The 72,089-nt window shown below is 36.2% G+C and overlaps 7 protein-coding genes across 7 annotated transcripts; 2 read left to right on the top strand and 5 right to left on the bottom strand.

Annotated features, from left to right (window-relative positions):
* The first annotated feature begins 13,624 nt into the window (after positions 1-13,624).
* On the top strand, positions 13,625-17,014 carry LOC140879046 (uncharacterized). Its single transcript, XM_073282680.1, has 6 exons — positions 13,625-14,164; positions 14,336-15,077; positions 15,183-15,521; positions 15,564-15,734; positions 15,822-16,025; positions 16,767-17,014. The coding sequence occupies exons 1-6, from the start codon at positions 13,625-13,627 to the stop codon at positions 17,012-17,014; spliced, it is 2,244 nt and encodes a 747-aa protein (XP_073138781.1).
* Positions 17,015-26,418: 9,404 nt separating this feature from the next.
* On the bottom strand, positions 26,419-30,408 carry LOC140882846 (uncharacterized). Its single transcript, XM_073289062.1, has 14 exons — positions 30,076-30,408; positions 29,484-29,643; positions 29,067-29,324; positions 28,728-28,902; positions 28,545-28,606; positions 28,286-28,449; positions 28,052-28,149; positions 27,878-27,936; positions 27,671-27,805; positions 27,374-27,591; positions 27,136-27,295; positions 26,992-27,067; positions 26,844-26,894; positions 26,419-26,753 (listed from the first exon to the last, which is right to left on the bottom strand). Exons 1-14 carry the CDS (start codon positions 30,132-30,134, stop codon positions 26,527-26,529), a joined length of 1,902 nt encoding a protein of 633 aa, XP_073145163.1. The 5' UTR covers positions 30,135-30,408; the 3' UTR covers positions 26,419-26,526.
* A 7,164-nt stretch (positions 30,409-37,572) lies between these two features.
* On the bottom strand, positions 37,573-41,290 carry LOC140880525 (protein-tyrosine-phosphatase MKP1-like). Its single transcript, XM_073285052.1, has 3 exons — positions 41,027-41,290; positions 38,428-40,600; positions 37,573-37,961 (listed from the first exon to the last, which is right to left on the bottom strand). Exons 2-3 carry the CDS (start codon positions 40,542-40,544, stop codon positions 37,958-37,960), a joined length of 2,121 nt encoding a protein of 706 aa, XP_073141153.1. The 5' UTR covers positions 40,545-40,600; positions 41,027-41,290; the 3' UTR covers positions 37,573-37,957.
* Positions 41,291-46,298: 5,008 nt separating this feature from the next.
* Positions 46,299-47,556, top strand: LOC140879045 (NDR1/HIN1-like protein 13). Its single transcript, XM_073282679.1, has one exon. The coding sequence runs from the start codon at positions 46,299-46,301 to the stop codon at positions 47,250-47,252; it is 954 nt and encodes a 317-aa protein (XP_073138780.1). The 3' UTR covers positions 47,253-47,556.
* Positions 47,557-50,407: 2,851 nt separating this feature from the next.
* On the bottom strand, positions 50,408-52,863 carry LOC140882499 (proteasome subunit beta type-7-B). Its single transcript, XM_073288549.1, has 9 exons — positions 52,735-52,863; positions 52,438-52,599; positions 51,740-51,881; positions 51,526-51,622; positions 51,374-51,443; positions 51,171-51,275; positions 50,985-51,083; positions 50,793-50,880; positions 50,408-50,684 (listed from the first exon to the last, which is right to left on the bottom strand). Exons 2-9 carry the CDS (start codon positions 52,570-52,572, stop codon positions 50,611-50,613), a joined length of 810 nt encoding a protein of 269 aa, XP_073144650.1. The 5' UTR covers positions 52,573-52,599; positions 52,735-52,863; the 3' UTR covers positions 50,408-50,610.
* Positions 52,864-55,709: 2,846 nt separating this feature from the next.
* On the bottom strand, positions 55,710-58,547 carry LOC140881899 (trans-cinnamate 4-monooxygenase-like). Its single transcript, XM_073287554.1, has 3 exons — positions 57,736-58,547; positions 56,698-56,831; positions 55,710-56,506 (listed from the first exon to the last, which is right to left on the bottom strand). Exons 1-3 carry the CDS (start codon positions 58,524-58,526, stop codon positions 55,908-55,910), a joined length of 1,524 nt encoding a protein of 507 aa, XP_073143655.1. The 5' UTR covers positions 58,527-58,547; the 3' UTR covers positions 55,710-55,907.
* An 11,623-nt stretch (positions 58,548-70,170) lies between these two features.
* Positions 70,171-70,850, bottom strand: LOC140879044 (F-box protein At2g27310-like). Its single transcript, XM_073282678.1, has 2 exons — positions 70,574-70,850; positions 70,171-70,481 (listed from the first exon to the last, which is right to left on the bottom strand). The coding sequence occupies exons 1-2, from the start codon at positions 70,848-70,850 to the stop codon at positions 70,171-70,173; spliced, it is 588 nt and encodes a 195-aa protein (XP_073138779.1).
* Positions 70,851-72,089: the final 1,239 nt, after the last annotated feature.

The following is a 72,089-nucleotide window of genomic DNA, read 5'->3' as shown; positions in this document are numbered from 1 at the left end:
ATAAATGTTTGTAAATTTACAATAAAACTTAAATATTTATATATACAAATTAATATTTGAAAGCATAAGTTTTAGTTACAAATCACAACTAAAGAGATAAAAAATAAGAATTCAAATGAAAAAAATAGCTCACAATAATTTTTTCTCCATGTTTTATTCAAGTAATGTATAAACAAGTAAATGATAAATGTAATCCAACCAATTGGTGCAGAATTTTTTTTTTAAAACACATTATAGTTGTAACGTCACAAAATATTGGTTGCAATAAAATTTATTTAAGCACATAAGTTATCAATTTATTTTTAAAATAATCAATCAACATAGAGACAAAGTGTGAAGAAAAACCAAATAAATAATGCCAAAAAATATTAATGAGAAAATAAAAAAAACAATTAATTCTAGCCTTATTTTAAAAATAATCAGAAAACTTGTTAAAGATAAAGTGTTATGAAAAAAGCAAACAAACAACACACAAAATTATTAATGAGGAAATAAAAAAATTAAATTAATTGGAAAATTAATTTCAACTAAAAAATATTGGTTGCAAAATTTTTTTTATTTGAAAGCATAACTTTTAGCTAACAACCACAACTAAAGAGATAAAAATAAACAAATGAAAAAAAAACAAATAGCTCACAATAATTTTTCACCATGTTTTATAAGAGTGTTAATGTATAAGCATAAACCATATAAATTAAATTAATTAGAAAGCAAAAAATAAACCTCATTAATTAAACTCATTAAACAAACAAGAAAATATTTATAAATTCAGAATATATAGAACTTGCATATTTATATATAATAAAAATCAAAAGTAATGTTTGAAAATATAAGTTTAATTTAGCAAACAACCGATACTAAACAGATAAAAAATAATAATTGAAATGAGAAAATAAATAGTTTACTATAATTTTTTCGCCATGTTTTATGCAAGTAATGTTTAAATAAATTAAACTATATATATAACTTAAATTAATTAGAAAGCAATAAAGAAAACTCATTAATCAAAGTTATTAAAAACACAAAGACAACCATATAATATTTGTAAATTTACAATAGAACTTGCATATTTATATATAATAAAAATAAATATTAATATTTAAAAACAAAAGTTTTAGCAAACAATCACTACCAAAGAGAAAATAAATAATAATTCATATATATGGGAAAATAAATAGCTTACAATAATTTTTCATCAAATTTTATGCAAGTAATGTTTAAACATAAACTATATAACTTAAATTCATTAGAAAGCAATAAAGAAAAAAATAACTCAAAATAATTTTTTCACCAAGTTTTATACAAGTAATGTATAAAAATAAATCAAATAAATTAAATAATTAATTGAAAATCAAAAAGAAACCCATTAATTAAAGTCATTAAAAATTAATTAGAAAAACTCATTAATTAGAGCCATTAAACACACAAGGACAACAATGTAAATTCACAATGAAACCTACATATTTATATATAACTTAAATTCATTAGAAAGCAATAAAGAAAAAAAATAACTGAAAATAATTTTTTCACCATATTTTATACAAGTAATGTATAAAAATAAATCATATAAATTAAATAATTAATTAGAAAACCAAAAAGAAACCCATCAATTAAAGTCATTAAAAATTAATTAGAACCAAAGACAACAATATAAATTCACAATGAAACTGTAGTGACCCGCACCGTGATCACCTACTAATCAGAAGCTTGAGCATGCATTTAACTTAAACAACGGAAAACTTAAACAACAATAAAATATTATTTACAACCATAACGAATAAAATCCAGTGTATTAACCCAAAATACAACTGAAACAAAAGCCTAGACAATAATCTTGTTGGTCCTCCATCGCCTAAGCTCTCCTGGAACCACCCGCCTCATCCAACCGCAGACCTGCCCCATGGAATAGGGTGTTCAGATACAACAAAGTACGGTACGTGAGCATGATAAGCTCAGTACAAGAGTATGAGTATACGATGTTATGTGTGCATGTATGCAAGTGAACTGGGTACCAAGACTCTCAGGTCAAGAAACAAGCTCAAAGACCGGGCCCAGGGTATATAGCACGATGCGCCGTCGCATCAGGAGGTGGCTCATATACCCAGTGGATAATGGTGACCTGATACTAGTACATGTGTCCAACTATCACGGTGACACAAGACTTACGTATCCAACCATCCACAAACTCGTAGGATGAGCTCCCTACTGCAGGATACCTCTAAGGTAAAAGCTCAATATGCTCATGTATGCATCATACAGTCATGACATGCTGTATATAAAGGCATATAAAACATTCAATCACATAATCCATGCAAACACATAATACATGCATACTCAATCTGGATATCTCGAATAATACTTCCGTACCTCATAACCTAGGCAAGCTAGACCAGCGCTATGTCCAAGCCTATAATCCGCACTACAATGCAAAGTACTCATGCATTATAATCTTATTCTAAAAGCCTTAACTACGCTATAGCATACTCCCTATTTACTATAAGGAGCCAGAGCTATACCTGCGTCCGTCGTCAGCCCGCTGATGACGACTGCCCCAGAACTTGAGCACCGCTCCGCCGCAACCCCGAAGCACCTGGCCAACCTCCGGACCAAGCCCAGGAAGGCTGGAAACACCCCAAAACCCCTAGAAAATCCTAAGAACCGAGAGAGGAAATATGATTTGGTGTGAAAAATGAGGCCCTCGGATGGCCTATTTATAGGCGAAGTTCGGACGGTCCGAACTGGGTTCGGACGGTCCGAACTGCCACTTGTCCGAGCCTTTAAGACATCTGTCTCTGCTGAGTTCGGACGGTCCGAACTCGGGTTCGGAGGGCCCGAAGTGGTTCGGAGGGCCCGAACTGGTCCGTGTGCTCCGAACTGTTTTGGTCCTTCCGAAGTCATTTTTGGACCCCCGGGACCTACCTCACCATTTTCGGACGTTCCGAATCTGATTTTCCACTTATTTTTACCAAATAAGGACTCCTTAAACATGTTTTGACACTTTTAAAATTATATGTCATTTTCTAACATGTTTAAAGTCACTTAATCTTGTAAAATGGAACCGGGCTACTACATTCTCCCCCTACTTAAGATATTTCGTCCTCGAACAAATATTAAGTACTGAATGCAGTAAAACACTAAATAAACATCTTTTATTCAAACTGATTCATTTTACAAGTTACAATCTGAAATTACCACAATTTAAAATAGCTCTGGATAATCTGTACGCAAACGACTCTCAAGTTCCCAAGTGGCCTCCTCAGTGCCTCGGCGCTTCCACTGAACTAGAACAAGAGGAATGATTTTGTTGCGTAACACTTTATCCTTATGACCTATGATACGCAAAGGTCTCTCCACGTAGGTCAAATCTGAGTCCAATTGTACTTCAGACGGCTGTAAGATATGAGACTCATCTGCCATATACCGTCGCAACAGTGAAACATGGAACACGTCGTGGATTTTTGACAAATACGGCGGTAACGCCAACCTGTAAGCCAGATCTCCAACACTTTCCAGAATCTCGAATGGACCAATGTACCTAGGAGATAGCTTACCCTTGAAACCGAATCTCAAAATCCTTCGAAATGGCGAGACTTTTAAGAATACTTTCTCACCCACCTCAAACTGCAAAGGTCTGCGCTTAACATTTGCATAGCTAGCATGTCGATCCTGCGCAACCTTAATTCTCTTCTTGATCTGTCCAACAATATCAATAGCCTGCTGGACTAACTCTGGTCCTCAACCTGTCGCTCCCCCACTTCTTCCCAGAATAGTGGAGTACGACATCGTCGCCCGTACAACGCCTCAAACGAAGCCATCCCAATATTGCGATGGTAACTGTTGTTGTACGCGAACTCAATCAATGACAACTGATTTTGCCATGCTGGACCAAAATCCATAGAACATGCTCGTAACATGTCTTCAAGAGTACGGATCGTACGCTCTGACTGCCCGTCAGTCTCTGGGTGATATGATGTACTCAAGCTAAGAGTAGTACCCATAGCGCGCTGAAGACTCCCCCAAAACCTGGAAGTAAACCTTGGATCTCGATCGCTGACTATGCTCACAGGCACTCCGTGCAATAGAACAATTTCCTGGATGTACAACCGTGCCATCCTATCAAAACTGTAGTCCCGATTATAAGGAATGAAATGTACTGACTTGGTGAGTCGGTCCACCACAACCCAGATAGCATCACAATTCATCGAGCTCACCGGTAAATGGGTCACGAAGTCCATCATGATCAACTCCCATTTCCACTCAGGAATAGGTAAACTGTGAAGCAACCCTCCAGGTCGTCGGTGCTCTGCCTTGACCTGCTGACACACCAAACATCTAAAAACATATTGATACACACTCCTTTTCATTCCTTTCCACCAGAACCTAGTACGCAAATCCTTGTACATCTTGTTGCTCCCCGGATGAATACTCAACTTAGAACGATGAGCCTGGGATAAAATCTCCTCCCTTAGAGTATCATCCTCCGGAACAACAATACAGCCAGATAAACAAAGAAAACCATCTGACTGATGGTGGAATCCAGACGAACTATCATCCCTGGCTAAACGAGCCAAACGCTGGATCAGCCATCTGAGCGTCTCGAATCCGAGAATACAAAGCAGGCTCAGATAAGATCGCAAACATCTGGATACTCTGCATACCTTTCTTATGTTTGAAGGTATAACCTGAAGAACAACAATCTTCAACTGCACTTGCCACAGAACAAGTCTGAAGTGCAGACACTCACACCTTGCGACTTAAAGCATCAGCAGTGAGATTAGCAGCTCCTGGATGGTATTTAATTTCATAGTCATAATCCTTAAGCAAATCCATCCAACGTCTCTGTCTCATGTTCAAATCTTCCTGAGTGAACAAATATTTGAGATTCTTATGGTCTGTGAAGATCTCAAATCTCTCGCCATAGAGATGACGCCAGATCTTCAACGCAAAAACAGTAGCTGCTAACTCAAGATCATGCACTGGGTAGTTATTCTCGTGAACTTTCAACTGTCTAGAGGCGTATGCAATCACATGCCCATTCTGAGTCAGAACACATCCCAATCCCTGAAGAGAAGCATCCGTGTACACTACATACCCTCCAGATCCAGACGGCAAAGCCAACACCGGCGCAGAAGTCAACCGTCTACGAAGTTCACAGAAATTCTCCTCACATTCTGAAGACCACTCAAATTTCACACCCTTTCGAGTAAGTTGTGTCAGGGGTCGAGCCAGCTGCGAGAAATTCGCGATAAATCGACGATAATATCCTGCTAGACCCAAAAAACTACGGATCTCAACTACCGTCGTCGGACGCGACCAGTTCATTACTGCCTCAATTGCTTGGATCAACAAACACTCCATCTCTGGATATAATGTGTAACGCCCAGAAATTCGTCACGTAAATCCGCATGCATAACTAGGGGATTTTATAATTTTATAATAATGTGAAAATGTGTTAAATTGTTTTTATGAGTGATTATTTAAATTAATTGATTTATTTGCATGTTTTAAATATTATTTCGGCATTTAAATCTGTATGATGTGATTTATGAATTTATTTGAGAAAGTTTATTTTATGATCGCGTAGGCGGGACCGTGGACGGACGAGATGTTGTTTTCACCCAAAATATTTTATGAGATTTTTAAGAGCCTTAAAATATTATTTTAAGATATAATTTGAAGAAAATTATGGTATTTATATATATATTTATTTATGTGCTAGTTTTTACCCAAAATAAGTTATTTTAATTACTTTTATTAACCTTTAAAAATCTCCTATTTTATTATTTCGAGATTATTAAGTTTTTAGCAAATTATCATGTATTTATTTTAAGTTTAAATTATAGTATTTATCAATCCTAATTATTTATTAACTAATTACCCTAGTTTATCCTAAGTATCTACCCAAAATCCCTCCCAAACCTACGATTGTATCCCCTAGCCGCCTCCATCACCCTCTTCTTCACCATCTTCATTGTTCCATCAGATATTTCTTAGCCCCATAGCCGAGCATTAAAAGTTTTTGGGTTATTTAGAAGATTCGTTCGTCCCGGCGAGCCCGATACGCGTCGTTTACGTCGTTTCGTCTAAATAATTCTTAAGGCACATTTCGAATCCATTCTTGAACACCATTTAAATCATATAAACTTGTTTTCTAAGCATGAATGATCTGTTAATGTATGAGTTTTTCAGATTTGCAAGAGATTTTTCATAATTCATGCATAACCCACGTTTTTGAGGATGATGGCTCGGTTTTGACATGATTCTTCATGCATGGCTGTTCAAGTCTGCTGCCTACTGTTAGGGGGTCGACCTAGGGTCCCTTAGGGTCAGTTTCGATGGGTGGAAAGGGTCTGTAGTGGCTGGATTCAGGCATGGAAGCCGCTGGTATAGGGCTGTGCGCGCAGGGAGTTTGGCTTGAGTTCAAGGCCCTTGGCCGAGCCATGCAAGGCTTGGCTCGAGCCTGGCCTGGTCCTGGGGTCACCCCTGAACCATGGGATGGTTCAGGTGTCGGAGCTCCGGCCGGTGGTGGCCGGAGCAGGGCAGAAAAGGCTAGGGGGCGTGGCTGTGCGATCTGCGCAGCAGGTCCGGGAAGTAGGGGACGGCTGGGTTCTTGCATAGATTGAGGTTGGGTTTGGCTTGGTCTAGGTGGACCGGCAAGACCCTGGGGAGGTCCTGCCGGCAGTGCTCCGGCCAGGGGTGGCCGGAGCTGGGCTGTAGAAGGGGGGATAGGGGCTGCACGTGAGGTGGAGAGGTGAGAAAGCCTTGGTACGGTTGTGCCTTGGGTTGAGCGGGCCGGGCACGAGTTTTGGGTCCGGGTCAGGTCTAAATTTTAATGGGTCAAATTATTTTGGTTCGGGTCCGGATTATATTATTTGGGCTCAGTTATCTTTATTTTAATTAATTAAGAGTTTAAGTTAATAAATTATGGGTTGGGCTCGATTAATTAATTAATTAGACTAATTTAATAGGCTTTAATAATTATTGAGGTGAGCCCACTAATTTGTCATGGACCGTGTGATCCATGAGAATTATTGGGTCAAGCTGTGTCGGGTTTAATAATTTTATCGGTCTAATTTATAAGTTAAATGGTTAGTTAATAATTTTATTAATTTAATTTTAAGTTAATTAGTTAATGGGCCTAAATTATGTTTTTAGTGAGCCCATTAGTTTTTCATGGGCCTGGGGGCCCATGAAGCTTAATGGGCCAGGTCAGGTTGGGCTTTTTGGTTTTTGAGCCAGTCTAGGAATTTTTGAGTTAAGTCTAGTGGTCAGCAGCTCGAACAAGTTCTTGGAAAAATAAATGTTCGTAAATATATATTTAATTCATGCATGCATTTTTATTAGATATATAAGTATTATTTTTAAGAAAATAAATTAAATATATATTTACGGACAAATTTTCATGAAAATAAAGAAATAATGAGAATTTTTATGTTCATGCATCATGTAACAATTTTTATGATAATTTTAAATGCATGTTAAGAAAACATATTTTTATGGAAGTTGAAGTGAAGGTGGAAAGTGATGTGGTTGGAGGCCGGGATACCTGGGCCCGGTGACCTTCCTAATGATGTATAAGTATGATGAGCTTATGGATCCAGCTGAGAGGGCTGGTGAAGTGGCAGCACAGAGGTGAAAACCCCACCGCCGCGTACGTTGTTTAAGATTGATCAATCGCTCAGTATGATGTCACCGACATGGATACGACCTGTTGAGAACTAAGAAATCATGATATGTTATTTTTACGAAAATTATAAAGTATGATGAATTATGTTATAGCATGATGATTTAGCAGTATGATTATTTATTTATGTTTATATGCATATAATTTTAAGATCATGCACGTATAATTATTATTCACGTATTTTATATGATGTGTGCTTGTGTGTGGTTTCATTTTGTTATGTAAGGATAGAACGTGCTGAGCCTCTAGGCTCACTAGATTTAAATGGTGCAGGTGAGCAGAATGTTAATGAAGTTAATGTGTTCCCGACTGGCGGCGAGGGCGTATGAGTATCCAGGCGGCTAGAACCCGTGACCATTGCTCTAAGATGAATTTTATGTTGAGACTAGAACATTTATTTCCGCATATGTTTTATTATTATAGATTTTTCAGTACATGCATGAATTTTAGATTTAAGTATTTATTTTCTAAGTTTTCCTGAATTTTTTGTGAAAGAAATATTATTTAGAAATTTTATTATGGCTTTCTTATAAATTATTATTTAGTAATTAATTTTAAGTATTTGATTGCATGCGTGTACTTTTATTGTATCCTTTGTGTATTTGTATTTTAAATTAAGTAAAGTTATTTTTATGTATGATATATATATGTATGGGCATATATATATTTATATTCATTATTTTATTATCAGAAAGTTTTAAAAAAAAAAAAATTTAGTAGGAGTTTTAGGATGTTTCATAATGTGGCCAAAAAATACCACCCGATCCAGCCAGAACTCACACTTACTCAGCTTGGCGTACAATTGTCTATCCCTTAGAGTCTGCAACACCAGCCTCAGATGATATGCGTGCTCATTCACATCATGTGAATACACCAAGATATCATCAATAAATACAACGACGAACTTGTCCAAAAATTCCCGAAACACTCGATTCATTAGATCCATGAATACAGCCGGTGCATTAGTCAACCCAAATGGCATTACTAGAAACTCATAATGCCCATACCTGGTCCTGAATGTTGTCTTGGCTATATCCTGATCTCGGACTCTCATCTGATGATATCTAGATCTCAAATCAATCTTCGAGTAAACCAAAGTACCCTGCAACTGATCAAACAGATCATCTATACGAGGCAAAGTATACTTATTCTTGATTGTTACTCTATTCAACTGGTGATAGTCAATGCACAGACGCATAGACCCATCCTTTTTATTCACGAACAGAACAGGTGCTCCCCACGGAGAAACACTAGGACAAATATAACCCTTGTCCAATAGATCCTGAAGCTGCTGCTTCAACTCACGCATCTCTGACGGAGCCATACGATACGGTGCTCGAGAAATAGGCGAAGTACCTGGCATCAGCTCTATGCCAAACTCAACTTCGCGCACTGGAGGAAATCTTGGAATCTCATCTGGAAATACATCTGAAATTTCATTCACAATAGGAATAGCTTCTATACCAACACTTCCAGTGAATGTATCAACTACATAGATGAGGTATCCTTCCGCGCCAGATTCCAAAGCTCGACAAGCTTTCAAAGCTGATACCAATGGCATCTGAGGTCGCGCTCCCTCACAATAAAAGAACCAGTTATCATCGCCAATCGGATGAAATTTTACCAATCTCTGTTAACAATCCACTAAAGCTCGGTATGTAGTTAACACATCAATTCCCAAAATGCAATCAAAATCCTCCATTGCTAATATCATGAGATTCACTATCAAGATATTCCCTTCGAACTCTAAAGGGCAACCCATCACTAGACGCTTAGCTGACACAGACTGACCCGTCGGGGTAGAAACAACAACCACTGTGTCTAGTGAAATGTATGACAACTTATATCTCTTAACAAAACGTGCAGATATTAAAGAATGAGATACACCAGTGTCAATGAGTGCAAAAGCAGGTATATCAAATAACAAGAACGTACCCGCTATAATTTTCTCATTCTCATCCACCACCTGATCATGCCTCAAGGCGAACACTTGGCTGGAAGTACAAGGTTTCAAATTAGAACCCCCTGTCGACTGTCCCTGTGGCCTCTGCTGCACTGAAGCCTGAGAACCAGAACCTGAGCCATAACCAACTCCCCCGGCCTGTGGACAATCCTTCTTCAGGTGGCCAATTTCTCCACATCGAAAGCACACCCCTGAAACCTTCCGGCACCTGTTGGCAGGATGATTCCCACCACAATGCTTACAAGGACCTTGATTCTTTCTGCCGAAACGCATCACCTCTTCGGATCCTGAGGAAGAAGAAGTAGAACCAGACTTCTTGAACGACTGAGCACGGGGACCCAAAGAACTCGCGGGTCTAGATGAGTAGAAGGATCTGTTACGGCGGATGCTGTCCTCTGCTTGGTGACATCGACTCACTAATCCCTCGTAAGTCATGTCATCTCCCACAGCAACTCGATCATGAATCTCCGGATTAAGGCCCTGACCTAAAGGAACAGATTATACTTCGCCTCCGTGCTATCAGAAATCTGGGGGAAATAGGGCAGTAACTCAAAGAACTTCAACTGGTACTCATCGATCGACATCGATCCCTGCTGTAAACTTAGCAACTCACTTGTCTTCGTCTGTCGGAGAGCATGAGGAAAATATAGCTTATGAAAAGCCGTGCGAAACTCATCCCAGGTAGCAACTCCTCGGGCTGCAATAAAAGGCGCATAAGTAGAATCCCACCACTTCCGAGGTCGTCCTTCGACCAGGAAATCAAGAGTCTCCATCCGCTGCTCCTCAGTGCATCAAAACTCCCGGAAACAAACTTCCATACGTCATAGCTAGTTTTCCGCATCCTCCGGTGACTCTCCTCCGATTAAAGGGTTCGGACCCATCTGCATAAACCTATGCATGCTGAAACGCCTGCGATCATCATGACGATGGTGATGACGGCCCCGACGATGCTCCCGATCGTCCTGATCCTCCCAGCGTCCACCTACGCTGCCGTGACAACTCTCGTCACCATGACCCGCCATCTACACGATGATTAAAGGTTAAACCCAATTCCAACAATCTAGATCCCAAGATTACTATGCATGCTCTGATACCATAAATGTAGTGACCCGCACCGTGATCACCTACTAATCAGAAGCTTAAGCATGCATTTAACTTAATTAAATAAATCAAAAATTAAACAACGGAAAACTTAAACAACAATAAAATATTATTTACAACCATAACGAATAAGATCCAGTGTATTAACCCAAAATACAACTGAAACAAAAGCCTAGACAATAATCTTTCTGGTCCTCCATCGCCTAGGCTCTTCTGGAACCACCCGCCTCATCCAGCCGCAGACCTGCCCCATGGAATAGGGTGTCCAGATACAACAAAGTACGGGACGTGAGCATGATAAGCTCAGTACAAGAGTATGAGTATACGGTGTTATGTGTGCATGTATGCAAGTAAACTGGGTACCAAGACTCTCAGGTCAAGAAACAAGCTCAAAGACCGGGCCCAAGGTACATAGCACGTTGCGCCGTCGCATCAGGAGGTGACTCATATACCCAGTTGATAATGGTGACCTGATACTAGTACATGTGTTCAACCATCACGGTGACACAAGACTTACGTATCCAACCATCCACAAACTCGTAGGGTGAGCGCCCTACTGCAGGATACCTCTAAGGTAAAAGCTCAATATGCTCATGCATGCATCATACAGTCATGACATGCTGTATATAAAAACATATAAAACATGCAATCACATAATCCATGCAAGCACATAATACATGCATACTCAATCTGGATATCTCGAATAATACTTCCGTACCTCATAACCTAGGCAAGCTAGACCAGCGCTATGTCCAAGCCTATAATCCGCACTACAATGCAAAGTACTCATGCATTATAATCTTATTCTAAAAGCCTTAACTACGCTATAACATACTCCCTATTTACTATAAGGAGCCAGAGCTATACCTGCGTCTGTCGTCAGTCTGCTAATGATGACTGCCCCAGAACTTGGGCACCGCTCCGCCGCAACCCCGGAGCACCTGGCCAACCTCCGGACCAAGCCCAGGAAGGCTGGAAGCACCCCAAAACCCCTAGAAAATCCTAAGAACCGATAGAGGAAAGATGATTTGGTGTGAAAAATGAGGCCCTCGGATGGCCTATTTATAGGCGAAGTTCGGACGGTCCGAACTGGGTTCGGACGGTCCGAACTGCCACTTGTTCGAGCCTTTAAGACATCTGTCTCTGCTAAGTTCGGACGGTCCGAACTCGGGTTCGAAGGGCCCGAACTGGTCCGTGTGCTCCGAACTGTTTTGGTCCTTCCGAAGTCATTTTTGGACCCCGGGACCTACCCTACCATTTTCGCACGTTTCAGATCTGATTTTCCACTTATTTTTACCAAATAAGGACTCCTTAAACATGTTTTGATACTTTTAAAATTATATGTCATTTTCTAACATGTTTAAAGTCACTTAATCTTGTAAAATGGAACCGGGCTACTACTGAAACCTAAATATTTATATATAAAATAAAATAAAATAAAATAAATATAATATAATATAATAGATATAATAGAATAATAGATATAAGAATAATTTAGGAAAATCGACACATGTTTAGTTTTGATTAGGGAAAATCAACGAAAATATGGTATTGGATCCTAAATTGACAAGTTAGTGTGAGCTTATCCATGCATGGGTAAGAAAGATCCATTTGCTCAAAGATCATGACTTTTGCATTTTGGTGAGTTTCCAAGATCGATCATTTCAATGACCTATGTCATGTTGAAGATACATACATCTAATATGATAAAATTGCTTAAAGCTCGTGATATCAGGAACGGAGTAAAAAAATTCAACTAAAAATGACAAAAATTATTTTGTATGGCAATGGAACGAGAGGAAAACATATTGTAAAGACATTTGTTCACAATGACATAATAAATCATTGAATAGTATATTTTGGTTCAATATATTACGTACATAATTATTAGATATAATTCAATGTACTGATTATATCTGTATCTATTATCTCTATATCTATCTATACTTTATTTTTTACCTATAAATATACGAGTTTTGAAAGGAATTTTATTCCTTAAATATTTCGGCCCTAATTAATTGAAAATTATAAGATTTTGCTTTCTAGACAAGTTAGGATATTTGGTAAATATTGTGTGTATATTTTCGAATATGTTAATGATATATTTGCCAAAATATAAATTAGATCTTGATAAGGTGATTATTTGACATAATATAATTCGATATTATTAAGATATGATTTACAATATTTGATAGAGTTTATTTCCTACTAAAACTTTGTTACCTATTCTTGTAGGACTCTATCTAAGGAAATCTTCAAAGCTTGGATGATTATCTATAAAAGAAGATTTCCACGCACAAGAAAAGTGACGCTTCAGACGATAATTCTCTGCGCAAAGACTGAAGAATTCCATTGAAGAATCTGAAGAATTCTGAAGCAAGGTTTGCAACCATTGTTGTTGTTTGTCCCCGTGTTGCCGTTCGTGTTGAAGACATCATAGACAACACTGTGGAAATAGTGTTGTTCGAAGATCTTTACTGTCTCTTCTATTTAGGCTACGGGAGTTGCATCCAGTTTCTTTTATACCTTGTCGTATTTTAGGATGCAAGCTTGATTTCTCAACGTGTTGAGGAATTTAGAATTTAATGACTTTTCGTAAAATCACTAGGATTATGTTGTAAGACTGTTCTTACGTTTACTAGTGATATTTAGCCCTAAGGCACCCGCACGAGTTTTTATACTCGTGCAAAAGTTATTACTTGAGTTTTATTTACGCTTTAAATTTTCGCTACACTGTGTTGTCTTTGGTGTTACGACACGAAGTACAACACTGCCCTATTTTACATAACAACCACGTACACTGTTTATTTCACGTGGCATCAGAGCCACCACTTGACTTTACTAAGTGTGTTCCTAGTTTGTGTTACAGGTTAGTTATGGACACTCCATACACAAGTGCAATTCGTCCACCTATTTTGGATGGAACGAATTACGGCCCTTGGAAATTGAAGATGAGCATGTATATTCAATCCATTGAGTCCAGGGCTTGGCAACGTGTTCTTGATGGCTGGACACCACCTATGAGAGATGATGATGGTCCAGGACCAAAGCCAAGATCACAATTGATAGTCGAAGAGAATACTGCGGCTATTTATAATGCTAAAGCTCTTAATGCTATGTTCACTTCAGTTGATATGAACATGTTTAATTTAATTGGTACTTGTATTTGTGCTAGGGATGCTTGGGAGAAACTACAAACTCACTGTGAAGGCTCGGCAAGTGTCAAGAAGACAAGGATGTGTCTCATAACTTCAAAATTTGAAAAATTGAGAATGGAGGAATCAGAGACCATCATGGAATATAATGAAAGATTGAAGAGTCTTGCAAATGAATCATCTATTCTTGGCGATCCTATTTCGAACGAGAGACTTGTATCCAAAGTGCTTCGTTCGCTTTCCAAAAGATTTCACACCAAGGTTTGTGCTATAGATAAATCCAAAGATACATCTATAATGGGTTTGGATGAGTTAATTAGTTCTCTTCGCACCTATGAGATGGAGTTGGAAGCCGAAGATGACTCGAAAGGTAAGTCTATTGCTTTTCAAGTATCTAATAATGTTTACAATGATTTTGCTGAAGTTCAACAGAAAGTAAAGGATTCTGATCTTGAGGAAAATTCTATTGCCTTGATCTCGAAGAAATTTACTGATTATCTCAAGGTAATGAAAGAAAAGAAGGATATGAAAAGTGCACAATCCTCAAATTTTCCTAGACTGCCTACTTCAGAGAAGCCTAAAAAACCTGCTCCTACTCGAGGACCTCGTCAAAGATATGATAGTAAGGTTCAGTCCTCAAGCAAAAATTTTGATAATGTTCAATGCAGGGAATGTAAGGGATATGACCACTATGCTTATGAATGCGCAAATCGCCTTCGGAAAGGTATGAATGTTTCTCTGAGTGATGATGATTCTGAAGAAGAACAAGAAAAGTTTGAACAGGCTGATCTAATATCTTTTACTGCTTTACTGGAGAGTAAGAAAAATTTTCAGATCAATCCTCTCGGTGTTGGCTCCGGTGTTGCCACACCTAGACGCAACACTGTTCAAAAATCTGTTTGTTTTGTTGCTTCTAACCTTGATAATTTCAGTAATCATGAAGAACAGGTAGATGATCCTTATACTCTGGAAGGTATTCGAAAACTCTATGAAGAGTTGTACTGTGATTGGAACAAGAGGAATCAGTTGAACACAACTCTTACAAAAGAGAATACTGAATTGAAAGCTGCTATGGCTAGATTGGAAATTCTCTTGAGTAAGAAAGATCTCAAATTAGGGTTGCTGAATTCTGAACTTGAAAGAGCAAAAACAACACTTGATAAATTTAATTTCAGTTCGAGCAAACTTGATTCCATTTTGACTATGGGTAAGAATGATAAGTTTGGACTTGGTTTTAAAGAAAGTGTTTTTGAAACTGGTGAATCTTCCAAAACACCAGTTTTTGTGAAGGAAGGTAATGATTTCTTGAACCATCCTTTAACTGCCTTGAAAGGTAAGAAACCCATTGTTGAGAAAAATATTTCTGTCCCAAAGCTGAAACAATGGAAACGTCCTTTTGTGTGTCATTATTGTCTCAAACCTAGCCATATCAGGCCTTTTTGTCGAAAGTTGAAGAATGACTATGTTTTGTGGGAATCTAAGAAAGTGTTGTCCCCCGTGTTGCACAACACTAAGAGCAACACTGGAAAAAAGAGGCCCACTGTGAAGAAAGTTTGGGTTCAAAAGCCTGATGTCAGATGTTTTGTTATTTATACTTCTTTGAAAGCTAATACTGCAGGTAATTGGTATTTTGATAGTAGAAGTTCACGACACATGACAGGTTTGAAAGATCACCTCACTGACTACATTGAACAGAATGGTGGTAGAGTGACCTATGGAGGAGGTGCAAAAGGAAGGATTGTTGGCAAAGGAACACTCAATGTGGAAGGATTTCCAAAGCTTCACAACGTCTTACATGTTGAAGGACTTAATGCAAATTTAATTTCAATTAGTCAACTGTGTGATGATGATTTGCATGTGAAGTTTGATAAAAATACTTGTGAAGTTTTTGATAATGCTAATCGTTGTGTTATCACAGGTACACGATCAGTGGATAACTGCTACCAACTAGGTGAAGAATTGACATGTAGACACTCAAAGATTGATGAGTTTAGTCTATGGCACCAAAAACTTGGACATGTGAATTTCAAGACCCTAAAGAATCTGAGTAAGTTTGAAGCTGTCAGAGGTCTTCCAAATCTAAAGACTGGTGTTCCATATGTTTATGGTGCATGCCAAAAAGGTAAGAAAACCCGTGTTGCGCATCCCGTGTTACAACACTGTGGGACAACACGGTGTCTTGAACTTTTGCACATGGATTTGATGGGTCCTATGGAAGTCGAAAGTTATGGAGGTAAAAAGTATTCTTTGGTATGTGTTGATGATTTTTCACGTTTTACATGGGTAAGGTTTCTTAGAGAAAAATCAGATACTTTTGATGTGTTTAAGAAGTTGTTTACCAATATTACTAACCTATATACTTTGACTGTACCAAGAATCAGAACTGATCATGGAAAGGAATTTGAGAACTCATCTTTTTCTTCTTTGTGTGATAAGAAGGGCATCTCACAGGAGTTCTCAGCCCCAAAAACTCCTCAACAGAATGGAATTGCTGAAAGAAAGAATAGGACGTTGCAGGAAATGGCTAGAGTGATGATGAACTCAAAAAATATCTCCAAAGGATTTTGGGCAGAAGCATTGAACACAGCGTGCCATATTTCCAATCGGGTTTATTTGAGAAGTGGTTCTTCAATGACTTCCTATGAGATTCTCATGGGAAAGAGACCAAATCTTAACTATTTTCATATATTTGGCTGTGTGTGTTATGTTTTGAATGATAGAAATCACCTAGAAAAATTTGATTCCAAGAGTAATAAGTATTTGTTCCTTGGTTATTCTACTAATAGTCGTGCATATAGGATGTATAACCTTAGGACCAGAACAATGATGAAATCCATTAATGTTGTTTTTGATGATGGTGCAGATCTCAAAGGAAAAACTGCTGAAGATGATGTTGAAGGCTTGCTGGAAATTCCTTCCGAAGAACACAATGTTGTCCCAGATGTTACAACACCAAACACAACACTGGTTCCTTCAGAAATTCATGAGGAAAATTTCCAAAATAATGAGGAAGCTGAAATGATTACTGAAAAGAACCTTCCAAGCAAGATACAGAAGAATCATTCTTCATCACAGATTATTGGAGATGTGCATGGAACAAGGCAAACTTGAGGTAAGGACAAAGTTGACTACCGCAAAATGGTTGGTTTAGTATGCATGAGTTCCGTGTACTCTCAGGTAATGCATTCCTGTTTTGTCTCCAATATTGAACCCAAGAATGTCAATGATGCTTTGAATGATGAATTTTGGGTAAATGCCATGCATGAAGAACTTGAGCAATTTGTCCGAAATGATGTTTGGTTTTTGGTTCCACCACCTGATCATGGTAATGTTATTGGTACAAAATGGATTTTCAAAAATAAAACCGATGAATCAGGAAACATCATTAGGAACAAAGCAAGGTTGGTTGCTCAAGGATATACGCAGGTTGAGGGGGTTGATTTTGATGAGACCTTCGCTCCTGTTTCCCGCATTGAGTCAGTCCGACTATTGCTAGCTATTGCATGTCATATGGGTATAAAACTTTATCAAATGGATGTGAAGAGTGCATTTTTGAATGGTATTTTGAATGAGAAAGTGTATGTGAAGCAACCCAAAATCTTTGAGGATCCACATCACTTGGATCATGTTTACAAGTTGAAGAAAGCACTCTATGGTTTGAAGCAAGCTCCACGAGCATGGTATGGTAGGTTGACCGAGTATTTACTCAAAATTGGCTTCAAACGAGGTGAAGTTGACAAAACCCTTTTTATTCAAAAGGCCAAAGGTGAAATTCTTATTTGTCAAGTATATGTGGATGACATTATCTTTGGTGCGTCCTCTCAAAAGCATGTTGATAATTTTGTTGAATGCATGTCTTCTACTTTCGAGATGAGCATGGTAGGAGAGTTAACTTTTTTCCTTGGATTGCAAGTTAAGCAAACAAATGAAGGAATTTTTCTTTGTCAAAGTAAGTATGCAAAGAACTTGGTGAAAAAGTTTTGTAAAGAGAATGTTAAGAACATGAAAACTCCTATGGGCTCGAGTGAAAAATTAGGAAAAGACAGTGTTGCGGCTGGTGTTGACAATACCATGTATCGCAGCATGATAGGGAGTCTTTTGTATTTGACTGCTAGTCGTCCTGATATCATGTTCAGTGTGTGTTTATGTGCTAGATACCAATCTGATCCAAAGGTAACCCATTTAAAAGCTGTCATGAGAATTTTGAAATATGTTTCGGGTACATTGGACTTGGGATTGTGGTATACAAGGGAAACCAACACTAACCTTGTAGGTTTTAGTGATGCCGATTGGGCTGGTGATGTGAATGATAGAAAGAGCACTACGGGTGGGTGTTTTTACCTTGGCAATAATTTGGTATCATGGTATAGTCGTAAGCAAAATTGTGTGTCACTTTCGACTGCTGAATCTGAATATGTGGCAGCCGGAATTTGTTGTTCACAACTTCTTTGGATGAACCAAATGATTGAAGACTATGGTTTTAAGAGTAAACCCCCCATTGTTTATTGTGATAATTCGAGTGCTATTGATATATCAAAAAATCCAGTTCAACACTCACGCACAAAACACATTGACATTCGTCATCACTTTATTCGAGATTTGGTAGAAAAAGGTATGATTCAAATGGAGTTTGTTGGAACCAATAATCAATTGGCAGACATCTTTACTAAAGCATTAGATCATGAGAGATTTTCAACTCTTCGAAGGTCTCTCAGCATGTGTGCATTATAATCCCTTGCATGTGTTGTTTTCGGTGTTACAACACTACCGACAACACTGTTGTTTTTCTTGTCATGCATTTTTAAGGTTTTTAGACATTCTGCACTCATTCTGTTTTGTGTGGTGTTTAAATCTCTGTTTCGTTGATTCAATCGATGCCAAGTTTTTCTGCAAACTGTTATTGAAACACACTGGCCCTTGCAAAATAGACTCTGACTAAACCACTAAGTAGTTGAGGGATGTACGTGTATTCCATGTTCTTGTTCCATGTGAAAGGTGGTTTCGCATATTCAGTGTCATAATCTTTTTTGAAGTTTGTTGACCAATGTCATAAATACGAACTTTATCAAAATTGGAAGAAAATGGAAAAAGCTACCTAATTGAGTTCAATGAAGACTGTTCGATTAGTGTGAAAGCTACCACTTCTGAAATTTTCTTTATCAAGGGTAATGAAGTGTGTATGTCTCAAATGCTTTTTGAAAAACTATGGTGTTGGAGTTGATGTTGGCAACACGAGAGGCAACACTACACTCGTCAACATATTGTTTTGCTTGTGATTGCATTTTTATTTTATGTTACACTCTGTTTAGGCATAAAATAGGTCATGCATATGCATTTTTGCTCATAAGGTTCTGTTTTTGGGTAAGGTTCTACATAGACGAATTTTTGATGATTTACCCTATTTACTAAAAATTGAATTTTCATGATTGATTTTTGGTTCAGTGGAGTTAGGCTGATGTGGAGGTAATTCTGGAATATTTGGATTGAAATATTTATCTCAGATTATTGCCTTAATTATGGGATTTTATCTCTTTAATCTCGGTTTTTAATTTTCGTCCGTTAGGAAAGTTACCGTTGTAACTGGAGAGAGATCAGGGATCAGGGTAATTATGGGTTTGTTAGGATTTTGTTACCGTTTGAGATAAGGATTCTATAAATATGTTTTTTTTTTATAATAATCGGGCATTATCATCTTCTCGAAATCCTTTGTTCCCGATTGAGTTTTTTTTTCTTTTTTTTTCTTTTTTTTTTTTTTTTTGCAAACCCTAACCTTCTCTCACCCTCAAATTGCTTTTCAATGGCAGGCTTTGATCCACAAGACATCCGAAGTGAGATGGGTCATAAAGAACCCGATGTTGCTGCTGGTGTTACAACACCGGAAATCCCATCCACGGTGTCCTCTCTGCCGATCGTTCCAGTTCCCATGAAACCTGTCCCTCTCGCTGTTCTCATGCCTGGAGAACCAGGAAACGCAATTGATGTAGAGAATCTTCCTGATTTCTCTGTTTTGAATAAGGTTAATCCTCCTCCACCAATGGCATGCCGATCTAAAAGGCAAGCAGGTTACAACCCTGACTTTACTTAGTCCAAGCGTTTTTACAAGGGTCCCCGCATATCCATGGCTGAAGAAGATCGCAGCTCGGGCGACGATTTTGATGATGCCAATTTTGAATTTGTGGCGAGGAAGAAACCCTCTAGTTCTGCTGCTGCCTCTGCCTCTGCCTCCGCTCCGATAGTTGAATCCGTTTCTGATAGCGAGGATTCAAACTCTTCTGATCATGTCCCTTCTAAGGACATTCCAGCAGCTACTGCTCCTCAAGAAAGTGCTGATTCTGATGAAGATGCCACCTTGGCTCAAATCCTGGAGAGCCTCAAGCAAGGAAAGGGGTTCTCTTCTGTTCCTCCCTCTGCTCATCTCTCCGATGATGAGCCTGATGCTGAGATGATGGAGGAGTTTGCACAAGGTAATGCTCAACAAGATTCTGTCTCTTCCTCCTCTTCCTCCTCTGCCAATTCGGTTGCTGACCCTTCTGATAAGAGTACTGATATTGGAGAAGAAGAAGACTCTGAGGATGTTTCCAGCATGGATGCTGATGAAGACCCTCTAGACCAAGAGGATGTTTCTGCTGCTGCTGATGTCAGTGTTGCTGCGGGTGTCGTCAACACCACGAACAACACTGTTGATGAGGACTATGACATGGATGCTGCTCATTTCCTCATGTTTTACTCTGGTGATGCTGCTGCAACTTGGCCTCTCCTTGCTCACAGAGGTCTACTGGATGAGAGGAACATTGATGTTCGCTCCTACGATAGGTACAATCTCATTAACTTTTTGAAGCTTCGACAGCTATATTCTACTGTTGTTGCTGTAATACCCTACTGTAAGAGGGTGATTCTGGAATTCTACGCCAACTTGACTGCAAGCATTGAAGATCCAGAATCTGCAAAGTATGGATTGGTGTATCTTAGGGGTAGGCTGTTCGAGTTCACTCCAGCTGTTATCAACTCTTTTTATTCCACCCCAAACGTTGATGAAGGCAATCCTCCAGAAATCAACGAAGTGATTTCTGTTCTCACTGGTGGTATGGTCAAAAAATTCTCTGACCATTTTTCTGCAGCTAAGCTCACCTCCTTTTATTCTGTGCTGCATAAGATAGCTGTCAGAAATTGGACTCCTTCTTCCAATTCAACAGTTATCACCAGACCGCAGGCGGTCATTTTATATGCCATTGGGACTGGGAGTCCTTTTAATTTTGGAAAGATGGTATTCAAGACTGTGCTCCAATTTGCTAATGGAGGACTCAAATCTACAAAGCTCCCTTTTTCCTCTTTGATCTATGGCATATTGGAATCTCAGGCTTTCATCCGCAATATTACAGAAGATCTCACTGATCAACCGGAGGTTTTAAAGTTAGCAGCTGGTCTTCTAAAGGGAAATCGTGTTCTGGATTTACCCTGGACTGCCACTCCTACTCCTGCTGCTGACATTGCTGGTGTTTCCCCCGATGTTGCCAACACGGGAGACAACACTGAAGAAACAGTGCCTACTCCTACCTCCCTGGAATTCACCACCGCCACTATTCAGCTGTTGTTGACTCGTGCTGAGGAAAAGATTGCTCAAGCTCAGGCAGATATTGCCTTCTATAGCACAGTCTTGGCTGATTGTCGGAGACATCTTGACATTTCTGGCCAAACAGGGGGAGATAGTGCACAAGCCGAAGCTGGTCCATCTGGGACTAAAGATGATGAGGAGGAAGCCACTGATCCAGAGGGATCCGATAGTGATCAAAATTAGAATTTGCTTCCTCTATCATCTTTACTTATTTGTTAATTTTGATTTCAATATAAGTGTTTTTGGTTGTTGTAGTTATGTGCCTCAATTGTTCTCACATGCTTAAACTAGACTAACATCTTTGTAGTGACCCGTATCCAGAATTAACGATTAATAAATAATTAATCGTGTAATCATGTTTAGATTAAGTAAAACATGATTAAGGAAATTCCAAATGGGTTAACGGAGTCCAGAAATGGATTCAGGACACTCGAAAATAGTTGGGAAGGTTCCGAGGGTTCGGATGGTTCGGAGGCTCTGAACCGGGTTAGGAGGATCCGAACCAAAGATCGGAGGATCCGAACGGGTTCGGAGGATCCGAACTCGGATCGAAGGCTCCGAAGATAATGCGTCATGGGTGACATCATTGATGGGACTTCGGAGGATCCGAAGTCAGGATCGGAGGCTCCGAACAGGAACGGAGGCTTCGAAGTCAGGAACGGGGGATCCGAACCAGTTCGGAGGATCCGAAGTCGAGTTCGGACGGTCCGAACTTCGCCTATAAATAGAGGTCCGAAATTTCATTTTCAACTCGCACCTATCCTTTTCTTCTCTCAATTCCTAGGCCTTCTAACTCAGATCTAGGGAGATCTAGGAATCCAATGAGGAATCCGGAAGTGGCATAGCGATCCAGACGTTGAGGCGGAGCTGTGACCTAGTTTTGAGGCAATTGTCATCAGCGGGCTGACGACGGACGCAGGTATAGCTATGGTCTCTTAACTCTGATTAGGTAGCGGATCTGGGTAGGGTCGCTACAATCTTCCACCCCACTTGTGCTCTGATATATGAATTATAGAATCTCATGTGTTATTGTCTATGTTATCCACCGTGTTACGACACGAGGGACAACACTTCAGGGGGAGACTTAAAATTCAGGGGGAGAAGAATTTTTGAACTCCGGGGGAGTTTATGATTTTCTCACACTTGTGCAATGTGTTTTCCAGAAAGCAAAAAGGGGGAGATTGAAAGGAATTTTATTCCTTGAATATTTTGGCCCTAATTAATTGGAAATTATAAGATTTTGCTTTCTAGACAAGTTAGGATATTTGGTAAATATTGTGTGTATATTTTCGAATATGTTAATGATATATTTGCCAAAATTTAAATTAGATCTTGATAAGGTGATTATTTGACATAATATAATTCGATATTATCAAGATATGATTTACAATATTTGATAGAGTTTATTTCCTACTAAAACTTTGTTACCTATTCTTGTAGGACTCTATCTAAGGAAATCTTCAAAGCTTGGATGATTATCTATAAAAGAAGATTTCCACGCACAAGAAAAGTGACGCTTCAGACGATAATTCTCAGCGCAAAGACTGAAGAATTCCATTGAAGAATCTGAAGAATTCTGAAGCAAGGTTTGCAACCATTGTTGTTGCTTGTCCCCGTGTTGCCGTTCGTGTTGAAAACATCATAGACAACACTGTGGGAATAGTGTTGTTCGAAGATCTTTACTGTCTCTTCTATTTAGGCTACGGGAGTTGTATCCAGTTTCTTTTATACCTTGTCGTATTTTAGGATGCAAGTTTGATTTCTCAACGTGTTGAGGAATTTAGAATTTATTGACTTTTCGTAAAATCACTAGGATTATTTTGTAAGGCTGTTCTTACGTTTACTAGTGATATTTAGCCCTAAGGTACCCGCACGAGTTTTTATACTCGTGCAAAAGTTATTACTTGAGTTTTATTTACGCTTTAAATTTCCGCTGTACTGTATTGTCTTGGTGTTACGACAAAAAGTACAACACTGCCCTATTTTACATAACAACCACGTACACCGTTTATTTCAAATTTGATTCGTGAGTTTACTAATTTGTCCTCTTGTTAACTTGCTTTGCAATTTGTCCTGGTACATAAGTTTGTAATGTGATGCAGTAATAATTCAATTGTATTTCCTTGGGATGAATCCGAAATAAATGCAAAGAGATGAGCAGTTGAATCAATCTTTTATTAAGATTAAGATTCAAACACTAATCCGGCAAACCTTGGTGGCTGCCTGCGTACAAGCTCTTCGCCCAACTTCAATTTGTGAAAAGTTTGGGCTTGGAGAGGCATAAGCCGTGACCGTCTCCTGCGTACAAATTCTACGCCCATCTTTAATTTGTGAGTTAATTTCATGCACGGTTTTCTTTGTGTTGTCTCATTCCTTCGTTCGTTTGTATATGAGGTTATGTTTTTCTCTTTGGCTCAGAAGTTTCACCGCCAAGGCCCCAATAGCTAGCCACAATAAGAAACTGTTTGATATTTATGACTTATGAGACAAGTTTGATTGGTTCTTGGCCACATGAACGACTTGCAATTTTTTTTTTTTTTTTTCACGTATTTCAAAGACAATCATGCGTTGTAGTTCTTCACTGAAATGTCAAGGATTGATTTTTATAAGAAAATTTTTGAGCATCATGTTTTTATTCGACACCGTCATTCTATTAAAATTTAATGTTTTAAAAAGCGGTAGACGGTACGTGGACGGTCACTCACTGTTTAGCTATAGCGCCTAGACGCTTAGGCGGGGCCTAAACGATTTTTTCTTTTTAGCTTAAATATCTAATTATTCTAGTCCGATCTATCTTAATATTTCTTCAATAATTTTTCTTTATCTAATTTAGCCGTCTAAGTGGTGTTTTTCAAGTCTAAATATATATCAAATTATTCTTGTTTATCTTAATATTTCTCCAATAATTCATCGTTATCAAATTCAACTCGAAATACATGGCATATTTCTCGTTTTCATCTGACGCAAATATGTCAAATAATTTTTTTTAAAAAAGTTAAAATTTTAAAAAATATAAAATATTATATGTTAATTTTAGCGGATTTTGAGGCGTGTAAACAACGATTAGGTGGTTTAAATGATCAATTAATGTAATAACTCCGAAAAGCTTCAACTGTTTAAAAATCGAAGCTGTAGGCAAGCGCCTAGCGCCTAGGCGGTCCTAGGCGCCGTCTTTTAGAACATTGCTAAAATTGCATTTTGGTGTTTCATTAGAGGTGTCAAATTGGAAATTTAATGCTTTGTTTTTCAGTGGTCATCGTAAAGTCATTTGTTCATGACCAATGTTAATTCCAACTACTATCTTAGTATGTCACTTTTATCGCAGCACAGTGTCGTTTTACTCTTATATTTTTTATGTGAACAAATGTAATTCATTCTTCATTAGCTATTGTAGGATTCATTCGAATTATTTCGATTACGCTCTTTTTCTTGTTCATTTAGGCGAAATTGATCTTTGTCTAGGTTTTACTGCAAGATGAGTATCACAATTTCTAAGATTTTTTTAAATGTTTATGATAACAACTTATTTTGAATATGAAACATGATGATAAGAAACAAGAGGCACGCTGAACAAAAATGAGAGATATATTATAGTAACAGCTGCCTCTTTACTTAGTCCAACATTCATGTCAAAGAATATAGTAGTGATAGGCTTGCGCAGTGGATCAAATCTTGATTAGCATTGATCTTGTAGCATTCTCACGGCAGGCTAAGGTAGAGTTTCTCAACTTTTTATTCACAAAATTTCATAAAATTTCAAATTTTATTAACGAAAAGCTGCTTCCTAAAAGGTCTTCCAAACATTATCTAAAAACATTAATTTTGGTTTAAGAGAAATGTCCCGAAACATTGAAGGAAAAGTTTAAAATATCATGATGTGATTATGGCGAAAGCATGAAGCGCGCTACGGTGTTTGTTAGTTGTAATGTGAGAGAATGAAAATCTGGAAATAAAAAACTTTTGGATGAATAAATGCACAAATTGGGTTATGAAATAACAAATAGATATGTAAAAACGCGGTAAAAACTATTTTGGAGAAATAAGAGTGAATGAAATCAACTCCCAACAACGAGTCAACTCTATCAATACTTGTACATAAAAAAGTGTTTAACCCAAAATTATAATTATTTCTCGGTCCAGATTAGTACGTTGAGCCCAGCCCAATTTTTAGAGATTGTGTAGCATAATTGTGACAACCCATTAGATCAAAAGAGGATCCAAGGCACAAAAAGATGTGGCGGCAAGATTGAAATTGGAAGCCTTGACGTAAAACCAAGTGAAAATTAAATCATGGAACAGTGAAGAATATAATCCACGATCGTATGGTTAGAACGCCCAAGAATACACAAAATATGATAGTGAAGAAGTTGGATTGTGCAAGAATTTGTGATCTCGGATGAATTATTTATAGGCGATGATCGGACGTTCCGATCACTGGATCAGACTTTCCAATCTATGCATAGATGCCACGTTGCAAATTATGCCCTTAGGAAGCTCCGGTCTACTCTTCTGATCTTCTGATTTCATGCACACACTATATAACTTAACATTAATTGGACCTTCCGATCCTAGTTCGAATCTTTTGAACCATATCTTCGGATCTTCCGAACCATACCTCCTCTGCTTCCGAACCCTTGGAGGGTCCGAAACCTTGAATCTATATTCTGAACTCAATTATACAATTGATTTGTTTAAATTAATAACTCTTAATCGTGTTTAACTATTAATCATATTACCATTGTAACCGGGTTCCTGGTTACCACATGTTTTAAAAGACTTTTCTGTCCAATAACCATTTTTAGAAAGGAAATTAAAATTAAAACATTTTCCAAATAAAAAGTTTTTATGTTGTCTATAAATTTCTCAATTTATTCGTAATAAAAAAAAATTTCTTACACGTCAGTATCTTTAAGTCAATTTGTAAGCCTTGGAATCATTCGAATTTTAGGAGCATTTTTTTAAGTCCAAGAGTTACATAAAAGTAGCATTTTATTCAATTAGCTAATAATTTCTAAGAGCAATTTAGAACAAAAAGCGCGCAACCATGAGTATCAACTTCAATGGACAACGACTCTTTCACAACCCCAAAGTCCTTTCCACTCCATTCTTCTCTGCATTTACACAAAGCATAAGCATTCCCAAAATGTTCACCAGGCAAAGCCTCACCCAAATCCGAAATCTTCATCGAAATCACAACATTCGAGGGGTTCAAGTTGAAAAAGGCGACGTAGATTTCTCCTAGATGAATAAAACCAATCATCATACACGGTCTAAAGATGTCGTTTTTGATGAAAAACTTAGCCAGTTTTAAGATGCTATGTAGTATACCGTTTCTTCCCGTTGCAGTCCAAGCACGAATCCCATTTTTACCAGAATTAACTGTGTGAAAGTTTACTTAGCAACTGGATATGACAGTTTAACAATGTAATGCATGAGCAAAACATATGTAATAGCGCTGGCGTGAGATATTTATTACCTTTGATTGTGTTCATAGATGCACATAAACCAGAATAGCTATTCGCCAGGGTGCCGTTGGCGTTCAACTGCCACATCTGTTTGGTTCAAACAATTTAGTTGTCATATTCTAGTTCAAGATTCATCAGACGAGAGACGAAAATACCTGGTTGGCGTCCCATCTGCAAGTTGAAAATGAGCCCCTCTTGAATTCTTTGGAAGTGAGCTTTTGATTTGGAGACGCATCGAGGCAGGACTCGAATCTCCCAGTCTCCAATAAATGGACTTTACCATCATAATGGTGTTTGTATCTCATGTCTACATCTCTACATCAGCATCATCAGCATTTGTGAACAATATATATATCGAGAATCATTAATGTTTGTGAGGCAAAGATTCATTACGTCAATAAAAGAGGCAGTTTCTTGTATAGACAAAAGGGCTCGTTCTCTGGCTCGCTCGAGTTTCCCTTCCAGCAGACTTGTTCGAGATCGAAACCAGTAGCTCTAGCAGACCAACCTCTTGCCTTAGAATCATGGCAGCTAGTGAGGCCAAGTGTATGGGCCTCTGATAAACTTTGATCTTTTATTTCAAAACCATTTTGGCTCGTTATACAAGGAAACTGCGATTCGTAGGATGCGAATTAGACTGGAGTTTTGTCCATGCATAGAAAAAGTGTAATTCTCAAGTCGACAACTCGCCTCTTTATTGTTTGAGCTGAATGAGTTTATCTCAAGGAGAATAGGATTGATGATTATTTTGAACGTTGCGTAGTCGAGTTGTCTCATATCACCTCCAAACATGAGAGGAGATTTGGCAATAGACCATAATGTCATCTGTTCAAGGATTCTGAACATGATGGTTTGCTGTAATCTTTTTAGAAATTTAGCTCAACAGTGCACAAATACCTGCGTTCTTTGTTCGTCTATATTAAGATTACACTTTCTATGAGGGCCTTCGTTAGAACCTGAAAAAACCAAAAGCGGGCAAATAGGCAATGAATATATAAACAGCAGCAGAAAAAAGATATCAGAAGTTCTCCTTTTTTCATCCTTTTTACAAGTCATTTTAGTCCATTCTACCTGGATTTGTAAGCCATCCCAATGGAAGCATATCTAAGTCCGGCCACGACTTTCCATGCAACCCTTGAGCTCCAATCATATCAGCCGCAGAAAAATCCCTGTTCCATGCATGAGATAGAAGTAGTTAGCAGGCAAAGACAAGTGAAAAAAAGTATTAAAACGAGTAAGAATAAATGAGATGGAGAAAATAGAAACTGCCCTGTGGCAGATAAAAGTGGAGGATGTCTAATATACCGTGATATATCAAAATGGGAAGTGACATCTCCCCACGTATCCCAATCGTCCCCTGTAATCCTGTACATGTCGACAAGACCACTTACACTCTTTGCCATAGCTGGTGTCACACTTGTTCCAGGAGATAAAGAATAGAGGACTGAGTGGTTAAGTTCAGATAACACCTGCATGATTTCGAGGTTTTATGGAGCTGACTTGTAAAAATAATTTTAAGATGATTAACAGATAAAAGGAATATGTAGCAATAAGTCTGTAAGACCTTTGAAACATAACTTATTTCATCTAGATCCAAGTCGTCACCAAATACACAATCATGCTTCACTGTAACAAACAAAAGCTTAGATATCAAATTTGGTCTATATCATATGCATTTCAGAAAGTAAACTAAATGAAGGGATTGAAGACAGGAAATCCTTTTTCCCAATGGTGTATCTTAAATTACCAAAATCAACGCCCCAGTCGGCATACTGCTGATACAGAGATCTCAGGAATGCTCTTCCAGCTCCCGACGTGGAATTGACACCCATGAAACCATGTTTCATCCATGCACATGCCCTCTCCTTGATTCCTACATCTTTTGCCAGCCATTTCTGACCATTTTCTTCATAAGCTTTGCCCTGTGCATACATCAGATGGCAACGAAACAGTACGAAGCCAAAATTGTTGAGTTTATGGCATAAACGAAAGTCATTTAATTAACAAAGATACATCAACCGAATGCAGCATCTTTGGAATGAAATGTTAAAATCATGATAGTGTAGACTGCCATTAGGGTCATTACCGTAGTAATATCAAGAATTGGCGTGTTTGCGTTGAATGCTTGAGTACTCATACCTCTCATAACATGTATCCCGAATTTCAAACCCATACCATGAACTATCTCAGCCACTTCAGAGAACCCTTTCCCGCCTCTGGAGGAAGGCCATCGATCCGGGTCAGGAATCATCCTTCCCCATTCATCAATCACATCAAATCCAAGAGAATCAACACCTGCACCATTCACTTTCCTCCTATACCAAAGATAATCCACCACTACATACTACACAAAGTTGCACGGTGGGGATAAATTTAGAAGTCAGAAAAACAAATTAGCTGCTACTGAATTGATCAACCCTTCTCTCGTCGTAGTCTAGAAGTAAAAAAATGAAATCGAAAATGATTCATAGTGTCCCATTACTGCCAAGAAGAGTTTAAGCACCTCATATCCATGAGTACGGAGATGTTGAGCAACAAGTCGAGCATTTTGAAGGAATTCTTCTTCAGAAACTGTCCAGCAAAATGAATCATATGAGTTCCACCCTCGTGGCGGCGACCAAGCTTGCTCTTTCACACCCCGAAATCGAGCACCGAATATCCCCCTAACACAAGGCCACCAAAACTTAAGCTCACAATCACAAGATTTAATTTCTACCCACAAGCACAGCAGCAGAGCAAACCAACTTATATCAGCATCATTTAACAACGTCCTCAAAAGGGACATTCATGAATAGAATGGAAAATATCCCATAAATTAGAAAGATTGCTTCTTTACTGCAAATTTATATAATTCCAGTCCCAATATAAGAAGGCCCAGTGACCAATGAACAGATAAAAGTCCCACGCACCTCAAATGAATTCAAGAAATTGGTATTCGTAAAAGCACACGCATTGATACACACAACAAAAACAAACACACACACATCCCGAGAAATGGTTGCTATCATCTCTTGTAATGCTTGATAGCCAAAACCCACAAAGCAGAATTCGAAAAGAAGCAATCAAAACAAGTAAAACAAAAGATTAAAAAGTACCTTTGAAGCAAGAGACCGAAGAGGAAAGTGAGAAGGAACGAGCTAAATGAAGGCCTCATGATCGTGATTATGCATTCAGAATTCAAGAAACAAAGCCTGCAGTCAACCCCATCAAGATAATTTTAATGAATTACAACTAGACTGCAAAGTTTGACGGCGTTAATGGTGGGTGGAACAACATTTGTCTGAGGAAAGAAATGGTGGCCGTAGACGATGATGTTGGGACGTTAGCAGGTGGGTGTTTCAGTGTGTGTCTATATATATATATATATATATATATATAATATAGATAATCTTCATTCACATATCAGTAATCGCCAGTTGGTTAGAGAGCAAAAGGCTCATGACTCTGAAGCTAAGTAACGGTGTCTTTACAAATCATTTTATATTTGGGTTTTCATTTACCTTTGAAAAATAAATCTTATTTAGGTCGAAGGTGTCTTTTTGCTCACGCTTAATCATGTTTAAATTATGTTTTTCGTGCTTTTTGGAACACTCGTAAATACACGAATCAATCCCCTCAATTGTAAATAAATTTAGACAAAAAATATTATTAATTATTAATGTTATAAATTTAGTTGGGGGAAAGGAGAAAAAGAATGAAATACTAGAGAAATATAATAGAGAAAAAAGAGTCTACAATATATGAACTAAACACCTCTATTTATAGGGTAGAGGGATTAGTGTAAAGAAAGGAAAATCTCAATCAAATCAATAAACTACAAATCATCTATATATAACACTCCCCCTTAGATGATTGATGAAGAGTCCAATATTGCCTCGTTAAAACCTTGCCAGTAAAACCCAGTGAGAAAAACCTGAACGAAGGAAAAAGAGTACAACAATTGATACTCCCCCTGATTTCAATCACCGAATATCTTTTAATTGATGCATCCCTATTTTTTGCACCAATTTCTTGAATGTTGATGTCGGTAATGCCTTTGTGAATAAATCAGCTACATTGTCACTTGAACGGATTTGTTGGACATCAATATCACCTTTCTGTTGAAGTTCGTGCGTGTAGAAAAACTTTGGTGAAATGTGTTTCGTTCGGTCGCCTTTGATATACCCTCCCTTTAGTTGTGCAATGCAAGCGGCATTATCTTCAAAAATAGTCGTCGGGCTATCTTTCGTTGTTGGTAGTCCGCATGATTCTTGAATATGTTGAGTTATAGATCTCAACCATATACATTCTCGACTTGCTTCATGCATTGCAATGATCTCAGAGTGATTTGATGATGTCGCTGTCAAAGTTTGCTTTGTCGACTTCCATGAAATAGCTGTGTCCCCTCGTGTAAACACATAACCCGTTTGGGATTTAGCTTTATGTGAGTCTGAAAGATAGCCTGCATCTGCATATCCTATTAAAGAGAAATTTGATTTTTTCGAATAAAATAATCCAATGTCAGTTGTACCACGAAGGTAACGAAATATATGTTTTATATCATTTCAATGTCTTCGGGTTGGAGAAGAACTATATCTTGCTAGAAAGTTAACAGAAAAAGCTATATATGGTCGGGTACAATTTGCAAGATATGATAATGCACCAATTGCACTCAGATATGGTACTTTCGGACCAATGATATTCTCTCAATCTTCAAGTGGGCGAAAATGATCTTTCTTGGTGTCAAGTGATCTAACGACCATTGGTGATGCTAATTTATGTGCTTTATCCATGTAAAATCGTTTTAATATTTTTTTCTACGTATGAGGATTGATGAACAAATATTCCTTCTTGTAAATGTTCAATTTGCAAGCCAAGACAAAATTTTGTCTTTCCCAAATCCTTCATCTCAAATTCACATTTTAAATAATTGGCAGTTTTGGTGAGCTCTTCGGGAGTTCCTATGAGATTTAGATCATCCACATATACTGCCACGATTGCAAAACCTTCATACGTTTTTTTTCGTAAAAACGCATGGACAAATAGCATCGTTTGTGTAACCTTCTTGTAATAAATACTCACTAAGGCGATTGTACCACATGCGTTCGGATTGTTTTAATCCATATAATGATTTTTGCAGTTTTATTGAGAACATGGTCTTAGGTATTATATCACTTGCTTCTGATGGCTTAAATCCTTCAGGGATTTTCATGTATATATCGTTATCAAGTGAACCATATAAATATGCAGTAACCACATCCATAAGTCGCATGTCCAATTTTTTTGATACGGACAAGCTAATCAAGAATCGAAAAGTAGTGGGATCCATTACAGGTGAGTACGTTTCCTCATAGTCAATTCCAGGTCTCTGAGAGAAACCTTGGGCTACAAATCTGGCTTTATATCTTACAATTTCGTCATCTTCATTTCTTTTTCGTACGAACACCCATTTGTATCTCACGGGGATTATATTTTTAGGTGTTTGAACTACGGGCCCAAACACTCTACGTTTCTTTTAAGAATCTAATTCAGTTTGTATAGCTGCTTTCCATCTTGGCCAATCATTTCTTTGTTGGCAATCTTTGACAGATTGTGGTTCAGGATCATCATTGTCTTGCATAATATCAAGGATTACGTTTAGAGTGAAAACATCATCGATGTTTGTATTACTTCGATCCCATATTTTACGAGATATCAAATAATTTGTCGAAATCTCGATATTTTCATGTGATTGTGATTCTTCATGAATCATGTTTTCCACATCTGTTTCATTTATTTCTCTTATTGTATCACGTAAAGTTGCTTCTTCTGGAGCTGTAACTGCTTCTTTATCTTGTACCTTTCTTTTTATAGGTACCGTATCCTTCGAACCAATTGGTCAACCACGCTTCTGGCGTATTTTAGATTCGTTTGCGGGTAAAGTATTACGTGGTCCTACAGGGACATCAATCTTCACCGGAGTATTCTCTACTTGTGTATATGATTTTGTCACATTTTTTGTATTAATAAAAGCATCGGGTAATTGATTTGCAATTCTTTGCAAATGAATAATTCTTTCAACTTCTTGCTCACATTGATTGTTTCGGGGACCATAATGAGATAATGTTTTCTCATTCCAACAAATTTTTCGTTGTTCCTCAGGATACAACTTTGCTCCCCCTAGAGTTGGAAAATCAGTTTCATCAATGTGGCAATCTGCAAATCTTGCAGTAAATAACTCACCCGTTAAAGGCTCACAATATCTAATGATAGATGATGAATCATATCCCACGTAAATTTCAAGTCTACATTGTGGACCCATTTTGGTCCATTGTGTAGGTGGGATAGGGACTTGTACCGCACAACCAAATACTCGAAAATGAGAAACTTCAGGTTCTTGACCATATGCAAGTTGCAAAGGTGAGTATTGGTGGTAATTAGTTGGTCTCACAAGAATCAATGATGCAGCGTGTATTATAGCATGACCCCAAGCTGCAGATGGTAGTTTTGTTTTCATGAGTAGTGGCCTAGCAATCAATTGCAATCGTTTAATAAATAATTCTGCAAGACCATTCTGTGTATGAACATGGGCAACTGAATGCTCAACTGAAATCCCGATCGACATACAAAATTCATCAAAAGCTTGTGATTTGAATTCAGAAGCATTATCAAGACGAATTGCCTTGATTGAGTGATCAAAGAACTGAGCACGTAATTTAATTATTTGCCCAAGTAATCTAGCAAAAGCTATATTTCGAGATGCTAAAAAACTAACATGTGATCACCTAGTTGAGGCATCAATCAATACCATGAAGTATCGAAATGGTCCACATGGTGGGTGTATAGGCCGACAAATATCCTCATGAATTCTTTCCAAGAAAGTTGGAATTTCAATATCAACCTTTGTTGGGGAAGGTCTTATAATTAATTTTCCTTGTGAACAAGCCACACATGAAAAATCATCATGTAAGAGAATCTTCTAGTTCTTTAAGGGATGCCCACGAGAATTTTTTATTATTCTTCGCATCATTGAACTCCCAGGGTGACCAAGTCGGTCGTGCCATAATACAAAATTTTTCTTGTCAACAAACTTCTTGTTTGTGACTGTATTTGCTTCAATTGATTTTATTATTGTGTAATACATCCCTGAGGAAAGTGCACGTAATCTTTCTTTTATTTGCTTCTGGCCAGATATAATAGATGTAATGCAAAGGTATTCAACATTTTGCATTTAATGTTTCAATATGATATCCATTTCGACGGATATCTTTAAAGCTAAGCAAATTTCTACTGGATTTGCTTGCATAGAGTGCATTTTCAATATACATGCTTGTCTCATTTGGTAAAATGACTTTTGCCTTTCCATGACCTTCAATAATTTTTGATGCACCCAAGATTGTTATAACATTATTTTCAGCTAATGTTAATTCCAAAAAATACCTTTTGCTTTGAAGGATGACGTACGTTGTACCACTATCAACTAGACATTCATTGTGATATTCCTTCATTAATCTAAAAATAAATTAGATAAGTTATAGCTCAAAGATAATTACATCCAAGGCATATATAATTTACGCAACAAAATATTATAACTTATATCATTATTTTCATGAAGGATGTGAACATCTAGAAATATTAAATAATGAGATACCCATAAAAATAAATAAGTTAAATTTATCTAAGGTATAGATCATGATTTGTGCAAATAAAATATAAATAAACATGGTATCATGTAGACTATGGAAATGTGTATAAACTTGTCATATTGACATAATTATTAATCAATCAAATATTTGTGTTTACATAAAGAAAATATTAGCAACTTCTTAAATCAATAAAATTAATAATGCAAATAATAATCATACATGTCAAGATATGATGAGAAAACTTAAATAAAACAAGAATATATTTATAATTTATATTGAATTAATATTCTTCAAAAATATAGGTAAATCTTGAATCTTTAATCAAAATTCTGCAAGAATATTGATATATGTTAGATCTCGAATCAATATTCTTTGTTAATATTGATGAATATTAGATCTTATATCACTATCGTTGACAAATCAAATATCAAAATTCCTCTAGAATTTTCGCAAATCTCAAAATATTTGATTCTTAATAAATATTGACAGACTTTATATCTTGGATCAATATCCATTCACGAAATATTGATAGATCTACAAAATATATATACAATTTTAAATCTTGAATCAATATTCTTCAGGAATATAAACAATCTCTGATTTAAATATTAAATTATAAGTTTGACTATTTTGTTAAAATCAAATTTCTTCCGGAATATTGATGATTAATATATCATGTTATCAAGTCAATATTCTTCAGAAATATTCTCAGATCTTAAATCATCTATCAATATTGACAATTTTATATCTTGTATCAATATTCTTCCCGAATATTGATAGATTAAATCATTATATTGTATCCGTAGGTCTATCAAGTATCAATATAGAAACATGTTGTGTTACATCAAGAGCATCAACATAAAATTAAATGATATGCTTCTTCAGGAGCATCAATAATTAACTAGGAGCATGAACATAAAAAATAAAATTTATGCGATTTCGAGGAACATCAATATAAAATCTAAATATTGTGCTTCTTCGAGAGCATTCATACAAATATAATAATATTTTTTTTCTATCTTGATGAGAGCACTCGTGCTGATAACGTATTATAAATTTAGTTGGGGGAAAGGAGGTAGAGAATGAAATACTAGAGAAATGTAATAGAGAAAGAAGAGTCTACAATATATAAACTAAACACATCTATTTATAGGGTAGAAAGATTAGTGTAAAGAAAGAAAAATCTCAATCAAATCAATCAACTACAAATCATCTATATATATAATAATTAAGAAATTTGTCTTTCAAGCTTGAGATATTAAAGTTGAAAATTGTTATATTGGCTATTCAAGTTTAAAGAAATTTATTTTTCAAAAATATATTATCACTCAATTTCAAAGACGGAATTAGTGATGGCAATGAGTCGGGTTTCGTGTGAAACTTGCCTCATCTGAGGCAGGTTAAAACCCGGTCAAACGGGTTGCGGGATGGGGCCTATCAACGGGTCTGAAGGCGGGTCCCAGGTATAGGTGACCCGTCTCGGACCCTCACGTGTATATATATATATATATAAATTTATATAAATAGATTATATATATAATATATAATATATACTGTACTTATATATATATTATATTAAATATATATTGTATATATTTATTATATAATATATAATTAAATATGTACTTGCATATATTATATATATTTCATTTATTAATATATATGCTTTCATGTATATATAATAAATAATAATTCAATTAAAAAATTTAAAATTAAAGGAAAGCGGGTTGGTGGTTGGACCCGTCGGGTTTTAATGCGGGATGGGTCCGGGTTCAATTTTTTCCCGGTGAGATGGGTCCCAGGTTTGGCAAAACTCATCCCGTTGTCATTTCTAGACGGAACCAACTCACGGTCCACGAAGCATCGATGAAGGTAAAAGTGTCAAAATGGGTTAGGACGATTGCCCCGTCCCGCCATAAAAAATTGATGGGTTGGGTTGGCAATTTTTCAACCCGTCTAAAAGGTGGGCCGGCCCGCACCGCTTCACCCAAAAGTGGGTTGCGGGTTGGCCCGCAAAAACCCGCCAATTTACACATGAACCCGTCGGATTGGCCCGCCCCGCCACCTAAAATAGGTGAGTTGGGTTGATGTTTTCTCAACCCACCTAAAAGGTGGGCCGCCCCGCCCCGCCTAATGGTGGGTTGCTACGAATTGTGGACCGGTCCGCCCCGCTGGCCCGTTTTGACACCTCTGGGTGAGGGGTGTGCTCCACATTATTCAATTTTTTTATAAAAAAAATGCATTTACTTTTTTTAAAATATTTAATAAAAAAGTCAAATTTCAAAAATACTTCAGAAACATAAATATGATTATGCAAAATATTATAAATGTAATTTGCATCTTTATACGATCGTAGGTGAATTTTTTTAAAAAAATTTTAACCAAAAAACATATTTTTATATAATAAAACATTGTTGGATATTTGAATTATTTTAGGTGCATCAAAGATCTATAAAATATGACACAATACGAGTCAACCTGATTTATAACTGAAATAAAAAATAATATTTTTGACCTAAATAATAACTTTCTATGCCTATTTAAGTTGAAGAAGAGATCCGCTTAACAGAATGACCCGTGTTTTTGTGAAGAGGATTGAATCACATCATTGTAGCCATAGGAGTCAGAATAAGCAACGAAGGTGGCAAAACTATCCTATCTTCGATAAACCATCGTTCCAGACGATTTTACGTGCTCACACAATTTAATTATTCCACGAAAAATAATTTTTAAACTAAACGGTACGAGAAGGAAAAAAAAAAATTCTGAATTTTGTTTCAAAGTCACTTTTCACCTGTATCCTTCCGGTTCAATTTAAATAAAATAAAATAGGAATGGAACATTTAGAAGTAATCCTATAAATCATTGAATAGTATCTCGGTATGCTAACCCATAAACAACAATAAATAAGCTAATTATTTTTTATACTGATCCATACTAATACTAATTGGGAAAAAACACCACCTTTGGCGCAAAATGTAGAAGAAATTAGATGAACACGAATTTAATCGACGACTAGCAGAAATCGAAGAGGCGACGGGAGACGGAAGGAAAATCCAATGTACTACTGGCCACTGGGGAGGTGAAACTTACAACTATTAGAACAGGCAGTATTTGAACAGCCCCCATTTTCTCACAAACAAATGCCACTGTACATATTTTTCTGGAAATAAAAATGGGATTCTGTCCTAACATCACACAAGCAGAACTAGGAATTCGAAATCTGCTTTGGGATGCTGCCGATGCAAGTACGAAAACTGAGATTCTGGCTATGTTCATCTTTATTCTCGACGGATCTCTTTGTCTAAACACTTGTCTACCGAAAAGCAGGTCTGATGCTTCAGTAGCTGCACTGGTTCCTCATTTTCCTTCACTATCTGGGAAAACACGAAAATTGAATACAAGATCTTAGCTATGGAAATAATTGCACCATTAAACTACAGCATATCGTGTACAGAAGCCAGATTTCGGGTAGAGTGGAGGTGAGACACAACAAAGGAAGGGGCAATTTAACATGTTTCTGGGGCACGAGACATAAAACTTTATCCTTTTTCTCTTGTTTGAGCTTCCCTCTATGCTCGGTCTGCCATGGGTGTAGGATAAGGTAGTCTTTTCTTTCAAGGACACGTTAAGCCCCATCCCTATCCATATATACACAACATAAGCAATATTCGCACCTAAACTCACCGAGGGAACAACTATGATGTGAATGGATTTAGGATAACGGATGCCCCAGTTCAATCCCATTTTATACAAAGAAGGCCAAGGGTAGAAAACCATATAACACAGTTCTCCTATTTTAGCAACCATAGCATCTGAAAGAGAGATAAGATGTGTCAGTACCTTTGTTCAACCTGTAGTTCGTCTAAAACTTCATCTTCAGCTACATAGCTATTGGCATCTGAAATCGGATATTCCTCTACCATCTCGAAGGAAGCCTCGCGACTTAAGATATTGCACTCAACATCACTCATCGCATCATCTTCAGCAAAGGAACACAAAGGTCTTGCTGAGTTTTCTGAAACGTGAGAAGCCTCATCAATGGAGGTTGAGAGGGTAAAGTTTTCTCCACTTGCCGAGCACAAACCTTTGGTTCTTGAAGTATTATTGTTAGAAAATGCCTCGTCTGTTTGAGGGGAGGCAACACTAAAAAGCCATCGCGTATTATTGTCCACGGGCCCAACGATTTCTTCTACAGAACCACTCTTACTCGGGTAAGCATCTATGGTTTCGAGTTCATAAGCTACTGTCTGAGCAGATACAAAAGATGTGTCAGATGAGTTAGATGACGAGGGTGACAGGGAAAAGGAACTTGAAGAATCTGAGGCCGAAGGTGACAGTGAAGGTGAAGTTGAACTGGAATATGATTTACTAACAAGACAAGACGTAAAAGAATCGAGTAAACTGAATGAAGGTGACCGAGAGAGTGAAGTATCATAAAGCGGATCGGGAAATTCCATCTTCTCATTCCAAACTGGACTGCTAGTTACACATGAACTGAAGGAATCAGGTGAATCACTTCGACTGCTCGAGGGGGTTGAAAGATCATCAGTAGAGACAGAGTCTTCTTTACATGTATCAACTGAATCTTCGAGAACCTCTTTACTAGTATTTATCACATCTAGTTCTTTATGTACTTGCAAGGAACCACAATTCGATATAGAAGCCATAGATTCTTTCACAAAGTCGGAGGCAAATTTTTTTCTCAATTTGTTCCAATCATCTTTCCGGGAAGGAAGACATGTCTCAGTTCCTGTTTCAGAAAAAGGTGGAATAACCCCACCAGTAAGCGCTCTGTGGAACATTTCGAAATCCAAATCATACTCATTGAGCTTCCTTTCTTCGGAGGACGACTTTACACGACAACCATCTGCCGAACTTTTTCCATGGTAGATAGCATCCCAAAATTCAGATGGCTCCTCAACTTCTTTAACAATTATAACTGGAGCCCCGACACTTTCATAACGAACAACTTGAGAGGCAGCTGCCATGGTATTGTTTGACATCATGGGGGGACAATGTTTCCCAATCCATACATATAAAGTGGAAGGAACGTGAATAATGAAACCGCCACGAGAGTCGAGTCTGTCAGGGCCCGACTCACACAACAATTTAGGAACAAGATGAAGAGGATCATAAGGTGAGTGAGGTGCCATTCTATACATCCTAAGCACCGAGGCTGGGCTTGCAGGAAGAGCATGTACTCGTTTCTCAATCTGTAAAAGTTGACAAGCAAATCCCACATTCGGATTAGTCACTCCTCTCGCTGCCTTGACGTGCTGAAATGCATCCTCAAAGCTCTGCCCCTTCTTCCAAATAAGATATGCAATTACTAAAGATGCTGATCGAGACACCCCCTGGCAACAGTGAACAAAGACACGCCCACCTTGTTCTCGAACATCTTCAAAATAATCAAACACATCATAGAGAAGACTGGTAATATCCTCAGACGGGCAGTCCTGCAGCCATAGTGTCATGTAAACAAGCTCATTCTTAAAATATTCCGGGCAAACAAATCCGACACAATTCAGCACATGGGTGATTCCATTCTGGCGGAGAATTGCACGATTCTTTGCAACAGCGTTGCTTCCTAAATACACATGATCCAGAATCCTTGAGCATTCTTTATCAAAAAAGGCAAGCTTGTCCTTCCTAAATTCGAATTCAATTTGAGGTCGATCCACAGTAGAATTTTCACGGGGTGTTAATGATCCAAGCCTTGCACCAGGAGTCGGAGGACTTACCCATATGCCAAGATCATCAAACCCGGCTTTCGGCCACTCATCACTAGATGGTCTAGTAATAGAAAGAGGTTGTAGTGGCGGCAAGCAGGCTCGTGCCTTGCTGTTCCACTGTGGCTTAGAATTAGATTTTTTTGGTGGACACTCAATCAACGAAATGGAACGTGAGTATGTCTTTCCAATTCTGTTAGGCCCCAGATCCTTTTCTTCCCCCAACATTTCGAAATGTTAAACTTTCACTCTGTAAAACCAATCATACCCATTTGAGGATTGTCCTGAAAAACAGCGAAGTAACATATAAATCAAACCTTGATAATGAAAGAACGAAAATTAACACAGAATTCTAAACAGAGCCCACTAAGAAGTCTTATCTGCTATTGTTAAAAAACAGGGGATGAAATTTTCTACAAATTCACGCAGATTCAAAGATTCCTCGGCGACTATTCTAACAAAAAAGCCGACCAAAGAATGAATCATCTGACGTCCCACAGATGTATTCAAAAATTTGACTTGTTTTGCCAATTTTTCTCAACCAAAAGCCTTTGACCGAACACAATTTCTTCATTTGACTAGAATAATAGAGAAAAAAACGAAACACAACACACATACGACCGAGTAAAACCCAGTAAACATAACCATACAGCGTACATAATTTCCACATGAATTAGGAAAAAAAATCGAAAAAGCGCAGGAAAATTCACCTCAACATCAAACCCATGATGTGAAATAACTAACAACCACAAATCAGCCCCGAGATTTGATTTCTGAACAGAAACGAAAGGAAAAAACAAAAGAACACTTGCAGAAACTACTTTTCTCTCTGTTGGACATCCGCAGCAGGCATTTGACTAACGTAACAAAGTGCCCACATGAAAATTACAAGAAAAATGTCGAAAAAGAGGGGAAAAAAAGCTAGGGCTTTGTTCTTGGGAGCGGAAATGGGGGAGAGAGAGAGAGAGAGAGAGAGAGAGAGAGTCGCAGGTGAGCCAAACAAAAGTGAAATTGACAGGGTGGCCATCTTATGGTGCTTCAACGGAACCGGTCAAACTTGCCACCTCATCTGCTTTGACCCATCAAGATTTTTTTCCTTAAAAAAGTTATTATTTAGATCGGGTTGAGTTAATGTTAGCATAACTGAATTGCTACTTAAAGTTCGATTTGAAAAATAGTTGATCATGATTTTAATGTCAAATTAAATTTGGGTTTTTTCGGACGGTTCGGAGTACTTTCATATAGTCAAATGATGAGAAAATTATGAAGTAAAATTTTAAAAAATGTTATTAGAACATAAAATAATAGAATTAGAGCTGTCAGACAGATTAATCCATGACGGGACTAACCGACCCATAAAAAACTCATAGTTTGGCGGTCGAGGGCGGACCGACCCACCATCTCGAAAGGCTCTGAAAATCCTCAACCCAACCCAACCGAAAGTGGATTGCGGGTTAGGCGGACAGACCCGTGGGTTGGCTCACTATAAATAAAAATAAAATAAAAAATATTGTAATTAATTATAAATTTTATTTCATAAATAAATATTAATAGAAACATATTAATAAAAGTTATAATTATTGATTTCAAAGATGTAAAATTTATATTAAGTAATTAATAAATAACTCACAACTTTCATTTAAAAAAAATACATATATCACCATAAAGTAAAAATAATAATAATTTTTTCTCTAGGCTCGTCTTTAGTTGAGTTGAAAAAATTTCAACCCAATCCACTTAAATTATGTGGCGGGACGAGCCAACCCGACGTACCTAACCCAAATTGACGGCTTGAAATACTACTAACATTAAATTGATAACTTGTTATCATTCATTTGTTCATTGCTGATGATAACTTGTTATTTGCAGATACTACGATGTACATTCGCAAAATTATCAAGAAAGTTCTTTATCGCTATGAGAACACTTCAGGTCAGGTGATAAATTTCAAGAAACCATCAATCATATTTAGCTGTGAACCATACCACATAGTTCCAGCAACAACAAAAGCTGCAAAAAAGACAGCCGCGATACTACTGGATAGTACGGTTTCAATATTTCCCATACGCAATCCTTTATATAGACGTTGTGGTGGTCGGACACTACTAAATGGTGATTCAACATAGATTCTACATCTTGAAACCAAGCCAATTTTGGGGCCGCTTTATGATAATGAAACCAACCAGCAAAAAGCATTAATGCTGCAAAGATCAATGCACCGATTGCGGTACAATAGAGTTGTAATTCACTAGTTATTCCGGATGCTCGCCAAATTTGAAAAAAACCAGAGGTTATTTGTATTCCTCGGAAACCCCCGCCCACATCACCATTCAATATTTCTTGGCCCACTATTGGCCAAACCACCTGGGCACTTGGCCCAATGTGAGTTGGATCACTTAGCCAGGCTTCATAATTGGAAAAACGAGCACCGTGGAAACACATGTCGCTCAGCCAAATAAAGATGATGGAGAGTTGACCAAAATGAGCACTAAAGACTTTTCGAAAAATCTCCTCCAAACCACTTGGATCTGGAACCTATATGCCGAGCTTATTATCCTAGGTCGGAATAAGTTGATAGGATCCCCTTTGTTACGTCCCCATGTCCCCCCGTGTGGCGACATGGGGGCGAAAAAAGGAAAGTAGCTCCAATGAGATTATGAACTTTTTAGTCTTCACTCGACTTGGCACGGGAGCAGCTCAGTCTTATACAGGTTATTTAGGTCTTCCAACTTGGAGTGGGAGGAATAAAGCAAGAATTATGGGATTAAAAAGGTGTGGAAGAAGTTACAAGGTTGGAAGAGTAAAATTTTTTCAGCAGGTGGAAGAGAAGTTCTCATTCAGGATGTGGCGCAGGCAACATCAATCTATTCTTTGAATATCTTCTGAATTTTGAGCTCTTTTTGTAAAACGCTACAAGCTATGATCGCTCATTTTTTGTGGGGTGGGACTATAATGGATAATAAGATTAAATGGATTCGATGGAAAAACCTGTGTTGAGAAAAATTTGCTCGTGGGATCTCAGACTCTTCAGGTAAAGTATTTTTCTCGATCCAATTTTTTAATGCTCCGGTTGGTTCTAATCCCTCATATGTTTGGAGGAGTCTGTTGTGTGGATGGTAACTATGGTCTAAAGGGGTTAGATGGAAGGTAAGAGTAGGCGTTGTGTTACCGATATTTCAAAAACCATGGCTATCGAGACCTCATTGTTTCAAACCTATTACAAGACCTATGGTACATCATATGTATTTGAGAGTGGGGGAGTTGTTGAACAACGATGAAAGCTGGAACTAGAATAAAGTTACAACGTGTTTATGGCCCATTGAACTCTCTAGTTTGCATCGAATACCTATTGGCAGAGCAGATGAAGAGGATGTACTGTTCTGGTATTATGATCGTAAGGGAGAGAATTGTGTTCGCTCAGGATATAAGCAGGCCATGAATTTTGATAGGGCGGAGGGAATTGGCTCTCAATGTTCGATCTCCAAATATTTTCGTGCATTGTGGAAAACACATATTCCTAAAAAAGTTAAAATTCAAGCGTGGTGTATTTTGAATATGATGCATTACCGACCAAAATTCACCTTCTTTCTCAAGGTATGCAACTTGATCCTGTATGTCCTATTTGTGAGGGGGAATGAAGATTGTTACCATGTGTTTTGGAAATGCAAGAGGGCTGTCGAGGTTTGACAATAGTCTGTTATTCAGGACTGCTTGAAAAAAATAAAAAATGGGGGTTGTTTGATCTTTAATTTTTGCTCAATTGTGGATAATGGAAAGGGTGATCTCACGACAAATGGGTGTTCACGAGTACTCCAACTGAGACGGAAGAAATTTAGCAAATGCAAACAACTTTTGGGGCCAGTTTTTACTACGTAATCTTATTAGTTCTAGATCTCGACTTGTGGTACTCGATAATAGTTGGAGACCTCCTCCAAGTGGTATTATCAAAATATAAATGTTGATGTCGCAGTTCACAAAGACGTACCACACCTTCTTTGGGGTAGGAATTGTTGCACGAGATGTAGATGGCATTGTCCTGTTTGCTTTGGAAATCTTATTGGAAGGCCAATTTGATCCTGATTTGGCTGAAGTTCATGTAGTTGTCAAGGGGTGTGTAGCAGCAAATAGATATACTTCGCATGGGTGGATTGTGGAATCCCATTCACTTTTTGTGGAGCAGGCGTTAGCTTCCAATGTGTACAGGGCCCCTGAAGCCTCTCTCTTGAACCATATTATTTCAATGAGAAATCTTCATGATCAAATGAATGTTATTCAGTTCTCTCCAAGATCAGCTAATCAAGTAGCCCACTCTATAGCTTAGCATGTTTTTAGTTTGCAAAAGAATTTTGTTTGAGTTGATAATCTCCTTAGATGGATGAGTTGTGTTGTAAAAACTTATATCTCATTTGCATAGTTTTACATATATATATATATATATATATATATATATATATAATACTAACTAGTTACAGAGTACACGCGTTGCATGTGTAATATAATGTATGATATTAAAATTGTGTTCCGAAAATGCATGTGGGTGGACAGTTAAGATTTTTAATTGAAGAGAAAATGAGAGAAACTGCTGCAACGTCAAATTTTGGCTGCAATACTGGAAAGAAATTTTGGTGTCCTCACCATATCAAAAACAGTTTTATAAGGGTCTCAAGTATTATAATATAGTAAAGAATTACATTTAGATTCTAAAAATATATATATGTGTGGAATTATTTTTTCTTGTAATTAAACAATATATATGAGACAATTATATTACATGATTTTGTCTGTCAATGTGACACCAACATCAAATTATACATGTATCGAACTTATAAAAATATTCATTCGTTGTTAAATGCCAAATAGGTCGAAATCAAATCAGTTTTTTCTCCACTGTATGCTAGAATCTATTATCATATCCAATTTAAAAATTATAGCAACCGCTTATCAACATCTTTTACTTCATATATTTCTTTATTTCTTATCTTATTTTATTTACGTAGTTTTCATTTACTATGCCACACATGTATCAGTGTGTAATCGATAGCTTGTTATTATAATAGAGTGAGACTAAAGATTTGTGTCTTGACATCAAATAAAAAAATTCAATAAAACGATTTCACTGAGCAATTTTGTGAAACGGTTACAACCAATGAAATTTTTTTATTTTTTATGTTAAAGATATTAGTTTTTATTATAGATATAGATCGGGACGATCAGTACCTCACGGTTGAAATTTTCTCATAAGATATAAGTTATTTGAAAATTCATTCGTCTTTCAAATTAGTGAAAGCTCCCACGTTTCTCGAATCTCATTTTATTAAATAAAAGAACAATATTATAAATAAAACGAACAAAACAATAAAAAAAAATTGAGGATGCTCCAGCCTCAAGCGGACGCTGCAATTTCCGCTTTTACGGGCGGAGTTAATTAATTGCAGTGTTTGCTTTTATACTTGGAGTTTTGCAGTACTTTTACAAAAAAACTCCACCATTTAAACTATTTTTTTTAAATTAATAATAAAAAAACCCCTTTATACCGAGAACAGATATGAAGCGTTGATAAAAAAAATCACATTTTTCAGTCGTACTGGCGCGAGTCTGTGACCGAGGTGGCTCTTCCAGTATAATAATGGTATATTTTTTGAAAGGGAGTTGATATTTACACTCCATTTTGTGTTATCTACACTTTATTTATGTGTAAAATATGTTTTCAATTTACTTTCAATTGAAATGCAAATAACAAAAAATAGAGTGTAAATATCGATTTCCTTTTTTAAAATGATAAAAATTAATTAGTCAATAGACATTCACTTTTTTGTGTAGGCATCTGTTAGCCTTACTTGCCTTCCATGCTCAACTAAGGTCCGATTCTTTTCCTCTCGAGGAATTAAATCCATATTCCTTCAATTTTTTTTTGATTTCATTCAAATTATAACTCAAAAAATTTCACCTATCGTGATTCAGACAGTATCCTAAATCCGAATCATGTTCAGGCAGGAGGAGACCAATCCTCATTTCCTCCCACGTCAAAATGATCCAGTACTGGAGTTCCCTTCACATTCCCGCCACCAGCAGCGTGACCGCCGCTCAACCCGAACACGGGAGAAGCCGCCTCACGCTCCCGGCGGGGACCGTCCCACACAGCAGGCGGTTCCGCCATCGCATCATGTCGAGGCACCGCCGCAAAGGTCCCATCACAACACCAGCAGTACTACTCCAGCAGGCCTCATGAGCCCTGCTCACCACTCTACACCGCAGGAAACTCCGCCACCACCGCATCACACGGCAGCGACGCCGCAGAGCCATTACACGACGCAAACAAGCCGCCGCTCCCACCGCCCTTCGTTGCTGCGGGGTCCCCCATCGCAAAAGACCAAGCCACTAGCATGGGTGATAGCAGCATTCTGCGCGCTTTTCTGGGTAATTGTCATAGTAGGAGGCCTCGTGATCCTCATAGTTTACCTCCTTTTCCGGCCTAAGAACCCGAAATTCGACATATCCGCCGCCACCTTCAACGCGGCGTATCTCGACATGGGATACCTCCTCAACGCCGACATCACATTGCTAGCAAACTTCTCCAACCCCAACACCAAAGTGAACGTCGACTTCAGCTACGCGATCTTGGATCTTTACTACGAAAAGAACTTCATCGCCACACGTTACGTGGAGCCGTTTGCTTTGATGAGAAGCGAGACCGAGTTCGCGAACGTGCACTTTATGGTTAGCCAGGTTAGGCTCTCAATGGGGCATAGAATGGAGCTGAAGAAACAAATGGATAGTGGCAGAGTGAATTTTCAAGTGGAGGGTCTGTTTAGAACAAGATCCAAGTTGGGGGGTTTCCTCCAGTATTCGTATTGGTTGTATGCTCATTGCCAGATTACGGTCACCGGACCGCCCACCGGAATCTTGCTCGATAAAAAATGCATCACGAAACGATGAAAGGGAAGGGGAAGAAGCAAAGGGTACTGCCTGATTGGTCATATTTATTCTACTTCTTAAAGCCTTACATTTTGTCACAAGGGCACTACTTTTTTGTGTTAGATCTTGGTGTTTTTTTTTAAACAATTGAATGAAGGGTTGTATTTTGACTCATGGACGCGAGACCTCGTCCTGAAATTGAATCTTGATGTTCGATGAACTATTAGCTATCGACCTCTCTGTCTCTTATAATTTTTTTTCTACCTAGGTTTTTAGGTTTTAATTAACATTGAACAAGAGATCTCGTCCGATAATTGAATCTTGATGTCTAATGGACCATAAGTTCTCGACTCCTTTGTCTCTCTACGTTTCGGTATATCGAAAAAATGTATTTATATCGAAAAAATTTCGATAGAGTATCAAGATAATTCGATATTTTGGTACAGTATTTCAGCCCTAAAAATGACTGCCAATAACTTTAATGTATGTGATATTTGAATTAAATAGAATTATATGATTTATAAACTTCAAACAAAATTTAAGTTTAACCATTTTTCTTTATGTTTCTTGCTTTATCATTCACAAAGAGATATGGGCTATGCGCATATGCGCTTTAAAACTGATGTCTGAGGTTTAATTTTTAATATAAAGATAAAAAATGAATAACTAATTATATTAAACATTGTCGACAATTTCAAAGTTGCATTTTGGATCGAACGATTTGGATTTAAGAGAAGAATTTCAAACGATTTATTTTGTGGAAAGTTGAAATACATTGCATTATTTAATAAATAAATAACTAAATGATATAAAATGTTGATTTCAACAGCATCCAAAGAAGTTGATGAACTTGTTATCAGGTATTTAAAATCTTTAGCTCCAAATAAAACATAAAATTTTGAAAAATCTAATAACAAAATTTTTAGATTAAGTTTAAAAGCTTGATGTTTAAGTTATTATTTAATTGAGTTTTGTGAAAGCTTTTTTCTTGATTATATATTTCCAATTGATCAGTAGTTATGGGGTTTTTTTTATTTTTAATCTAAAAAAAAGTTTTAATTTCAAAAATAACGTGAAATGGATACAATAACAAAAATAATGGAAAACGCCATTGAAAATGGCGGATGCTCGATTATTTAATCGAGCGTCCGCCACAGTACGGTGCCATGTAGGCGCGTCCTCCACACCGTGTGGCGGACGCTTCCTACATGGCATTATTTATATATTTATATATATATATATATATTTTATATATAGTATATCGTGTATATATAAACGTATATATATATATATATATATATATATATATATATTTGTATATAATATATTTATATGCACGATATATATATTTGTATGGTTATATATATATATACGATATATATATATCTATAAATATATTTATATTTTTATACATTTTATATTTATATAGAATATTAAAAAAAAACAAGATATATATATATATATATTTATTTAAAGAGCAAAATGTATTTTGGTACACGAACTATTGGTAAAATGTCATATTGGTACACGAAATATTGAAAATAGCTTAATTGGTACATGGTCTAAATAAAAGGTCAATTTTATTCATAATATGAATTAATATTATATTGATTAATTTTAAAATATCATATTTAGTCCTACATGCATATTATTTATTGACTTTATGGTTTTATTAATATATAATTTATATCAATTTTTTTAAATGGATAATTATTTACATTGATAGAAAAAATATCACTTCGTTATATATTATTTATATTTTAAATATATAAATAATTTATTAATGAGTATTTTTTTCATTAATAAATTATTTAAATTTTAAAATATAAATAATTTATTAATGAGTATTCTTAGTCTTACATGCATATGATTTATTTATTGAGTTTGTGGTTTATTAATATATATATATATATATATATATATATATATATATATATATATATATTAATTTTTAATAAATATGATATTTTAAAATTAATCAATATAATATTAAGGGTAAAATTGACCTTTTATTTGGACCATGTACCAATTAAGCCATTTTCAATAGTTTGTATACCAATATGAAATTTTGCCAATATTTCGTATACCAAAATATATTTTTCTCTTTAAATAAATAAATAAATATATATATATATCTTGTTTTTTTAATCTTCTATATAAATATAAGATATATAAATATATTTATAGATATATATCGTATATATATATACACGATATACAAATATATATCGTATATATAAATATATTATATACAAATATATATATATATACGTTTATATATACACGATATACTATATAAATATATATATATGTATATAAATATAAATATATAAATAATGCCATGTAGGCAGCGTTCGCCACACGATATGGAGGACGCTGCCCACATGGCACCGTCCACCACTATGTGTGGCGGATGCTCGATTAAAAAAATCGAGCGTCCGCCATTTACATTGGCGTTTTACATTATTTTTGTTATTATCCCAATTTCACATTATTTTTGAAATTAAAACTTTTGTTTACATTAAAAATAAAAAAAAACCCGTAGTTATGTACAAAGTTTACGATCATTACTAGTTGCAATTTCGATTTTCTATATGAATTTTTTTAATCTTTCATTTACTTTTATGGTGTTTTCGATAATCTGTTTTTATAATTTTAGTTATCTTGTATAAAAGTGTTTACGTTGCAATTGACAAACTAAAGTCACGTCAAACTCTACATTGGCGACATCTAAAATAAGGACTAAAATTGTATTTAAAAAAAATAGCAAACTATACTGAATTTGACCACATATACCGAATTCCTTTAATAGTGTCATCAATTAATAAATCATCCAGAAAAAAATATAAAATTAAAGAGCTCGGTAAAAAAAAAATTTTAAAAAGTAAAAAGAGTCCTAATCTGAAAGTCAATAGTAAAATATGTGTGTATCATGAGGACTTATTTCATTACATATCAACTATTGGAATTATATCGTGGATAATATCAATTTATTTCACGGTTACTTCTTTGAATTGTGCAGAACCCGCATAACAAACATATTTAAAACAAGCTAATGTAAGCACAATTATTTAAAATTTATATTTAATTCCATATTTAATCTTATCATATCTGAATGGTATCTGGTTGCCAGTATGTTAATACTGCAATGAACGCATGATATAAATCCCTTGGAAGAAAAGAGCACTTGTAATCTTGAATAAAGCTTATATCATATCGCAGAACGAAAATGGGTTCTATGAATAAATCTTCAAGTAGGATGCGTTACAATTTCAGCTGAGTCTAGTCTATAAAAACACAGTTCACAGACATGGTTTTTGTGCTCATTACAAAACAAGGACTCGTATAATTGGAAGTAGACAAGAAGTAGAAGCGAGACTTACTCTTCCATCGCTTCTACTTCAACAACCTCAACCGTTTCCTTCAATGGAGTTATCTTTGTCTTCAACACCTCTGCAAGCGCAAAAAACATCAGATAACCAAAGCACTTGAATCTATAAAAACGTATGACTTTGGAAAAGAAAATTTTAACAGGAAGGAGTACCAAATGAAAATACTGACCAGTCTTTTTTGTAAAAGAATAACCCTTCTCATTGACATACGTGCGTGGATTTGGCAGCATATAGTTTCTCAGATACTCTTTCTTACCCTACAAAAGAAAGTAGACAGGACTTGTTGGAGTTACTTGAAACAACACATACAGAGTCATTTACTAAAAATTAGACTTCAATCTAAAGGATCAAACTATGAAACCTTTGTTATCACGCAGATATCCACGTTGCTTCCACTTCCCAAGTCGTTGAATATGCCAGAGCAAATGGCTTCAGCTACCAACTTTACACCTTCATCTTTCTGCAAATTGCTTGTACACTCAGAGTGAAGAAATTGCAATTACTAAGGGCTCGGGTGCTATGAAGAAAATTAAAGCAAGGAACTTACACTCAACCCTTCTCGATATTTAGACTCAAAGACAGCCATAGCAGCAAGCGAGCCAGAGCCCATGGTGGCAAAGGGCAGGGTGTCGGTAGAACCATGAGGATAGATCTGGAAATTTATCGAGTCAACCAACATGTTTAGATATGTCAATATGATGAAAATGATATAAGATACCAACATCCCCAAGGTAAAGAAAAACAACTCACGGTATGCAAATGGGGGCCAGTCACATCAACTCCACCAAGCACCAACGCAGCTTGCACGTGTCCTTGGTACCTGTTTATGGAATATTAGATTATAGTGTTTCCATATAAGAAAAAATAATGTTAGAAAGAGAAGCATCGGTACATGAAGTCACCTGAAAAGATGAGATTTCAAAAGTGTAAGGGCAGTAACAACCCTGGACTCACGACCAGTGTGATAGCGATGTAGCTTAAGCTGCGAGCTAACCATGTCTAGGATAGCGCAAATCAGGAAATAAATAAATAATTGGATGAAGCACTTAAAGCTATTTGATTGGAAAGGCTAGAATACAACGAGCAAAACATGAAATGCAGTTATGTTAACAATACCAGTAACAGCCTCTGTGTCAGCTGCAGTCCCAGCTCCACAGCAGTAAATATTGGGAGCCATGTAATGAATCTTCTCGCAATTCTTGTCAGCAACAATTGGGCCTTCAGTGGCTCGTGTATCTGCTCCGAGAATGACACCGTCCTGAATCACATGGATAGTACTCAAGCATGAGTAAACAAAAGCATTTCGCCACATACATGTCACTGATTTCCCATTTTCTGAACCTAGGATCATTACTTAAATGATTGGAAGTCAATATTATTCAGACACTACATGGTAGTTTATAAAAAGTTTATGAATAACCACATTTCTAGTTCAATATCAATAGTAAAATCCCACCATGTGCCTCAAGGAATAATGAATAGTTATTCAAATCACTGTATCATCTTCTTGTAAGCTACTAAGAAAAGATCCTTGAGCAATACCAACTGGAAGAAAAAACAACACTATATAACCTCAAAATAGCTCCATGTCAACTGGTACCTAATCGCCCACAAAAAATCCCACAATTCCATTCCAAAATCCAAATATACACGGATAAAAAGAAACCCAGAATCTAAAGAGGACTGAAGCCTAAATCTAACAAAAGAAACTCACGAGAAAACCACCGAACAGAAGCACCAGAATGTGATCTACTGAAAGGGGACATTACCACTCGGAGCTGAAAGAAACCCAAAAAACTTGTAAATCAATGTACCTGAAAAATCAAACCCACGATTGTCGTCCCCGTCTTAAGAAATGAAGGTTTCTTCAAACCCTTCTGCACAAGCATGTCGTTCCTCCGGCAGTTCTCGAAGCTGAATCCACCTGCTAATTCGCTATCTGTCGTCATAGCTACGAAATTCTCTTCCCAAACAATCTAATCAAATGAAAAACAAACAATCAACATTGAGAATCATAACATTAGTGGAAAAATTCAAAACAATACATTAATAGTAAACATAAACAACTTGAAAATCGAAGTAATCTAGGTTCAATCATGGAGGAAACTCACCAACAATTGAGATCCAAGCGCAAGATGGAGAGCGGGGAAGAGAGGGCTTTTTACAGATACTGGATTGTCTTGGGAGGAAAGAAACGAAGGAAGACGAAAATGTGATATTAAAAAAGATCATAAATATTGCCATTGCCCCCCTAAAACCGAAAAAAAAAAAAATCGAAATTCAAACCAAACGGAATTGAAATGAATTATTTTATGTAGGTCAAAACCGAATAGATAAAAAAAAAAAAAAAAACCCCCGAGAAATTTAATTAGATTATGATTTTCTTTTTATAAAAAAGATCGTAAATATTGCAATTGCCCCCCTAAAATCGTGAAAAAATCGAAATCTAAACCAAACTGAACAAAACCGAATTGATAAAAAAAAACCGATAAATTTAATTAGAATAATATTTCACTCATGCAATGCATATAATATTATTTTATATAATTAATTATTAAAATTAGTAAGTATAAACATTTGAATAAATTACTAAAATATAAATACTAAATGATTTATAGATCGTACAATTAGGAAACAAAAAAAATTTATTCCCCAAATTTTGAAATGTTTTCCTAAGTACAATGTTTGTTGTTAAATTTTTTTAGTTGCAGTCATTTATCACATATGAAAATATTAGACCCCTCTTTAATTTTTTTTTTTAAAAAAACTTAGACTTCTATAATTTGTAACTCTTGATACAACGATTCTAACTAAACATGAATAAAAACAGGGTTCTTCAAAAAAATTACTACATGAGACAACGATTAACCCTAACTTTTGTTGATTGTCATTGTGTATGATACAATCAAAGAATATTGTCTTCGTTGGAATTTAAAATTAAGTATTGGATTAGAAGGAGTCACTAACATTATTGGAATAATCACTTTATGGCCAGCATTATTTCTTGTCAGGATTTGTCCTTCTAAAATATGTTTTTCAAGCCTCGTCGTGATCAATTTAGTGTTATTGCATAATCTAATATAATGATTTATGTTCCGCATCTACATAATAGGAGTCTCAACCTTTAAACTTAACTCGTGATTTGATACTCAATAACATCTAATCAAATTTCAAATTTTAAACTAAAAATTACTATATTATCATATATAGCATTTATGAAAAACATATATATGGACATAAAAAATTAAATAAAATTAAGTTTAAAAATTAACTAATATTATATTGATAATATCCAACCGAATTTAAAATTTTGAACCAAAAATTGGTACATGATCAACATATATCATTTATGAAAATTTTCACATATTTATGTACACAAAAAAATTAATTGAAACTAAAAATTAGTGATAACGTCCTATCAAATTATATCAAAACAAAAACAGTAAAAAAATCGAGAAATTTAATTAGATTAAAGATATTGTTTTTTTTTAAAAAAAATATCGTATATATTTCAATTGCCCCGGCACATAAAACCAGGAAAAAATCGAATTCCAAACCGAACAAAACCGAAAATCAATTTTTTAATTGGATATAAATATTAAATTTGAAGTTTATATGGTTGATTTTCGGATTATGAAAGTAAAAAACGAACCAATAAAAAAACCAAAAAAATAAATTAGATTAATAATTTTGTTTTTATTTATGTATATATTATAGAATGATATTAGTGACTTGAATATAGTTTTTATTAAATTTTATTTGATTAATATTTAGTTAATTTGATTTTATAATTAAAAAAAGTAACTAAAAAGACAATATATAATATTTTAAATATACTTTAATGACTAATTTAAACAGTAGTCCAAAATCGAATAAACCGAGTCGAGATAACTGAACCAATTTAATAAAAAATCAAATCGAACCAAAGTTCAGATATTAGATTATGGGAGTGTTTGATAGAGCTTCTACGAAGTGCTTCATAGTTTCTAGCTGCATAGAAGTGTTTTTGAGTGTTTGTGAATGTTAAATATGTTTTAATTTCTACAACTTCTACCCAAAAGCAAGAAACTAAAATTTGATATTTTTTTGACTTCTGTTTTTTTGTTTAAGGTATAAAATTATAAGTTGACATATATTCCTTTAATAAACTTATCATATTACATATGCTTTTATTATTATTTTTAATGTTTTTTTTAATTTTGCACTATTATCACAAGTATTTTTTCTAATTTTACATTATTATTACAAGCATATTTTAAATTTTTTAAAAAATTTTTACATTATTATTACAAGAATTTATTTAAATATATATATATATTGCATTTTCATAAATTTTTGTACCTATCTTGTATATTTTTACAAATTTTTCATTTTTTTATATTTTTATTTTTATTAATCTTATATATTTTTCAAGTATTCATCTTATAAAAAATAAAATATTTTTGATACAAAATTCATAATGTAATAATAATATATAAACTTATTTTTTATAGTGTGAGTATATATCAAAAATAAAATAATCAAATAAGGGTATGATTGTCATTTAGTTAAAAAATTAAGTTTGAAAGCAATTATTCTCCAAAGTCCAAACACTAAACTTTAGTTTGTATTAGCTTTTAACTTCTATTTCCAAACACTCCCTACTTTAGCTTCTCACAAATTTAAATAAATATCTACTAGAATCACTTTTAAATAAGTAAAAGCTCTCCAAAACACTCCCCGTGGAAATGCTTTTTTTGGTCCAATAAGTTGACCATTTTTTGATTTTGGTCCATTAACTTTTTAAAATTTGGTTTTGGTACACTAAATTTTAATTTTCAGTGATTTTGGTTCAATTGTTGCCGTGACAGCTAGACACGTCAGCAATTTTCGGTGCCACGTCATCATTTTTCGATGTCACTTCAGTATTTTTTGGTGTCACATCAGCAGTCAGACCAAAATACCCGAAAACTAAAAGTTAATGTATCAAAACAAAAATTTGAAAAATTAATAGACCAAAACCAAAAAATAAACAAGTTAATTGACAAATTTTTTTTCCCATTATATATTTTTGAAATCGAAAAAAAATTGTCAAATCAAACCGGTCCATAAATACTTAATATAATAACTGTTTTCCATAATGTTTATGCGTGTGCATGTGTTTTATTCGCTGTAATTAATATCGAGACCATAATAATGCAACCTTACTAGAACACGCACATTTTTCCCCAATCCTACTTGACTAAGGACCTCGTGCTAAATATACGCTAGTAGCTAGCTACTAGACACACGCGTTGTGTTCGTTTCAAAAAGATCGTGGCTTGATGACAATGGTGTGATGGTTCAAAACGCGCGTAGCGAATTGTCCATTATTTTCCGTCATATCAACCTTAGATTGTCCCGGCGGAGGCAAAAGCTCGAAATTTTGGACCAATCTTCCCAATGTAATCCCAACAACAGCCATTGCCATGAAGATTCCGGGGCAACTCCGCCGGCCGACCCCGAAGGGGATGTATTTCATGTCGTTACCGTTGGCTTCGACGTTACGCTCTTCCTCCAAGAACCTATCGGGCCTGAATTCGTCCGGCCTTTTCCAGTGAGCCGGGTCGTTCGCTAGCCACCAGGCGTTGACGTAGATCCTACTCCCTCCGGGGATCGTGAAGTCCTTGAGATTAGCGTCGTGGAGGTTCATGTGCGGAACCAAACAAGGCACGATCATTCTTAGGCGAAGAGTCTCCTTTATCACCGCTTGGAGATATGGGAGCTTGAGGGTGTCGGGCTCGGTTACCTGCGCGTCTGGCCCGAGAACGGTGTCGATCTCGGCCCGCAGTTTGTTTTGTATTTGAGGGTTGTTGATCAGCTCTGCAATCGCCCATTCTAGCGTCCATATCGTTGTCTCAATTGCTGTTTCGGCATAGAAAACATGCAAATCAAGTAGAAATAATTAAGTTATCGACTTACATTTATTGAATGCACAATTTTATCACATTCAATAGGTGAACTTTACCTCGTTGATAGTCACTTAGTGTCTATTGTATAATGTCAATAAGATCAAACATATACATATATATAAACACACACGCGCACGCACATACCAGCAACATTCATATTCTCTACGATGTAGAGAACATTTTCGTCATTTATCTCTCCCGTGTTCTTGGCTGCAAGAATGTGATCGATTCCACATTTTCCATCTTTGTCTTCTGTTGTTCTTGTGCTTATATTTTGTCTTTTGAAATTAGAAGGGGAGAATCATATCACTATAACTCTATTTTATCGATTGATTTTGTGAAACACATATGCTACCCAACTCATTAAAAAAATATTATTATTTTTGCTGCAAGAAGAAAACTGGTCAATCTCTGGTAGGTATGTATTATTGATGATCTACTCATAACTAATTATAAGTGAAGAAAAAAGAAACAAAAAAAAGATTGTAATGTTATATGTACACGGAGTATTACACGTTGAGTTACATAATTAATGCACTTGAAATTATATGATTATTTTACATGCATTTTTGAAAGATTTTTTTCAAATAAAGTACAAGGATAATTATGTAATTTCAAGTGCATTATGTAACCCAACGTGTATAAGAAAGATACACACTATAGTGAAAAATTATTGACTTGTGTGATTAGACATGTGGCCACACACACATACACACTTATCCAAGTGTTTTAAATTTCCAACAATTTAAAAAATAGTCATAAAAATTATAGCAAGAGGATTGATTCAACAAAATCGATATAAAATTAAAAAGAAAAAATTCCCAAAATCTATATATAATAATATTAGTGATTCAGTATGAATGTATAATAATAATAAGTGGGAAAAATGTTTTTCATTATGTAAACAATCAAAGTCTGATATTATAAGTCTAATAAATTGTGTTTTGTTCCTTTTCTTTTATTCGATGGAGTGCTGGCATAAATCGGATATATATACATCACTAATATCCAAACTATATCAGCACTCCAACGAAAAAGACAAAGTAAAAATAAAAAATAGAAAGCAAATTTATTGGACTAAGATCAAACATCGACTACATAAAAGATAAAAAACAGAAACATGACAAATTACGCTACGATTATCGCAATTTTAAGGAAAAGTAAAGATGAAAATTAACTTACTTCCTCTCGTCAAGGAAGAAATCTTTATACAACTTCAACCTCCTCTTTGTCACCTCTTTGCAAATCTTCAAGTAACCTCTCAAAAAGGGCCTAAAAAATGGAACGAAATCACCAAAATTATACTCAAGACTCTGCCCCAATCGACTCCTCTCCGCATTCACACTCTTCACCTTAACATACAAAGGATCCTCCTCACTCTCAAACCCTCTCCCAAACATCATCTTATACACATTGTTGTACACCATCAACTCAATCCTATCCCTCACCACAACCCCTCGCGTCGCCGCGGCGGGGTTCTCCCTCACGTCCCTCACCACCGCGGCCGCCTCCGCCTCCCACTCGTGGCGTCTCTGCTGCACCACCTTGTTGGTGAAGAAGGGCACCGTCACGATCCTCCTCATCTTCCTCCAGTGGTCCCCGTACTCCGTGAAGATCATGTCTTGCCCTTTACCCGTGAAGATGTCGAAAACGATGTTCCTCGAACGGGAGCCGAACTCGACTCCTTGAGTGAGCAGGACTTCCTTGGCCAGCTCTTTCGAGGAGATCACGGCGATGTTCCTTTGCCCCATTCTCAGCAAGAATACGTCGCCGAATCGAGCGGCGTAGCGGGTGAAGTCGTGGTGGTTTAGGTTGTTGCCTATTTGGAGCCAGCTTCCGAAGATGGGCAAGGAGAAGGGGCCTGGAGGGCACTTGAAGCTCTTTCTCCTTAGTTTTGAGACTAAAATGGCTAATGATATTGAGACCAAGAGGCTCAAAATGGCCTTTTCAAAGAAGGAAAGTGTGTGAGCCATAATTTTACTTAGGAATCTAAAGATTTTAGTGAGCTTGGTAAATTATATATTATATATATAATGCATGTTATATTTATACTACTCATCGCAACCTAATACATTAACACGACGATAATCATGAAAGTCAGCATTAATTTAAAATTTTGCGTACAAAAAAGGCAAGTGTGTCTCGATATCCGTTGCATTCGATCTTTGGAGTGTACGATAAGACGTCTATAATTGCTTGATATATTGTTTTCAATCCTATATATCATATAATAATATTCCAGGAGATCAGGAAAAAAAATCATGGAAGATCCTAACATCGGCTACGACTCCTAAGCCCTAGCTCGTATGTTATATATATATATATATATATATATATATATATATATATTTTTTTTTTGTTTTGAAAAACGGATGTTATATATATAATTACTAAGATTCTAAGAAAGTGCTCACTCGTTGCATGTGGGTAAATAATTGAAAATATGAGTCAGAATTTTAGATGATATTTAAATTAACGGTGGATTAACAAGAAGAAGATGAAGAGTTTTATTAACAAATAATATAATGAGAAGAGAAGATCGAGAGAATGAAGGGTACACAAGTAAATTTTAAAGGGAAGTCATATATTTATATGTAAAAAAAATGTTAGATTATTAATATTTTTGTTGTATACACAAAAATGATGGCAAAAACACTAGCACATACATATATGTGCGCTGTGTGTAGGTATATGATGAATCAACGTGTAACTCAATGTGTACATATAATATAAAAAATATCCATATTTTAATGTAAAAAAACATGCATGTTCAAAATTTGATGGGAAAAACCACTCCAATATAATTAATTCTTCGTATAATTTATTACGAGTAAAGTATATTTGGTTTGATGGTAGAGCAATTTAATGTGACGGGTGTTGTACCATTGATATTTGTCATTTGAGTTGCACCGTCATTTGTTCGAGCTATTTTCGTTAATAAAGTATAATGTATATAATTTAATAAAATACAATTTTTTTAAGCTATTAGTAACATCAATTTATTAGTGATAGTATAATGTGTATATATATATATAGGACGAACAAGTTGTTTTTCAAAATATTAAATTAAATTAAATATTATAAACCAGCGTACGCGTTACGTATTCCAAACATCGATTTCGGAAATGTGGTGGATAACTAGAGTTTTCTTGTTGAAACTATTTTATCGTTGACTATTTCGATTTATTGAAAGGTGAGCCAAATCTATTTTCAATCAATTAAAAGGTAGGCCGAAACTAATTTATGATTATAGAATCATAGATTTGGCCCACCTTTCAATAAATTGAAATAGTCAACAATAAAATTTAAATATATATATTTTTTGAAAATATAACTACAATAATTTTATAACCTCCATGGCCAGCCAAATTTTAAAAAAAAAATTCAACCAAATATCAAATAAAACTAAAATGTAAAATCAATGTTCTATATATAATTCATACCAAATGATGTATAAGACACTTTAAAGGGTAGAAGTTGCATACATATATTTATTTATTTATTTGAATGGAATAAAAATTTTATGATCAAACACTAGCTAGTATATCTCGAGGGTTAAGTTAATATCCATTTTCGTCCTTGTTGTTTGCCACTTTTTTTTTTCTTTCCAAAATGCATGGCTCTTTCTTGGTCGATTTGGTCCGCAGAGTGTTTTTATAAAATAATTGTCTGAACAGTTTTTTATTCTTAAAACAACTCTTAAAACATTAATTTTATAAAAAAAAAAACCCAATTTTAGCCTTCATCATTTTGGATTTGGCAAAAAGTTTGGCAACGTGAACATGGTTGGTCATGGCTTTAATCAAGCTTGTACTATTTGCTTGGACTTGGCATAAATATGAATCGGTAATGGCTTCAATCAAAGCTTGTACTATTTGCTTGTGCCCAACGCACATAGGTTTTAGATTTTTTTGTAACCTATAAATGTGGTGAATTTTTTTTTTCCTCCGAAAATATAGATTCGAGGTTTGGATAATGAGAAATATAGATTTCATAGTGAGATTTGCCAAGCATTTGTAATCTCCTTTTGTTTATATGAATGTTTTGTTATGGATTATGCCGGAGCTACCATGACGATAATAAAATTACGAAATAAAATAATCAACAAGAACACCAAGGATTTACGTGGTTCACCCAATATAGGCTACGTCCACGGAGCTACTGCAATATTGTTAATAGGAGAAATATTACAAGTGTATACAAAACACTATATCTCACCAAACTCAAACTCCAAGTATTACCGAGAAATACTTCTCTAACTCACACAAGAGATCTCCGAAAAAAAACTCTCTTTTTTTTCTCTCTTTATTTTCTTCTCTCTTTGTTAATACAAAAGAAGAGAAGAATGAGATAAATTAAATGAAGCAAGAGGCAGCCAATTTATAGGCGTTCTTTTACGCGTGGAATTGAATGCGAATCATTTAATAATTCTCCCAGCAACCACCTAATTTCTGCCACCTAACAATTCTCTCACTTGAAGACTTGATTTCAATCATGGCTTCACACAGTCAATGCAGCAACTCATGCCTCCTCTTTTTTTATACTTGCAGTCCAAATGAAGTCGAGCATAACTTCAGTTTGTCAGTGGTCACCGCCTTTGTGAACATATCAGCTGGATTTCTGCTTCCAGGAATCTTCTCAAGCATCAAGATTCCATCTTCCAAAACTGATCTGATGAAATGGTACCGAACCTGTATATGCTTCGTCCTAGCATGATAAACAGGATTCTTTGCCAAATGAATAGCACTCTGACTGTCACAGTATAACGTACTATCCTCAAGATTCTGACCCAACTCCTCAAGGAATGATCTCAACCATATCATCTCCTTGCTAGCTTCTGTCACAGCAACATACTCAGCTTCAGTAGTCGAAAGTGCAACAATCTTTTGCAACTTGGATACCCAACTTACTACCGTACCACCTAATATGAACACATATCCAGTAGTACTCTTCCTGCCGTCTAGGTCACCACCCATGTCGGCATCTACATATCCTTGTAAGTCCTGATTAGTCCTCCTGAAGCACAGAGATGAACTGATAGTACCTTTCAAATATCTGAGAATCCACTTCACTGCTTCCCAGTATTGTTTTCCCGGATTGCTCATAAACCTGCTCACAACTCCCACTGCATGTGCTATGTCTGGTCTGGTGCACACCATTGCATACATGAGGCTTCTGACAGCAGATGCATAAGGAACCTTATTCATATAAGCATGCTCCTGCTCCGTCGATGGTGATTGGGCTTTGGTTAGTTTGAAATGACTAGCCAAAGGAGTACTCACCGGTTTAGCTTCATCCATGTTGAATCTGCTAAGCACCTTTTTCACGTACTCTGCCTGAGATAGCTTCAAGACTTCGTTCACCCTATCTCTCAAGATCCTCATACCAAGAATTTGTTTTGCAGCTCTCAAATCCTTCATATCAAATTCTTTTGATAAATCTCTCTTGAGCTTATCAATCTCTTCCAGACAAGATCCTGCTATCAACATGTCATCCACATATAACAGTAAAATGATATAGGAACCATCAATCTTCTTCACATAACAACAGTGATCCGCCTGGAACCTCAAGAAACCATTGTTATTAATGAATCCATCAAACTTCTTGTACCACTGTCTTGGAGCTTGTTTGAGACCGTACAAGCTCTTTTGAAGTTTGCATACCATTTTCTCCTTCCCTCGTACTTCAAATCCCTGTGGCTGCTTCATATAAATTTCTTCATCCAAGTCACCATGAAGAAACGCCGTCTTTACATCCAACTACTCCAGATGTAAGTTTTCATTCGCCACTAATCCAAGTACAATTCTGATAGTAGTCAGCTTCACCACTGGAGAGAAAATCTCGGTGTAATCAACGCCTTCCCGCTGTTGAAAACCTTTTACAACAAGTTTTGCCTTGTACCGTTTGCTGCCAAACTTCTTCTTTGATCCGATACACCCACTTGTTGTGTAATGCCTTCTTGCCTTCCGGAAGTTTCGTCAACTTCCACGTCTGATTGGATGACAGTGAATCCATTTCATCTTCCATTGCTAACTCCCACTTGGTTGAATCATCATTTTGCATCGCTTCTTCAAAGGTCTCTGGTTCACCTTTATCAGTCAGTAAAATATAGTGAAGTGCAGGGGAGTATTTCTGAGGTGGTCTGATTGTTCTTGACGATCTCCTGAGTTGAATTACCGGAGTTTGTGGTTCAGCTTTTTGTGTAGTTTCTTCTTCCTGGTTACAATCCTCCGACTCATTCACATGAATATCAATCAATGGCACTTCATTTGACATTTGGACTTCAGGACATTTATCTCCAGTTGGAATGTCTGAGTTGTCCTTGTACAAAACTTGCTCATTGAAAATGACGTCTCTGCTCCGAACGATCTTTCGATTTTTGTCATCCCAGAACCGATAACCAAACTCATTATATCCATAACCAATAAAGAAACATTTCTTTGATTTTGGATCAAGTTTTGTTCTGTTGGCTGAATCGATGTGAACATATGAGAGACAACCAAACACTTTCAAGAACGAAAGGTTTACTCCTTTGCCGCTCCAGACCTCCTCTGGTATTCTGCAATCTAGTGGTACCAAAGGTCCTCTGTTGATCAGATACGCTACAGTGTTAACTGCATCAGCCCAGAATGATTTCGGCAGTCCAACGTGCAATCTCATGCTCCTGGCTCGCTCATTCAGGGTCCTGTTCATCCTCTCAGCTATACCATTCTGTTGAGGTGTACCAGGAATGGTTTTCTCCATATTGATCCTGTTCTGTGCACAATACTTCTTTAACTCAATATCTTCATATTCTCCACCATTATCAGACCGTAAACACTTCACTTTCAAGTTGGTCTCATTCTCAACTATGAATTTCCATCTTTTAAAGGTTTCATAAACATCAGATTTATTTTTCAGAAAATAAACCCAAACCTTTCTGCTTGAATCGTCGATGAATGTGACATAATATCGTGAGCCTCCAAGGGATGTCACAGGAGATGTCCCCCACACGTCAGTATGAACCAGCTCCAACTTTGCTGCTTTCGGTTCTCTATCGCCTTTCGAAAAGCTCATCCTTTTCTGCTTTCCAAGAACACAACTTTCACACAGTTTGTGTTCGACAGTTTTTAACTCCGGTAGCTTCCCTTTTGATATCAGCATCTTCATTCCTTTCTCACTCATATGTCCAAGTCTACAATGCCATAGACTTGAGTTAGTTCCAGTATCCAAAGTTTCTAACATGTCTCTGCAACTGAAAGTCATGTACAGGGTTCTAGTTTTTGTTCCTCGAGCAATAATCATGGCTCCTTTGCTCACTTTCCAAGAGCCATCACCAAAGGTCATTTTATGACCTTCGTCATCAAGCTGTCCCACTGAGATCAGATTCCGCGTCAGTCTTGGTACATGTCTGACTTTATTGATTTTCCAGACAGATCCATTTGACATTTTCAACCGGACATCTCCCATACCAACAATCTCCAAAAGTTTTCCATCAGCCAGGAAAACTTTTCCGTAATCTCCCGCAATGTAATTATCAAATACATCACGATTACCAGTGGTATGAAACGAAGCTCCCGAATCCATAACCCAAGAGTCAATAGGGCTTTCCATGGATAACACTAAAGCATCATGTACTTCCTTAGTAACAGCATTTGCATTATTCTTGGGTGATCTGCAGTCCTTTTTCATGTGATCAGTTTCACCACAGCTCCAGCACTTTAATTTCTTTTCGAATGTATTTTTGTCTTTTCCACTTCTTGATTTGGATCTGCCACGCCATCGGTTAGAATTCTTTTCAGCACTTCTGCCCCTACTTCTGTTTTCGAGATTTAGGGCAGATCTCGATGATGTTGCTTCTCCCGAATCCCTCCTGCGAACTTCTTCACCAAGGATTCGATCTCTGACATCATTGAATTGTAACTTTTCCTTTCCAGCAGAATTGCTAACCGCTGCCCGCATCGGCTCCCAAACATTTGGTAAAGATGCCAAAAGAATAAGTGCTCGAATTTCATCATCAAATTTAATTTCAACCGATGTTAGCTGGGAAATAATCGTGTTGAATTCATTGATGTGTGCCGCCACCGAAGCACCTTCCTCCATCTTCAAGTTGAATAACTTTTTCATGAGGAATACTTTATTATTTGCTGATGGCTTCTCGTACATATCCGACAAAATGGACATCATCTCCTCCGTGGTTTTTGCCTCTGCCACGTTGTGTGCCACGTTCTTTGTTAGGGTCAATCGTATTATCCCTAACACTTGTCGGTCAAGAAGCTCCCACTCATCATCCTCCATCTTTTCTGGCTTTACCCCGGATAGAGGTTGATGTAGCTTCTTGCTATACAGATAATCTTTAATCTGTAACCACCAGAACGTGAAATCTGTACCGTCGAACTTATTGATTCCCAGTCCCGATCCGTCATTTCCGGCCATCGCTTCTACTACCTTAATAAAATTTCAAAAAAAATCTTTTTTGATGTGGAAGATCAGACAAAGCTGCAACCACAGAGCATACTCAGAATTTTAAGAAATTTTTCACCAAGGCTCCCGGACACCGTAACAGCTCTGATACCAGTTGTTATGGATTATGCCGGAGCTACCATGACGATAATAAAATTGCGGAATAAAATAATCAACAAGAACACCAAGGATTTACGTGGTTCACCCAATGTAGGTTACGTCCACGGAGCTACTGCAATATTGTTAACCGGAGAAATATTACAAGTGTATACAAAACACTATATCTCACCAAACTCAAACCCCGAGTATTACCGAGAAATACTTCTCTAACTCACACAAGAGATCTCCGAAAAAATAATCTCTTTTTTTCTCTCTTTATTTTCTTCTCTCTTTGTTAATACAAAAGAAGAGAAGAATGGGATAAATAAAATGAAGCAAGAGGCAACCAATTTATAGGCGTTCTTTTACGCGTTGAATTAAATGCGAATTCTCCCAGCAACCACCTACTTTCTGCCACCTAACATGTTTCTACTTAAATAGTAGACCAAAGGGTGATTCTATCCTACGTCCAGAGAAATACTCTATTTCTCCTATTGTATTTGCACAAGATGTTACTTGTTAGAACCATCATTTTTCTTGAAAAAAAAAAAAAAAAATTCTAACGAACTCACATTAAATTTTCAAGCAAAATCTTCGGGCTTGCCCCGATAGTTTTTATTCGGGGTGTAACGTGAAATCAACCCGAAACAAAAGGCAAACTTCTCTAAATCTCTGGGTTATTATTATTATTTTGTTTAAAATCTTGACGTTTGAGGCAAAGCACCCTCTTTTAACTTCATTTTGTCACACGATAATTTGTTTTCGTCTTAATCTTCCATTGTTCTATAAATTTGTACTTTATGTTTAGTTTTAGTGACAACAGTTTAGAGGAATAAGTCATTGCAAAGCACCGCAAGCATAAGAAAGTATCAACAATCATTGAAAGAACCTCAAAATATCCATGGCTTCACGAGAAGCTACTTTCTGCATAAAACATATGAATAATTATTATTTCTATACTTGCAATTCCACACATCAACACATGACAAAGAACTGAATGAACTCGAAAAAAAATGCTTCTTAAATGACACCAACATAAATGAATAAAACTATGCTGACTTTTCTTTAGCAACTTGAATCAACCATTTCTTTCAATGCCGTGACCTATCACTTTCTCTTCGACGACATGAGAGAGTATCAGCAGACATAGAAAGAACCTATATATATACACACCCATGACTTCTTTTCTATACTTGCAATTCCACACATCAACATGTGACAAAGAACTAAGGAACTCGAAAAAATGCCTTCTTAAATGAAGCCAACAGAAACAAATAAACTATATATATCCCAATTTTTCTTTATCAACTTGAAACAAATTAATAAACATCCTGCAGAGTGATGAATGAAAACCCATTCATCCCCATTGCCTCTCCTACTTCAATCACTTCCACCATTTCTTTCAAAGACGTCATCAAAACATATGATTCATTTTTTCTATATATACTTGCAATTCCACATATCGACAGATGACAGAGAACTAAGGAACTCGAAAAATGCTTCATAAATGACACCAGCAAAAAACAACTAAACTAAAAAAATTCCAATCTTGAACCATTTTTTTCATGCTATACTCCATGCGCACAAGAAATTCGACAAACATTTAATGCTAATTATCAGAATAAGACCCCAGGGATACAAAGAACAGTCTTTTAGAGATATCTATCTGCAAAGAACCCAAAAGAAAAGATATCGATTAAGCACAAATGAAATCAATAAATCAACAAAGTTCGCATGCAAGAATCAAACAATCTTTTCAATAATCAAAAGTAATTAACAAGCTATTTTGGAAATAGTGATCAATTTATTCAAATAAACAATGAATTAATACACAAGATCCAAAACAAGTCAAGGGTTAATAAAATAAAATAAAAAGAGGATAATTAGGTCAGACACAAACAGTAAAAAGCAGAGATTTGAAGAAAGCGGAGCGGAGCGAGCTTAAAGATGGAGAAGGAACATTTTATTTAAATTCATTCTCTACTATAACAATCAAACTCAAGATATATAATCACACAAATTAAATTTCTTTTGAAAAGATTAGACAAAACTCAAGAAGATATATATATATATATATATATATATATATATATATATATATAGTTTTGATCTCACGCACCCTAAGGTGCGTGGGATTTCACGTGCACTCGTGCCCAAAACATCTTGAAATTTTCACGGTAGGATCGTCTCGAAAATACGAATCAATCAATATATCATATGATAAAAAGTTCAACCTCAATGTTCGGAAATAGGAAGATGACCGGAAAAACCCAACACCTCCTAGAAACCCATCTCCTCCCGTGGTTTCTGTTGCCAATACATTGGAGTATATCACCTCATCTTTGTAGTATATGTCCACTGCCCAGATTAATTCCGATAAAAGGGTTGTCTTGGGGACTAGTTGGTGGTGCATGGAGGGGAATGCGTCGAGGTACAAGGATCGATGGGCGGAGGGGAAGGCGGAGATGGCGCTTACGACGCGGGGGTGGGTGGTGGAGGGCCACGTGGAGTTGCAGATATTCCTCCATAGTTGATCTTCTCTGCACAAAGCATGGAATTGGGTGGAAGCGCAGCTGGCGGAGGCGAGACTGGCGCCGTCGAGTCTGTTGAGGATGTGGGTTTCGATTATGTCGTTGGGGATGTCGGCTTTGTCGCCGGTCGATTTTTTCCGGAAAGCATTGATGATGATGATGGGGAACATGGCTAGCTAGCTGTAGATGAATTTGTTAAATCATCAAATGATTTGATGAATGCATGAATCAATCCCAACCACGGTAAAGTTCCATATCTACTTGTAAGATATTACAATATGATTTTGAATATACATGATTATCAACATAGATTATGGTTAACATACATATCTCAATTTTATCTATCTATATATTTGTATCTTGTAAATATATCTTGTAAATAGGGTTCTTAATTATGAATGAATGAGTTATTCTTGGAACTCACTTTTATGAATTTATCTTCATTCTCTTCTCATCTCTCTTTTCTCGTTAACTTTATAACACGTCATCAACATGAATGTATGTTATCAGCACGAATGCTTTATATAATTTGTTTTCAACATATTATTAAAAATATCATATTTATGATATATAGAAATTGATGCTCCAGAATTAGCGCAATTTATAGTTTTGTGTATGTTCTTGAAACAACACAACTTTTTGTTTATGTTATTTCTAGGAATACCACAAATTTTTAGTTTCATGTTGATGTTTGTAACCTAACATAATTTTGTATTGATTATATAGTGAAATCTATGATTTAATATCTGAAATCTAAGAATCTAAAGAATATTGATTATAGATCTATGATCTATGATAATATAAATTTTCCTCAATAATATGAATATCAAATATGATATGTATACGATCTATAATCAAATATTTTTTAATATTCCTAGAGAACATTGAGATAAGATCTAAGATTTATAACTATTTTTGATAATATTGATATTAGATCTAATATATTAAAATATTCTCGAAGAATATTAATTAGTTTGATTATAAATATATATTTATTGATTACTGCTCTCGAAAAAGTATTATATTATTACCGATATTTTCAAAAAATATTGGTCTTTACATAAGATCTGTCAATATTCCAAAAGATTATTGATAGAGATCTATCAGTAAATATTCGTGATCGAAAATCTATCAATATTTCTAAAAAGAGAAAATAATTTTTTTAATCCAGTAATTTTATCCCTTTTGGGTTTTGGCTCACTAACTAATCAATTGTGGATCTCGATCCATTAAATTTTATAAATAAAATATTAATTATTATACTGATTATAAATATAATTGTCTTACTATATTATTAAAGTAGAGACCCTCTAATTAATTTCAATTAATTGGTGAAACTTGATTTGAAATTACCATTATCTCCTAACTTAATTTTCAATAAAACCAAAATTACTGGACAAAATAGTTATCTTATATGGTTTTTAATAAAACCAAAATTACTGGGCAAAATAGTTATTTTATATGGTTTCCTCTTTTCTAGCTATTAAAAGCTCACTTTGTGCCCTTTGATATTATTTTATTTACAAAAATAACACTCACTTTATAAGATATATATATTTTTTGTGAATATTTGTTTAGGAAAACGTTATATTTTTATTATTTTTAAATTTTATAATTTATTATTTATTTTCTTCGTTAAGAAAACGAAATGTACGAACACGCAACGCGTGCAGCGAAATACTAGTTTAAATAAATAAAGAACTATATTGATATTAATGTATTAGTATTATCGTAATTTTTTCTTTTTTTAAAAAAAATATTAAAAAAATAAAAGTCTCTCTTGTTTTTTTACGGTTAAAATTTCTCTTGTTACCTGTACATAATCTAATCTAATATCTATCAATTCTAATTCTATCTATATTAAAATTTCTTTTCAAAAAAATAAGACAAATCAGTCGATCTGAAGATATATTATAACTAGACAAAGGATTAAACCTCGGAAATCAACCGGTGAAAAAGAAAAAGGTAATATTATTGTATGAGCCCATCATCCAGGTCAGCCGACATACACCTATGAAAAAGTGCTGGCACTAAAATGACAAAAGCTCCGATCAAAATGAATTTCAGCAAACAAGAAGGCTCTTTCCATCCACCTGTCCTCTGTAAATACCAGAAACTGATTTCCGCCCACCCTATAATTGGATATATTACGCAAATAGTGTAAAATACGGGGGATTGATTAGTAGAACAGTGCAATTTTTGCTTTGTATTTATGTCAGATTAATATGCTTATTTTATTTCGAGATTATGAAATATACATGTGTGTACATATAAATATATTTTTGATATTTATCATGCTCGATCGCCCCCATTTGCTAAATGTTTTCCAAAACAATCACCCCATTTACCACCAAATAGTGTAACGGGCGGTTCACCACCAAATGCATCTGCCCCCTGTAGACCTCCTCATCGGAAAAGATTTTGTAATGCCATTTGCATTTTCACCTCCTCCCTTCCATGGCCGCCTGAAAAATCCGCAAACCCTCCCACCCACTCAAAGACTTCCCTAGGCGGTCCTCCATCTGCATTTTCACCTCCTCCACCTCTACTTCCCCTTCTGCTGCAGGTCACCAACACAGCCCACTGAACCAGATTCCCCCTGGATACGGCTGCCACTTTCGAGTAACGTAGTCTTACCGTCCCACTGCCAAATCAAAGAGACTGCCTTTTGACTTGCCACGTTGAGTGCCCGTTTGTTGTTGGGGTCGATCATGATCCAGCTTACCCTCAGGTGTTTTTTTAAGAGGGACATGCCATTAATGCCGTGGTGGATTTGCAGTGGCACCGGGACCGTCTCCGTTGGATCCAGAAGATGTAGGAATAACTTGTGGTCTAGAAACCAATCTCCCCCGATTTCTGTTGCCAACACCTTGGAGTATATATATCACCTCATCTTAATTTGTAGTAGATGTCAACCGCGGAGATTAATTCCGACGTGCTCCATAAACGGGTTGTTGTCTCGGGGAGTTGGTGGTGCATGGAGGGGAAAGAGTCGAGGTAGAAGGAGCGATGGGCTGAGGGGAAGGCGGAGATGGCGCTTACGACGCGGGGGTGGGTGGTGGAGGGCCAGGTGGAGTTGCAGATATTCCTCCATAGTTGATCGTCGCTGCACAAGGCACGGAATTGGGAGGAAGCGCAGCTGGCGGAGGCGAGAGTGGCGCCGTCGAGTCTATTGAGGATGTGGGTTTGGATGATATCGAGGGGGATGTCGGCTTTGTCAACCATCGATTTTGCCCGGATAGCATTCATGTTGATGATCGGGAACATGGCTAGCTAGCTGTGGATGAATTTGTTAAATCGTCGAATGATTTGATGAATGAATCAATCCCAACCGCGGTAAAGTTCCATATCTACTTGTAAGATATTACAATTCTATTATGATTTGATTTTGAATATGGAGGATTATCAAGATAGATTTTGGCTAAGATATACTCCATCCATTCTAATTATATTGTCCACGTTTCTTTTTTTATTTGTCCCAAATATATAGTCATATACCATATTTAATAATACTATTTTACACTTTTTTATTAATATACCCCTATTAACTACAACTTGAAAATTGTGCATTCATTTTTTAATACATTGGATAGGGATAAATAGGAAGTTTATATAAAATTTGCTTTCCCAATACATTTTCTTAATTTGTGAAAATCCAAAGAAGACAATATAATGTAGTGACCCTGCATGGAATCACCTACTAACTGACAACTAATAGCATGCATTAAACCTAATACAGGAAAATGCTTAACAGAGTAAAACGTGCGAAAACATTATCAGCTTAGTAAAACATATCTAGACTTAATACTGTAGTGATACAACCATATCGAAAAGCTTAAAAGTAAACATTATACAGCTATATCGAATCCTGCTGTATAAATAACTTCTCAAGGCTCCTGCTCCCTAGTCCTGCCTCGAACTACCAGCTCCGTCCATCCTACGACCTGCCCTATGGAATAGAGTGTCCAAGATAACAGCTAGGACGTGAGCGCTAATGCCCAGTACATAAACATGAGCAAACACATATATATGATGCATGCAACATGATGACTGGTAAAGGGTCATCTGAAAAGTCATGCTCAGTACCGGCGCCACATGAGTGCTGCCACCGCACGGATCAACTTCTGGGTGCAACCATACTCTTTTAGTACACCAGAGTAGTCAGACATACATGTCCCCGCCGTCGCGGTACTCTCAGTGACAAACTATCGAGTATAGAGCTGAGCGGCTCTATAATCAGGTATAACAAGGTATATACTCAACGTGTATGTGCACATGACATATGAATATAAAAAGCGGTAAAACATATATCATGCCACATAATAATGCCAAATAAATGCAACATATAAACATGTATACTCGCTGGCAATATCAGTCAATGTGTACGTACCTCTAGGCTAGTTCAAGTCTATTAGGATCCTAGGTTCCAAGCCTATATTCAAAATTTCACCGTATCACCACACA

Source organism: Henckelia pumila, chromosome 2, assembly GCF_033568475.1.
Source record: "Henckelia pumila isolate YLH828 chromosome 2, ASM3356847v2, whole genome shotgun sequence".
Lineage (NCBI taxonomy): Eukaryota > Viridiplantae > Streptophyta > Magnoliopsida > Lamiales > Gesneriaceae > Henckelia > Henckelia pumila.
Note: the sequence above shows the minus strand (reverse complement) of the source record. Positions and strands in the feature narration are given on the sequence as shown.

What these genes read in the sequence shown, in the direction of transcription:
- LOC140882846 (XM_073289062.1), bottom strand. Translation starts at nt 30,134, where the DNA reads ATGAGGCCTTCATTTAGCTCGTTCCTTCTCACTTTCCTCTTCGGTCTC. An exon ending in GGGATGGCTTACAAATCCAG is followed by an intron (nt 27,937 to 28,051) that starts GTAGAATGGACT and finishes TGGTTTTTTCAG; the next exon opens with GTTCTAACGAAGGCCCTCAT. An exon ending in TCAGCTCAAACAATAAAGAG is followed by an intron (nt 27,592 to 27,670) that starts GCGAGTTGTCGA and finishes TACGAATCGCAG; the next exon opens with TTTCCTTGTATAACGAGCCA.
- LOC140879044 (XM_073282678.1), bottom strand. Translation starts at nt 70,850, where the DNA reads ATGGTTGACAAAGCCGACATCCCCCTCGATATCATCCAAACCCACATC. An exon ending in ACTCCCCGAGACAACAACCC is followed by an intron (nt 70,482 to 70,573) that starts GTTTATGGAGCA and finishes TGTTGGCAACAG; the next exon opens with AAATCGGGGGAGATTGGTTT.
- LOC140881899 (XM_073287554.1), bottom strand. Translation starts at nt 58,526, where the DNA reads ATGGCTCACACACTTTCCTTCTTTGAAAAGGCCATTTTGAGCCTCTTG. An exon ending in TTCTTCCTTGACGAGAGGAA is followed by an intron (nt 56,832 to 57,735) that starts GTAAGTTAATTT and finishes TAATTTCAAAAG; the next exon opens with ACAAAATATAAGCACAAGAA. An exon ending in AGAGAATATGAATGTTGCTG is followed by an intron (nt 56,507 to 56,697) that starts GTATGTGCGTGC and finishes ATGCCGAAACAG; the next exon opens with CAATTGAGACAACGATATGG.
- LOC140879046 (XM_073282680.1), top strand. Translation starts at nt 13,625, where the DNA reads ATGGACACTCCATACACAAGTGCAATTCGTCCACCTATTTTGGATGGA. An exon ending in CCAAAAGATTTCACACCAAG is followed by an intron (nt 14,165 to 14,335) that starts GTTTGTGCTATA and finishes GAAGTTCAACAG; the next exon opens with AAAGTAAAGGATTCTGATCT. An exon ending in TTATGGTGCATGCCAAAAAG is followed by an intron (nt 16,026 to 16,766) that starts GTAAGAAAACCC and finishes ATGATGGTGCAG; the next exon opens with ATCTCAAAGGAAAAACTGCT.
- LOC140879045 (XM_073282679.1), top strand. Translation starts at nt 46,299, where the DNA reads ATGTTCAGGCAGGAGGAGACCAATCCTCATTTCCTCCCACGTCAAAAT.
- LOC140880525 (XM_073285052.1), bottom strand. Translation starts at nt 40,544, where the DNA reads ATGTTGGGGGAAGAAAAGGATCTGGGGCCTAACAGAATTGGAAAGACA.
- LOC140882499 (XM_073288549.1), bottom strand. Translation starts at nt 52,572, where the DNA reads ATGACGACAGATAGCGAATTAGCAGGTGGATTCAGCTTCGAGAACTGC. An exon ending in CTGGCCCCCATTTGCATACC is followed by an intron (nt 51,276 to 51,373) that starts GTGAGTTGTTTT and finishes ATAAATTTCCAG; the next exon opens with ATCTATCCTCATGGTTCTAC. An exon ending in TTCTTTTACAAAAAAGACTG is followed by an intron (nt 50,685 to 50,792) that starts GTCAGTATTTTC and finishes TTGCGCTTGCAG; the next exon opens with AGGTGTTGAAGACAAAGATA.